At 42.9% G+C, this 72,089-nt stretch overlaps 1 protein-coding gene across 4 annotated transcripts; it reads right to left on the bottom strand.

The window, feature by feature from the left end:
- Positions 1–31,371: 31,371 nt before the first annotated feature.
- HS3ST1 (heparan sulfate-glucosamine 3-sulfotransferase 1) lies at positions 31,372–61,106 on the bottom strand. Of its 4 annotated transcripts, none has more exons than XM_036852081.1 (2): positions 60,880–61,106; positions 31,372–32,747 (listed from the first exon to the last, which is right to left on the bottom strand). In XM_036852081.1, exon 2 carries the CDS (start codon positions 32,636–32,638, stop codon positions 31,703–31,705), a length of 936 nt encoding a protein of 311 aa, XP_036707976.1. In that variant the 5' UTR covers positions 32,639–32,747; positions 60,880–61,106; the 3' UTR covers positions 31,372–31,702. The 4 variants fall into 4 exon arrangements, with proteins under 4 accessions (XP_036707976.1, XP_036707977.1, XP_036707978.1 ...); XM_036852082.1 differs by having other exon boundaries at positions 31,377–32,747; positions 60,767–60,885; XM_036852083.1 differs by lacking the exon at positions 60,880–61,106 and adding an exon at positions 60,441–60,539 and having other exon boundaries at positions 31,377–32,747.
- Positions 61,107–72,089: the final 10,983 nt, after the last annotated feature.

The following is a 72,089-nucleotide window of genomic DNA, read 5'->3' as shown; positions in this document are numbered from 1 at the left end:
CACTTTCCTTCTCTGAGCTCATTTTTTTTTCATCGGTAAATAAGAAAATTAATCTTATATTACATGGCGATTTTGAGGATTAAATAAGACGTCAGGTAGAAAGTTCACTGTACTGTGGTAGTGCCTTGTAGATTTGACTGATTTTGTCATAGGCATTGGTAAGTAGTGACATGCAGGTAAAAGCATGGGCTTGGAGCCAGTTCTGCCCAAGATCAAGACTTCAATCTGTCACTTACCAGATTTGTGATGGTGTCACATCTCTGAAACTTGTCATTTGCCCCTGGGGAACCACAGTATGGACATTTCTTGTCTCTAGAACCCTCCACTTGCCCCTCCACCCGCAGGCCCAGCTCTGGGCTAGGTCAATACTCAGGGTCCAGCATTTGGTCAGCAGGTTCTGGGCCTACTCCAACCTGCAGGTCACCAGGTATCGGAGTTGCTGTATTTTCCCTTGCGATTTAGGTCTTGTCAAATGCAGCGGCCCCTTCCCAGAGGCTGCAGTCCTGTCCTGCTCTTACCATCGGGGATACTTACTGATTGGCTACGGAGTGTCCGTCACGGGGAGCAAAAAGGTGGACAAAACATAGCGCCTGCCCTCAACAAGATCAGATTTTAGAGAAGAGAAAAAGAAAGGAAAAATACGAACCATTTATTTGGATGTTTACTGCAGGCCAGGGACACTATAGCACCTTCCTTACAGCCAGTTCTGAAACAAGACTTATTTTTATAACACAAATGTTTTCCAGCATAATTGATATATCAGGGAACAATTTGAGCATAGCACAAATTTTGTGTTTGCTTAGCAGAATTGTGTCCACAAGAAGCATTAGATAAACAAAGAAAACTGCATCCATGTGAGCAGAGACATATGAAAATAAAACAATGAACACAAAACGTACCTCAGACATCTACCAACTACCCAGTCCCTCGCGTGTGCCCTAAGCCACACTCTCCCATCCACATCCTGTGTTACGACTTTCCATCCAATTTTATGCCTCTCCTTCCTCGCTTCTCCATCACTCACAGTATACACACTTCAGGTCTTTTTCAAGGTCAAGGGCCATATTTACTGAAGTGTTTTATTTCTTATCTACTTACTATGTGTAAAGCTGTGCCACCACTTTTATTAAGTTCCTATCTGTTTTGTCTTTAAATGTATCAGTGTTGAAGTTTTTGAGTGCTGTGCCAATAACTGCATGCTTCCCTTGAGCGCTGTCATTTTTATTGCATGATTGTGCATAGTGTAATGATTTTTAGGGACTCGTGCATCACATTACAGCAAAATTGACTGTATATAATCTCATTTAATTTAGCTTCATAATAGCAGGTGGGTATTATGTCAGTATTTACTAGGTGGATATGATTTTCACCAATAACATCTGTGGGAACCAGGGCTTCGCTTAATCCAGGTTTCCTTCTACTGCTTGGTAGAGCTGAAATTAAAACCCAGGTTAGTCTGATGCCCAAGCACGGCTCTTAGCCATGGTGCTTCCAGAACTGAAGAAATCTACTTCCCTATTACTCAAGAGATTCACAGAACCAGGATCAGCTTTTCACAGAACGTTTGAAGATTTCCAACTAAAATTTTCAGAGCTTGGATGCTATCCAGGGGAAAGTAAAGTGTGACACAGTCCACTGCTTCTGTTTAAAAGTTTATCACATCTCAGAGAATGAAATCCAGGTCTTCCACCTGGAAGAATCGAGGTATTCATTAGTTCCTTTCCCCCAAGGGGTTTCACTGTGATTCAGGCATTGCCAGGTGTGTGGATACTGAAGGAAGCAGACATCTTCCCCACCTCACTCTGCTTAGGGTCCGATGGAGGGGGCGGAGGAGGAGACAAGCCCCAGGAGACAGGTATCACGGGTGCTAAGAAATGGAGCATTCTAAACTGGAGGTTGTGGTGGGTAAGGTAAAAGACTGCGGGAACCTCCTGTAAAATAGGTGTCAACATGCAGGAACCGTGAAGGGGAGGGCTGGGGATAGAACCCAGGTATACCTTTGGATTGAGCAAATGAGAGAGACGCGAAAAATAGAGGCAGGCGGTCCAGGGAAACCCTTTGGAAAAGTTTCACTAAAAAGCAGTGTTAATAGGTGGGGGCATGAGATTATGGGATCTTTTATTAAAATGAGAGGAAATGAGCCTGCGTAAATGCCAAAGCGAAGGAGCAGATTGAAACCTCTGCTGGGGGCAGGTGATGGCTGGTAGAGTCCGGCCTCCACACCCGGGAGTTCTCTTCCTATCCTGCCGCACCCTCGGGGGCCGAGGGCGGGCGGCTGTTGAGAGCATCTTCCCTCTGATCAGGCCCCTCTGCCCCATCCCCAGCAGCCAGCGTCCTTTGAAATGAAAAGGCTCGTGGGTGTGTGTCCCACGTGATTCCAGCAGTCTGGCTGCCGGAGCGGCCAGGTAGGACAGGTTCACCCAAAGCCACCGGCCTCACACTTTCCTTCTCATCTTTAATCGGCCGGATCGGCACCTGAAACAGGGAGGAGCCGTCAGCGAAGGCGACAACCACGGCGAGGGAGCCCCGCGTGCTGACCATGAGCGTGGTGTGTGGCTCTAGCTGAAGCTGGGTTCCCTCGTCTGGAACCAGTTCTCCTTCCTTCTTCCCCTATTGCCCCTGCCATCTCCTGCAATTGCGGACGTGGATGTCTGCAAACATTCGGCTGAAGTAAAAGCTGGGTTTCCACTTCAATCAGCTTGTGGCAACATCGGGCAGAGTGGGCCAGAGATCTGGAGCCAAAAATAAAAGGTTTGTATTGTGGTCGCCCTACACCTAGACGTGGCAATTTTATAGCACATAGATGATGATTTTTTTAGTTGAAGCTGAAATTCACATAAATACAGTTAACCATATTAAAGTAAATAAATCAGTTGTTTTTAGTATATTAATAATGTTGCACAACGACCATCTCTCTCTAGTTTCAAAGCTTTTCATCATCCCATAAAAACATCCTGTACCTAGCAAGTAGTCATTCCTCATTCCTCACACCCCCTGGTAAATGCGTATCCATTTTCTATCCCCATGGATTTGCCAGTTCTGGATAATTTATATAAAAGGAATCATACAGTATGTGACCTATTGTGTCTGGCTTCCTTTATTTAGCATAATGTTTTGAGGTCCACCCAAGTTGTAACATGTATCAGTACTTCTTTTCTGGCCTCATAACATTTCCTTTTATGCATATACCACATATTATTTATTCATTTATCATTGATGGATATCTGAGTTGTTTCCATTTGGGGACTATTATGAATAATGATGCTCTGAACATTCATATACAAGTTTCTATGTGAATATATGTTTTCATTCTTTTTGGGGGGTGGGTATATACCTAGTATTGGAATTGTTGGTCAGTGATTCTAGGGGCAGGACAGGAATAAAGACGCAGACGTAGAGAATGGACTTGAGGACACGGGGAGGGGGAACAGTAAGCTGGGACGCAGTGAGAGAGTGGCATGGACTTATATACGCTACCAAATGTAAAACAGATAGCTAGTGGGAAGCAGCCTCATAGCACAGGGAGATCAGCTCGGTGCTTTGTGACCACCTAGAGGGATGGGATAGGGAGGGTGGGAGGGAGATGCAAGAGGGAGGAGATATGGGGATATTTGTATATGTATAGCTGATTCACTTTGTTATACAGCAGAAGCTAACACACCATTGTAAAGTATTTATGCTCCAATGAAGATGTTAAAAAATATTTTAATATTAATTACATATTTATTTTAATGTGTATCTTATATGTTTATATATAACACAGTAAGCCCTTAATTATATATATTGTTTCTCAAGACAACTCTAAGTAAAATTAAATCAGTTTAAGGAAAATATCAAATACAAAGTAAATACAAGTTGTAGGTATATGTGGCCCAGACTGTGTAGGTGATACAGGAATTATTTGGGAAACACTTAGGCAGACAAATAGCTCAATGGAAGACATTCAGTCTCCTCATTCTTAAAATAGGACATAATAACTACCTCATGGGTTTTTATAAGGTTGAAATTAGATGACAAATGTGAAACCTCCCCAGTGTTCTCAGCTTAGGGGTACAGATGGAATCCCATCATCATTTACCTAACTTTCCAGCATAATCATATGACCTCAGTTCCCTTCAAAGTGCCCCCTATGTTGCAGTATTATTTCTGGGAATTTTTTGAACCACTGACACCCAAGATGGAGACATCGTCCAGGGCATCTCAAACCTATAAAACCCTCAAGTGCCCAGGTGGGTTGGTGCAAACTTCCGGCCCCCCGACAGGCTTCCAGAGAAGAGTTCCCTTTAGCTTCTGCTCCAGATTCTTTGACTTCTAAGTTTGGCCCATAGTCTGTGACTATGGCCATAGCTATGACTCCCCCATTGCCTATTCCTCCTCCTCAGACTTCAGCCAAAAAAGGAACAAGTCCAGTGTGAGCAAATTGATGCTTGCAGCCCAACCCACTCAGCCCCTTTTAGATAGAGCCAGGCAAACCTGAGTTCCCCATAAGAACAACTAGAGTCATACTGGCACATGGTAGGGGCTTATCAAAAGTTCTTCACTTCCCTTATTAGGGTTTGAAATCCAGGTGCCCTGACAACCCCTCCAGGGCTCTCACGCGCATGAGGCATGGTGACATCTCCCTGGCCTAATACTCATGAGTAGCACTTGGGCAGTCACAAAGTACCTTTCCATATATCTTCAAAAATTCTCATATACCTCCTGGGAGGTTTGCAGTACGAGCTTCCTCTCACAGATGAGGCAACTGAGACTGAAGAAAGGTCAAATAACTTTGCCATCACTAGAGATAGTCACTGGAAATGCCAGATATTATAAGCTGAATTGTGTCCCTCTCCCCCAAGATCCATATGATGAAGTCCTAACTCCCAGCACCTCAGAATGTGACTATGTTTGGAGATAGGGTCTTCAGAGAGGTAATTAGGTTAAAATGAGGTCAGTGGAGTGGGCACTAATCCAATAGGACTGATATCCTTATAAGAAGAGGAAATTTGGAGACAGGTATGCACACAGGGAGAATGCCATGTGAACATAAAGGCAGAGATCAGGGTGATGCTTCTATAAGTCATGGGATGCCAAAGATTGCCAGCAAACCCCAGAAGCTAGGAGTGGGGCATGGAACTGACTCTTTCTCACAGTCCTCAGAGGGAAACAACCCTGCTGATACCTTGATCTTGGACTTCTGGCCTCCTGAAAGGTGAGACGATACATCTCTATTGTTTAAGCCCTTAGTTCACAATATTTTGTTATGGAAGCCCTAGCAAACTGATACAGCAGGATTCAATCCCAATTCTATCTTTTTCTTTTTTTTTTTAATAATGATAATTAGAAAGTCAATCTTTTTTTTTAAATTAATTAATTAATTTATCTATTTATTTATTTTTGGCTGTGTTGGGTCTTCGTTTCTGTGCGAGGGCTTTCTCTAGTTGCGGCAAGCGGGGGCCACTGTTCATCGCGGTGCGCGGGCCTCTCACTATCGCGGCCTCTCTTGTTGCGGAGCACAGGCTCCAGACGCGCAGGCTCAGTAGTTGTGGCTCACGGGCCCAGTTGCTCTGCGGCATGTGGGATCTTCCCAGACCAGGGCTTGAACCCGTGTCCCCTGCATTGGCAGGCGGATTCTCAACCACTGCGCCACCAGGGAAGCCCCCAATTCTATCTTAAAGCACAGCACTCACCACCCACCTACAAGTAGGCTGAGAACAAAGAATACACATATGTGCGCGCACACACACACACACACACACACCCTTTAAACCACCAAAATATTTCAGAAACTAAAGTTCATGTACAACTTTCAAAGGACAACTACTCAGGCCAGCATGTAGCACCTGTTAAGTTTTATTTTATTCACACTTCTAAGTAGTTTGACAATATATTTTCCAGCCAGTTAGGAAAGAGATGAACTAACATGTACCAGGTACTTTGTTTATGGTTTACAGTTACTGTAGACCATTTGCATCAAAACTCCTCTGATTTAAAATGTGTATTCCAACGTTTATGATAAGTTGTGTCTAAGCAGAGACAGGAATTCCAAAAAAAATAGTACCCCAGAGTAAATAAAGGGAAAATCTTCGGTACATAAACATATCCTCAGGGGACTATACATTTCAATGCAACTTAAGGGTACATATGAGGATTGTACAAATATCATGAACATGAAAATAATTTTCCAGGAAAAAGTTTTTCCATCTAAGAACACAGGAAAATGTGCTTCATTGCTATGAAAGAATCCATCAAGAATAGTATCATTCTAAATGTAAAAGTTTAAAGGAACCAAGTTTTACCAATTCCAAGAAAATGATTCACTTTAGAAAATGTAGTTTCCTGAGATTCAAGAAGGTAAGCATTGTGTGAACTCACATTACCATGTTCTCTCCTGCGATATTACTTAAGCATAATCACCTGGAGAACAAGGCAAAAGAACTCAAGTTACAGCGGTGTAAACAGTGCTCCCAGGAAGGTCTCATGCTCCAAGGTCTCCAAGATACCAGAAAGGACATCTCCTCGAGTCCATCATGGTATTTGGAAATAAAACATAATCCCTGTAGCCATCTTTTACAAATGTCCCCTATTTGATGAGTTATCAGGAACCAAGTACAAAATAAAACAACAAAGACCCAAGAGAGTGACCTGAGGAGACACTAGGATGAAACAACACAAGACAGGAACAACTTTTTTCAGGACATAAACTTGGGTGCAAAACAGGCAATTTTATTTTTCTAGAAATCAGCTAAATCTTTATACCTTTGCACCTGGTAGCTGAAAACTCCAGCTAGGCACTTCCAGGTAAACATTGTTGTGTTAGTTTTCTGTGGCTGCTGTCAAAGTACCACAAGTTCCTTTCATTTTCTCATAGTTCTGGAGGCTAGAAGTCCAAGATCAAGGCATTGGCAGGGTTGACTCCTGGCTGTAAGGGAAGTATCTGCCACAAGCCTCCCTCTTTGGTTTGTAAATGGATGTTGTTTGGGTGTCAATTGTATCCGCCCGAAATTCATATGTTGAAGCCTTAAACCCCCAGTACTCCAGAATGTGACTGTATTTGGAGATAAAGAGGTGATTAAGTTAAAATCAGGTCCTGTGGGTGGGCCCTGATCCAATAATATGACTGAAAGAGGAGAGTAAGAGACAGGCACAAACAGGGAGACCGTGTGAAGACACAGGAAGAAGACAGCCTTTGACAAGCCAAGGAGAGAGTCCTCAGAAGAAATCCACCCTGCTGACATTTTGATCTCAGACTTCTAAAACAGAATCATGAGAAAATACACGTCTGTTTTTCAAGCCGCTCAGTCTGTGGCACTTTGTTACTGCAGCCCAAGCAGACTAATAGAGTCATCTCCTCCCTCTGTCCCTTTACATTGTCTTCCTTCCACATGTGTCTGTCTCTGTGTCAAGAATCTTTCTTTTTACTGGGATAACAGTCATATTGTATTAGCGGCCACACTGATGGTCTGATTACCTCTGTAAAGACTCTGCCTCCAAACAAGGTCACATTAAGAGGTATTGGGCATTAGGACTTTAACACGTGCCTTTTGGGGTCACACTTCAACCCGTAACAGTTATTTCAGCTTTAAACGCTGTTGAACTATGCTTTTTTCCAAACTACACAACTTGGCCAATAAACATCATAAGAGAGAGGGCTTTAGTTTCTTCATCTATGAGGAAATGAGGGGAGTGAACACGTGACACGGAGCTCTGAATTTCTATGACCCGAAGCCACCGTGACTTTCCTTGAATGCTTGCACTGTTTCTCTTCAAGACAATGAACCTGACTGATTCCAGCTAGATTTAAGGAAATGGCCTCTGGGTATCCCTTAACTTTAATTTAGAGTGATTCCAGTGTGGTAAAGGTCCCGTTCATATTAGTGCTTTGCTGAGGGCTACGTACAGTATGCTTGCTCACGAGAGGAGGACAGGAAAAGTGCCAAGAACAGTATCACAGGCGGCAGGTTTGGGCAGTGAGTCAGTGAACAGAGGCTAACGCCTCCAGGAGGGATTTGTTGTAGAGTTTGGCTGACATCCTGCCATCAGTTAGGGCAGTTACCAGTGTTAATATCTCTGCTTGGCAGGGTGTAAGTGAAGGAAACCCAGGCTTCAGAATCAGACAGCCCTTAGTCACGTTTCTGCTTTGAGATGCTTGAGCCCTGTAACTCTGTCCAAGCCAACTCCAACCAAAATGGGTTAGTGATTCCTAACCCATTAAATTAAATTAAATGAGGTATGCTCATTGACTTTCAGTAAATGTCAAAAACGTACCAAAATTCAGCAAATCAAAAGATACTGTGTCCTTTCCCTGTCGTGCAACTTACGTGAGTCTTCACTGAAGAATCAGTACAACTTTAGGACAGTTATAAAGAAAAGGAAAACACACTAGCTATACCTTCCTTGCCTCCATGTTCACTGTTCCTGTATTAAAAGTCTTCAAGGAGGAAAGATCAGTATAATAAGCCATTCAATTATGAATTCATTTTTAAAGCAGGGAAAGCTGATTAATTTGTTAATGAATGAGAGTACTCACTGGTTAATGAATTTTATAACTTGGTTAAATTCTGTACCTGTTTAATGAGGTTTTATTTTATGCATATTCACTTAGCACAGGTATTCCTTTTGTAAATGGCATTTTATGAATATTTATTTAGCAGAGTTTCACTTTTCAGCATAGCAATGTATTTAGTGCCCCTGTATGAATTTTGCCATTCTATGGAAGCAGTAAGAACAGGAGTTGTGATGCCTGCTCTGTGCTTCTACCCTCAAATTTAGGGCTCTGCTTTTCAGAACATGGTCTGTTTCGTAAAAACAGAAACAAAAACAAAACACAGTGCAAGCTGACTATTATAGGAATGAAAGAATGAACATCAGCAGCTAGGTGCAAAGGTGGGATTCTTAAGAGAGCAGACCCAATATACTGTGGGTTCAAAGATTTATATAACTCAGTTCTGCATACATTTTGATATAAATTATTGAGTAACAATGCTGCCGGGGAATTTTATTAAACACTTAACATGAATTAGCTCACGTAATCTTTACACTACCACTAATGATGGTATGATACCCCTTTTACAGATGAGATAAGTAAGTTGCAGATGAAATAAATTTCCAAAGTCACTAAAAGTGGTGAGGCTTATAGCATGACCCCATGAACTCTGAGCCAGTGGGTCAGTCATTCTTTGTACAAGAATGGGGACAGGCTTGGAGCAGAGTAGACGGATTGTGACTCAGTAGCAGGGGCCACCTGGAGGGAGAGGAAAAAACAATAATGATGAGAGTTTACATTTATTGAGGGATTATTATGTATCAGGCACTTTACATGTAATATCCTGGCTAGTCCTCAAAGTAAACCACTGAAATGGGTGTTAATATTCTCATTTTATAGAAGAGGAAACTGAGGCACAGAGAAGTTAAGTAATTTGCCTAAGTTCAAAGAGCTTACAAGTGATGGAGCCAGGATTCCAGGGTCACTTCCACTCTGCTAGACTCCCACTGGAGTCTGGGGCTGAGGCTGCAGACACGTTTCCTGTCCTGAGCAGACATAGCTCAGACACAGGGACAAGTCTTGCTCTTAAAGGATGTCCTGGGGTCCATTCAGGAGCTGGAGTGTCACAGACTCAAAGGTAGGGCTTACAGATTCTTCTCAGGAGCTGAAAATGAATATTTTATTTGCCTTTTAGTTTATTTCTCACTGGAAAACACATGTGGGAAGAATGTCTAAAATGGCATACTGTAGTATAGAATAGTATTGAAAAGCAATTAACGCAATCGTATGGTTCTTGAAAGCCACCAATTATCATAAGAGCGCAGAGCCCTTGCACCCCAGCCATAAGTCCGTCTCACTGTGATGCAGTCACCTACTGAAGGGCCAAAAATTCCCATACGCTTAGTATTATGAAGGAATCATGGCACATCACGTGCATATACCTATGCTTGTCAACATCAGAGCTTGTCATGCAGAGAGATACATTAAGAAGGAAGCTAGAGAACAAAAAATTTTTTAAGGTTTTTAGAAATCATGACATATTCAACAAAATCCCTTTTAAGAAGATAATTCAGTAAGATGCATTGTTCTTCAGAGAATAGTATAATTCTAGAACACCTGGAACACTTTCCAGGTGTTCTAGTATATTCCAAAGGAGCCCTTTAAAGACCAGATAAGCAAAGAAATGAACACATCCAAAGAAGTACTGTGTGGGACCTAAAAATTGATTTCTCAACAAAACCTATATTTGATGAAGATAATTAATAATTATTTTAATTTAAAATAAACAACCAAAGGAACAAACACCTATAACAGTCTATTAATTATATAAAACACAAGTGGAACTTCCAAGTTCTAACAGGCCATCCTAGACTTTCTTGGAAATGAAAACAGTGGAAATTCTTTATTAGAAGTTCTTGAAAACCCTGAAGAGCTTTGAACACTTAACAATATGGAAAGAGAAGAAATGGGTACCAAATTAACGAAAATATCATGCACAACACCAACAACCATTTATTTAGGTGCTTCTGCCTGTCAGCAAGGAGGCACTTCATTCATAATTTCATTTAATCCTCCCAAGAAGAAATCCCAAGAAAGGGAACGTTATTATCCTTCTCCAGTGGCAGGAAACAAACACGGAGAAGTTAAGGAAACTGTCTAAGGTAACACAGCTCGTTATCAGTACAGCCAAATTCTCACCTATGTTACTCTAAAGGTCATTCCAGCCCCCAGGATAGCACACTGCTTCTCGTTTTCGATTTTCAAAATGGCCTAAAAATTGTTTTTTGTTTTTTAACTTTTTAAGATGGATTCAAGTAAAGAATGATTAGAAATAGTTGAAAGTACAGTACTTTGTTGAAGATCAGATCATAATGAGAAAAAATTACCTCCATGACTCACTTTTTTCCCTTAGAAAAAGCAACTTCTGCCATAAGCTGAGACTGTAACTCAAGTGCTTGTATGAACTTGATTATCAAGTTCATAAGATGTTCTGGGAATGAGATAAACAAGTTGGGAAATCAAAATGAATTCTCTTGAATCCCAGGAATATAGGGGAAAATGTCAAATCTAGGCAGAGCTTCTGAGTAGGGTGTCCTGAGTATATTCATTGGCAATTTCATGAGGGGAGGAGTATTGCAAATGATAATATCGTATGCACTTGTGGGCAATAGATTCAAGAACAATCAATTTAAATAAATCAAAAAGTGGGTCCAAATAGGGGAGAACCTTATTATTTATAAATGGCTTTGTGGATCAGCTAGTGTCCTAGACTCTTAAATGTTCACTGAATCCTCCAAGTAACCCATGAGTTGGGAATGGAGATTCTCATTTTTTTTTTTTTTCATATAATTAAACAAAGCCTCAGGGCAGTCAGTGTGTCTGAGGTTTCACAGCTGGGAAATGTTAGAACTGGTTACATTCACATCTGTCTAAGTTGCCTCAGGAGAATGAGAGTGAAGAGACATCTGAACACTGCTCCATCATGAGGAATGAAAGAAAGTACCAGAGGTGTTTTCCTGAAGTGCAGAAGTCTCGGATCAGATACAAGAGATGTCTGACTTCAAGTCAGGCAAAGTAGATAAAGAAAGCAGAAATGCTTTGGTTAAATGAGGATAAAAGGGGTTCCAAAAAGGTATTCCTAGGCAAGTTAAGCTAGTCAGTAACTCAAGAGGCAGAGTAGTAAACAGGTAGTTGAGTCCAGCTGCCTGGGTTTGAGCCCCAGCCTAGGTCTGTGTACTTAGGCAAACACCTGAAACTCCCAATGGTGCATGCTTTAGTTTGGGTCCACTGAGAACCAGATGTCAAGATGGGATTGTAGGTGTAAGACATTTATTGGAGGAGTGGATTAGTATCAGCACAGGCTGCCATAACAAAATACCATAGACTGGGAGGCTTAAACAACAGAAATTTATTTTCTCACAGTTCTGGAGGCTGGGAAGTCCAAGATCAAGGTGCTGGGCAACTGGGTTTCTAGTGAGAGCTTGCTTCCTGGCTTTCAGATGGCCACCTTCTCGCTGTGTCCTCACATGGGAGAGAGAGCGAGAGAGAGAGAGATTAGGAACAGGGGAAGGGGATACAACACAGTCCATAGCATGGAGGGAGCAGAAAGTAGGCAGAGCCTTCCCCCTATGTGGATCTGATATCTGTGAAAGAAGAAAAGGGAGGAAGAAGATTTGAGTAGGAAGGATCTTTTACTGCAGCACACTTTCAAGAAAGGTTTGGCCAGGCTAATAAGTAGTATTTTTATTCTTTTTTTACTTTATTGAGTTAAAATTAACCTACAAAACTGTAAGATGTCTAAAGTATACAATGTGATGATTTGACATACATAGACATTGTGACAGCGCCCCCATTAAGTTAATTCGTACATTCATCACCTCACATATATACCTTTTTAAATTTTTTTTTTATTTTATATTGGAGTATAGTTGATTTACAATGGTGTGTTAGTTTCAGGTGTACAGCAAAGTGATTCAGTTATACCTATACATATATCTATTCTTTTTCAGATTCTTTTCCCATTTAGGTTATTAGAAAATATTGAGCAGAGTTCCCTGTGCTATATACTAGGTCCTTGTTGATTATGTATTTTATATATCGATATAATAGTGTGTATATGTTAATCCCAAACCCCTAATTTATCCCTCCCCCCTCAACCTTTCCCCTTTGGTAACCGTAAGTTTGTTTTCTAAGTCTGTGGGCCTGTTTCTGTTTTGCAAATACATTCATTTGTGTCCTTTTTTTTTAGATTCTACATATAAGTAGTATCATATGATATTTGTCTTTCTCTGTCTGACTTACTTCACTTAGTATGATAATCTCCATGACCATCCATGTTGCTGCAAATGGCATTATTTCATTCTTTTTTATTGCTGAATAGTATTCCATTATATATATGTGCCACATCTTCTTTATCCATTCATCTGTTGATGGACATTTAGGTTGCTTCCATGTCCTGGCTATTGTAAATAGTGCAGCTGTGAACATTGGGGTGCATGTATCTTTTTCAATTATGGTTTTCTCCAGATATATGCCCAGGTGTGGGATTGCTGGATCATATGGTAGCTCTAATAGGTGTTCTTGAGATAGTCACTCTCTGGAGGAGTCTTGCATCTCACCGTGCAATAGAGTGTCCTGTCATTGGGCTGGGAGTAGCCCAAGGGAAGTGTGCTTTTGGCACACATGGTAATGAAAGCAAAGGGGCAGCAGCTGGGACTATCAGCAAATTGTGCTCTTACAGAAGAAATCTTAGTGGTACATTTCCTTGGCTGCTTCTGGGCACAGATTGGAAGATACCAACAATAGTGCATAGTTCAAACAACGCTTGGCAGGGTGAAATGAGTTAATATAAAGTACATGGCTCAATGCCTAGTGCATGGTGGCCATTTAGTATTCATCAGCCCTTATTAAAATGTGCTTCTCATACACCCTGGTCTTTGGGTGACAAATGTAAAGAGTGCTAATTACATATTCATCCCAGGTTGTGTTTGTTGATCATCAACACCCACACTTAAATTAAATATATCATTGGTTTTATTGCTTTGTAAAAATCTTCCAAAGATAATCAGTGTGAATGCTGAAAATTGTTATTGCTCTGTAAAAGGAATAAAGAGCTCAATTTTCCTGACTTGAGGCTGGTGATCATAATACACGATTGCAGCTGCATTGGTTATTTATATGTTTCTAGTTCAGTGGAGGTACCTTAGAATTACAAAATCTCAGAATTAGATGGAAAATTTTAAACCATCTGGTCCAAACACCATGCTCTGCTTGGATTTCCCAAAGAAATGATCCTTCAGCCTCTCTTCACCAACAGCAATGATGAAAAACATACTCTTTGATATGGTTGGATATTCCTTTTCTGACATGCTTTTCTCCATGAGGATGATCTCTATGGACCGTATTCTTGTTTCCAGTTAGATTTAGCCAATAAATTTAGCCAACATCCAGCAGGATATTGATGGGTGAGAGGAGACCAGTCAGGCTACTTCTTTCCTTGGGTCCTGTCCTAAGGGTAATGTAGGACAAGCGAGTCCCCGATTGAAGTCACCGCTCCTCTCAAGCTAGTGGGTGCTGATAACCCTCTCATCCTGCTCTTTTATTAGCCGTGGTTATCACATTATCCTTTGTGGTTCTCCCATACCTCTGTAGTTGGCTCCATTCATAAGCCCATTTCAAATAACCCCAGTTTGGATTTTCCATCTGTTTCTCATTGGTACCCTGACTACCACAGACTGTTCCTAACTAATAGAAAGGTGTCCCTTACCAAGGTGATGGGACCCCTTGTTCCATTCCTTGGAGTCAGGCAGAATGGGTCCCATGTATCTTTCCAAATAAAAGTTCTTCAAGTCCACAAGGCAGATCTTAATAGAAACCTAAAAATCTGGACACGTTCAGTCTGAGGCTTTTGTGATAAAGATTTCGAAAGCATTTCAGGAAAAATCAAATTTGAAGCTAAGTACTTTCCTTAAATATCCTGCTGAGCTCAACAATCCTTTGTACACCTTCCATTCAAAAAATGTCTAAGACTTTTAATAGTCTGCTTATATTTCCAGTCTTCACATCTTAGGAAAACACATTCCCTTTGCTCATTCTTTTGTGATGGTAGATGCTTTCTCTGTGTTGAATACAGTATTATAGCCTTTAATTTGCCCTCAGTTGAGTATGCAAAATCTTCCCCTGAAGATAAACTCTACATCTTTAATGCTATTATATGTTTTCATTTTAAGAGACCAGTAAAAATCGGGGGTGGGGAGAAAATGGAAAAAAACAAAAAGAAAGAAAGACAGAAATCTACAACCTCACTATGCAAACCACCCAGTTAATAGTTTCCTGAATAATTTATAGTCCTCTGAATGTACAGAGGAGTATTTTTTACATATAGTAATCATATATTTATTTTTAGCCTGAATTTTCTATTTAACTTTACAAGCATTTTCCCATATTTTCATGTAGCTTTCTGAAAAGCTGCTTGAAGACAACATAATACGCCATTGCGTGTCTAGGTCACAAGTTACTTGACCATATTCCACCATTTGATAGGTAGGTTGTTCCTATTTGATTTTTTAGAAGCTTTGAGTATTATAATATTTGTTACAGTGAATATTTTTGTAAGTAAGACTTTCCGTTTTTGTTGCCCTTGTTTTTAGCTTTCTTCCTCAGGTTTCATTCTCAGGATTAACCCTAAGTACCAAAATGTTTAACCAATCATCCATCTCTCCCTGGAATGTGTAAGAATTTCTGTACAACCACATCTTGGCCAGCAAGGTGTTGCTATCAATGCAAACTCTGCTAGTGTTTCAATTCCAACATTTCTGGAATTGTTGTGGTCTCGGCTAATACTGAGTCAGTTACACAAATGATTACTGACCCAGAGGCTTGAAAAATTAATGGTTAGAGAGTGTTTTCTTCACATCAGGATTTATTCAGACCTTATGCCAGGTGGGCTGATGTTTGTAAAATGTTCAAGCAAGATCTCTCATTTTATATATTTTGTAATAAATACATTCTAGATTGATAGATAGCACATGTGTGTCTTAATAGACACAGTTGCTTTCAATATAACTTTTACAATATCTGTATTATAATATCACTTCAATGCAATCTTTGTTCATAAGTCTTTGCTTCAGGTATTGCTATTTTCTTAAAAGAGATTTATTGCAGCAGAATTAGTGAGCAGAGGACTCTACTCATTATTAAGGACCTTGATATATATTGTTCAATTGCTTTCTGGAATGTTTTCACCATTTGAACTTGAGATTGTATGAGCATGTCCTAATCTATCCATAGATCTTTATCAGTGTTAAACATTACATACATATAAATTATATATGCACATATATATTTAAATATTTAATAATTTGGTGGGTGAAATCGTCATTCACTTTTATTACAATTAATTTAAAAAATATTCCGGGAGTGTTGGAGCAATTATCTATATTTTTGTTTAGTAAGTATTTTACCTTTAGGGAGTATACATTTTTCCCTCCTGCTCCTGGAATTATAGGTGGACCTTGACAGAAAGTCTCCTTACTCTACATATACATTTCTTAAATTTGGCTACACAGCCCCTCAGTTTCTCACTTTTCAAAATGAAGAGAACAAATAGCATAGGAGCCCCAGAAGGAGAATGTCCAGCTTGCAGCTGGCTGGTGGTTATCAATGCATGTCTTGCTAATATTCTAGTTCCTCCCTCTCTGGTGCTGTTTGTGGTTTTGGCTAATGCTTGTTCACTTACACAAATGGTTACTGACCCAGAGGTTCAGGGTATCAAGTTTTGAAGTGTAGCCCATTGTGGGCTTGGGATGCCCCTGGATTCAAAAGCAGGTCCTTCTCTCAAAGTGGAGAAAGAAAATAATAAATGAAGGCAGGTAGAAGAATACCAGTATCTATGAACTATCTATTCACTATTCAGATATTCTTTCACCAAACCTTTTTTTAGCACTTCTGCTATGAGGTCGTTGCTGTGTGAGGTGCAAGGGAGACAAGGTGACACAGGAATATTGATGGACTTTGTACCTGGTCAGGGACTCGGGCCCAGAATTGACCATGACACTGAATGGTCAGGCCTGCCCCACAGACGATATTCTTAGAAAGTGCTTTGAGGATGCCATGGAGGTGCTAAGTCCTTCCACCAATGAGGACCAGGGGAAGTTAAATCCAAGAGGTGGCATATCAGCAGGGCTCTGAAAGCCATGGAGGCCATTGCTGGGTAGCAAAGGGAGGAACACGTTTTGAACAAGGCATAGAGGCATGAAAAATTGTGGCCTGTTTGGGAATCTAGGCTAGGGTGTCTGGCACTCTTGTGTCTTAAAATGTGGCCAAGTAAGTAGACAGGTAGAGAAAGAGGACAAGAAGGTAAAGTTGGACCAATCTTGCAAAAGGCTTTAAATGCCACATTTAAAAAGCAAAAAGCAAACTTACCATCCATCAATGGGCAGCCATCAAGGTTTGTGAGTGGGAAATAATTAATACCCCTCCAAAGATCACAGTCAACATAGATAACTTGAACTCCATGCAAATGCCAGCCAGCTACAGAAATGGAGCTCCCAACACCATCCACCTGCTTTCTGCATAGAGGTTACCATCCCTTTATTTACTGACTTTTATCTAAACCTCAAAAACACATTCATGTTTATTAATGACTGTCTATAGTATATCACAATTGTGACATTTGAAAACCTGAAGTCATTTGAATTATGAGATTACCAAGGAAACAACAAATTCCTCTACATTTGAAACCTTCCCAATTCTATCAGCCCCCATGGTGTTGGAACAAGAGCTTAAGGGTTTTCAAACTCCAAGTATGTTTCATAGGAAGAGGAACCAAGCATGAAGTATTTCAAACATTAGTTGTTGTTGTTTTTTTTTACACTATGAATATGTCAAGGTCTTCAACAGGAAAGGTCCATTGTCTCTAGTGTAGTGATAGTAAAATACACAATGTGATATGATTATGCATACATTAAAATGATGTATGTGCAGGACAGAGATGAGAGCAGAGCAAAAGGGAAGACAGACTCAGTGCTGTGTGATGGGGAGAGTTGGCTGTAGGGTGAGACAGTCCTGGCTCAAACCCCAGCCTCAGTGTCCTCTCCTCTAAGGAATCATTGTCAAGGTTCAAGGGGACAGAATATACCAAAGACATTAATTCTGAATCTAAGCGAGATCTCATTTACATGCAATCTAAAACCATGGTGTCATGAACCCTACTGACTTGATTACAGGGTCTCATTTCCTCTCATCAGCATCTTCCAATTCTTTATTGGATCCCCAAAAGGAGTATATCATACACTCACAATTATCAACTAGTTACCACAGCCCGGTGGGTTGTTTGTCTGGTTAAGTTTAGGTTGTATCATATAATGAGAGGTTTCTACAATAGCGACACCCCTGAATCTCAAGGGCTTGACACCCACTGTCTGTATGGCTGGGGAGGAAAGGGCTGGGATGTGAACACTGGCCTCCCCCCCATTCAGAGTCACGTTTTCACTGGATCCTAAGAAAACCTTGCTCCACCCAGAATTCCACAAAATCTCCCATGAAATCAACTCCTTCAGCTACCCTCTTCCATGTCTCCTCTCCTGCATGCAACTCTCAGAAAACAGACTTTCAAACACCACCTCCATCTCTCCAATGATAAGGTATGGTTCGCAGAACATTCTAAATCCATTTCCTCTCACTAGTCCCTTGCCAGGCTCCAACTCTAGACCAAGACAGCCTAACTGAGCCACTCACACCTCACCAGTGACTGACCAACATAACATGTGAAATGGAAAATGGATTTGCATTTCCAAACCCATGCTGAAATCCTGTCTCTAAATCCTATCAGGATGGAGGGGTGACTTTTCAAGAAATAAGATTTGTAAATAGATGCTCTCAGGACAGAGGCAGCAAAGTTGTCCTCCAGTTTCCTCCTCTAAGAGCATAACAAAATGGTTACGGCTTTTAAGTGATTATTTTTCTGGCTTCTACCCAGGACAATTTCAAAAAATTTAAGGTACTAATTTCAGCCAGAGCAGCCTGTTACTTAAAATCTTGGCACAAAGAAGAAGAAGAAGAAAAGACAGAAAAAGGAAAAAGAAAGAAAGGGAAATGAAGGAAGGAAGGGAGGGTGAGAAGACAAATCTTTCTTCTTTTTCTTACCTAGGAGAAATTATAGCATTCTAGAACTTGTCAGGAACATAAAGATCATCCAGTTCTATGACCTTTTTCAAAGAAGGAAATCTGAGGCTCAGAGAGGTGAAGATATGTATCTAAAACCACAGAACCAGTGAAAGGATGAACTGAAATTTTGTACAGCAATTTCCACAGCCCCCTGTTGCCTAGATAAACAACAGCTTAGGTAAGAGGTGATTTTCTGGCCCAAATTTGAATTGCAGAATCCAGCCACCCATTTGTATAATGGTACTTTATTTTTATGCTCAGAGAACAGTGCTTGTTTGAGCTCCTGGTCACCCGCCAGAGGAGCTGGGCTCTGAACAGGCATCACGGGGACTGCAGTGAATGGGAGTGAGGCGCCCAGCTGGGAGGAAAATCTTGGCTCTCTACTGAGGAGTGTGTAGGAATCCTGCACAAGAAACTATTGAGAAATCCCTTTAGGATGGTAAACAACATCAAGTGCAGAATTGTAGGCCAGGATGAAATACCGATGTGAGCAAATAGTCAATTAAATGCCCTACTTTGTTACTCTCTTTGTTCTTCCTTCTCTTCTTCCTCCTCCTCCGTCTCCTCCCCACCCTCCTCCTCCTCCTTCTTCTTCTTCTTTTTCTCTTTCTTTCATAAACACTGAGGTGATTTATACTTTCAGGTATCTAAACCTTAGCTCTTTAGACGTTTACTTTACATGGAATGTGTGGTGGTAGAGTGTAGAGAAACTGTGTGTGTAACTGAGGTCTTTGCCAATCCTTCACTCTTTCTTTTAGTCACTAATCAGTAAGCTTGGGCTGCTCTGAACAGATACAGTATATAGAGCATGGAACTGGGGGTCAAATAGACTCTGCCCCAGTCTAGCTGTGTGTCATTGAGGAAGTGATTGGATGTCTCTGATTCCCACTTTCCACAGCTGACCATAGGGACAAACACAGACCACAGGAAATCATGAGGGTGAAGTATGAGATGCATTCCATCCCTTCATTCTCTACCTGTCAGAGATCTTCAAAATTTGTCCCCCTTTTCTCCCTGGGGTAAATTTCTATGTGACAGATTTGAAAGATCATTTGTTCATTCATTCACTAAGTGTTGACAGTAGGGCTCAGGCACTGTTCTGGCTCTGAGGGTTCAGGAATAAATGGAAGATGCAAAGTCCCTACTCTCATGGCGCTGGGGTTCTAGAAGGGAAGGGCGGTAAACCAACACCAAAAGAAAGATTCATGATGGAAGAAACTTTACTTTTTATCTACTGTGGCATTCCCTGTCCTGTGAACAGCACCTGGCCCACTAGGTGCTCAGCTAGTATCCATGGAATAATTGAACAAATTACATTTGGCACAAGAAAACTGAAATAAGAGAGATGAGTAAAATATACATATTTAACCTACAAATAAATGTATATCATCTCCAGTAATGATCAGCTCTATGACAGACTTCTAGAGCCCTGTGGTAAGCAGAATAATGACCCCCAAAGATGTCCACACCCTAATCCTCCAGAGTCTGTGAATATGTCACCTTCCACAGCAAAGTGACTTTGTGGATGTGATTAAGTTAAAAATCTTGAGATGAGGAGATTATCCTGGGTTATCTGGGTGGACCCAATGTCATCACAAGGACCCTTGTAAGAAGGAAGCAGAGATCACCTGAATAAAAGGTGAGGTGATATGGGCCTGCTCGTCAGGGAATGAGGACAGTCTCTAGAAGCTAGAAAAGACAATTAAATGGATTTTCCCCTCAAACCTTCAGAAGGAACAGGTCCTTGACAACAGTTTGATTTTAGCTCACTGAGACTGATTTTGGACTTCTGAGTTCCAGAACTTTGAGATAATAAATACACATTGTCTTAAACCATTAATTAAGTTTACAGAAATTTGTTATAGCTTCCATAGGAAGCAAATATAAGCACCTTGATGGGTCTTCTGGCTTGACCTAAATCCACATGTAGGTGAACAACCCGTTCCTATACAAGGCAGACACTCTGATTACATATATCATCTGCTTTTGCTTGCTAAGGAACTTTTTTTTTTTTTTTTAATCATTTATTTCCAACAGTTTGGTCAGTTAAGCTCAACTCATGACGGGAAATTTTTGTCAAACAGAACTGACAGAGTCATGGGTTAATTTTCACTCCGGAGAGATCTGACTGATGATACTGAGACCCCAAGTTTGTGATGTTGAACATTTCACAGGTAGATTAGGAACAATATGATTTAGAGAGGCAGTAATGTACTTCTCAGGATGGGAAGAATTGAAAACTGTGTACAGTAGCTTAAATTATAACTGTAAATAGTTTATTTTGTCTGAAGATGAGTCGTAAGTTAGGTACATGAAAAGTGGAGGTAATTAGGTCTGCTTTACATTAAGTATGATGTTTATTTTCCATCTATAAACTGATAAATAATGCAGTAATTGGAAACTAGAATTGTCATGCAATTGTTGGTGACACGTGAAGTTAACCCTTTATGAAGGTCCTTCTGCATAAACTGCACATGAATTAAGCACATAGCTGACTTGCTTGCAATTAAGTGAAAAGTTAACATAGAACCTAAGGTTGGATTTGTGTCCTTTTCTATATGTATCTATATCTATATCTATCTATATCTGTCTATATATATATATCTATATCTCTATATATGTGGTAAGAAATATAACAAAACATAAATTTTAACCATCTTAAGTATACAGTTCAGGAGCTTTAATTAAATTCAAAATGTACATCAGCCACTACTGTCTATTTCCAAAACTTTGTCATTACCCCACCAGAAATTTTATGTTTATTAAATAACAATTCTTCATTTCCCCCTCTCTCTTCAGCCCCTGATCACCTCTAATTTACTTTCTGTCTCTATGAATTTGGCCATTCTAGTTATTTCATATAATTGGAATCATACAATATTTGTTCTTTTGTGTCTGGTTTATTTCAGTCAGCATAAAGCTTTCAAGCTTCATGCATGTTGTAGCATGCATCAGAATTCATTTGTTTCCATGGCTGAATAAATTTTCATTGTATGGAGAGACCGCATTCGTTTATCCAGTAATCTGTTTATGGACACTTGAGTTGTTTCTACCATTTGGTGACTGTGAATGAGAGTAAGACTGGATTTTAATAAATAGATGGTCATGGCTAAAATATCCCTTGAAATGTAAAACTTTTTCAAGTTTCCTTTTCAAATTTGCCATACCCCCCGGGGCGGGGCGGAGGGGGGGAATTAAGCAGGACATTGTACATTGGGAGATGGGAGAAACTGAATTTTAAAGGAATGATTTTGGTACAGATGAGAGAAATGACAGTTAATTGAAAAACAGTAATTTTATGTCCTTGGCAAATAGTTAGGAGCCTTCTCTATCAAAACAGGTAAATTTACAAACTATTTAGTGGACTATATTTTCTTTTTAAATTACCTTTAATCTTCATCTGTCATGTATAGAAGAGAAAGGAACAAAGAGGCCATTCAAACTTATCTTCTTCATTATTTGAATATTTCAGGAAAACAAATAGACTTTTATTATTCAGATAATTGTCTCAAAAGCTGTGTTTGCTTGTCAATGGCCTGGATTTATGTGAATGTTTATGTTTAGAGGCACAACAAGATCTCACTGATTTTGGATGTGTTGCCCTTGATGTTCATAATGGGCAGTGATACCCCAAGGGCTGTTCTATTCCAAAAGCCAGTTCTTTATCACAGACCCTTTGGAGGGGTCCACAAAGAGGGTATTAAAAGAACAATGAATGCATGTGTGTTGAATGCCTACTATGCACCTGGCTGCGCTCTTGGCCTTTAAGATAAATAAATAAAAGGCTGTGCTCTTGGCCTTTTACTTAAGAATTCCTTAAATAAAAGCTTATTCCTATTTAACATATGAGCAAACTGAGCCTCTAAAATAGTTCATCGAATTTGTCTAGTATTACTCACAACTAAAGTCAAGATTTAAACCCTAGTTTTCTTACTGGGAAGCAGGTAAACAGATAAACAGAGGGAAAAAAATGTAAATCACAGCTGGGGTAGAGTCTTTAATTGTGTGGAAAATGTAAATTGTTACTAAAAATAGAACTTCCAAATTAAAGAAAGTAGAAATGGAATCTGCCATGCATTCTTTTCTGAATGTTATACACAGTTTCTAATATGCAGTGTTAAATGTCTCAGCAACTTTCTTTTGTGTTTGACAGATTTTCTAAGAGGTTCTGTAGGTCTGCCTACATTAGAGGACAAAATTTTCCCTGCTGACCAGAGTCCACAATTTGTTCTAAGTATATCTTTTTCTCATATGGTTTCACTGGCCTATAATAAAAATACAGTGTAAGCAACATGGAACAAATGATTCATGCAAAATCACTTAACACCATCACATGTGATCAAAAGATTGGACTGAAAATAGGCAAATGCTTCAGGTCAAAATTGCTGAAATTACATAGTAGGCCCAAGGACTTGTAATAATGATAGCTTACATTTGTATAATGGACTCTAAGGTTCATGAAAGCTCATACCTATATTAGTCTCCCTTTTAAATATGACCAAAAATCCATTAAGTAGGTGTTCCCTTTTATTGTCAAGGAACAACCAAGCATGGCAGCCAGTCTCCAAAGAAGTCCCTCCAGTGAATTACACCTCCTATTATTCAGCTCCTTGTGTAGTCCTTTCCTACAGAATCTGGGCTGGCCCCATTGGAACAATACAATGTAGCAGTAGTTTCACTATGTAACACTTGCAACTTTCGCTTCATTCTTCTAGAACACTCACTCTCATGGGAAAGTCAGGTACCATATAAAACATTCCACCAATGACCTTAGGTCTGTCATGCTATAAGGAAGCCCAAGTTGGCCACATGGGGTGTGTGTGTGTGTGTGTGTGTGTGTGTGTGTGTGTGTGTGTGTGTGTGTGTGTGTGTGTGTGTGTGTGTGAGAGAGAGAGAGAGAGGATGCCCAGACAGCCCCCAGGCATTGTAGTCATTGCAGCTGAGGCATCAAACATGTAACTAAAGAAGCCATCTTGGACCTCCAACACAGTCCAGCCTTCAGGCAACTTCAGTCCTAGCCACCATCTGACTACAACTGGGTGAAGAACCCAAAGAAGAACTGGCCGCCCACAGAACTATGAGTGATAATAAATTGTTGCATTAGGCCACTGAGTTTTAGAGTAGTTTGCTACACAGCCACGGGTAACTGTAATACCACGTCTACCTAGCTTTTATTGTTTTTCCCATTGCACTAAAAACACTGTTAAATGAGGGCTACAACTTTAGTCAGCCACTCTCACCTAGATATCAGCTTCCTGCAAAACGCTGTGAGGCACTGGTTTCATAGGAAGCGCAGGCCTTCACCTGGGGAGCAAACTGTCTGGTGGGGAGTTAGTTAGACAGCAAACATACAGTGCGGAAGGTATTAGGAAGTAGTTCTGAGTTCTCATATAGCTTCAGCACGAACAGTGACTTGACTCCTCCAAACCTCACATCCTTCTTCCATAAAACAAGATTCGCTTAAATGACTTCTAAGATCCATTTCCGCTCTATCAATGGATAGGTATCAGCTGATGTTGACTCTCAGGTTGCTGAGTTATCAAAAAGATGTAATTTATTTTTTAATACACACACACACATTCATGTGTTGGAAAAATCTGAAACTATACAAATCAAAATGTTGACAGTGATTATTTCTGAATAATCTTACTTGCAGAATCAGGTTTTCATATAATGGACATGTATTCCTTGGGTAACAAAAAGTCACGCATTTTGTTTGTTTTCAAGAGAGAGTATAGAAAAGTGAGTATAAACTGAGAAGATGGCTAAAAAAGTAGATATAAGTCTTTGTATTAGTTTCCTATTACATAAAAAATTACTACAAACTCAGCAGCTTAAACCAACATACTTCTACTATCTCAGTTTCCATAGAACAGGAGTCCAAGCAGGCCCTCACTGGGCGACAGTCAAGGTCTCAGCCAGAAGTGTTTTCATCTGGAATTTGGAGCCCTCTTCCAAGCTCACAGCTTGTTGGAACACTTAAGTTCTTTGCAACTGTAGGACTACGGCTTTTGTTTCCTTGCTGGATGCTGGCTAAGGGACACTTTCAGTATTGCTGGGCACTGCAATCCCTTGCTAGTCCTCTCACATAGCAGGTGACTTCTTCAAAACTAGTAGGAGAATCTCTCTCCCTCCCCAGTCTGCTAAGTTGGAGTCTTTGATAACCTGATAGGTCACATCCCATTATCCTTGCTATATAATGTAACCTAATCAAGAGGGTAAACATCCCATCTTATTTACAAGTCCTGCTCACATTCAAGAGGAGAAGATTACATAGAGTGTGTACAACAGAGGCTAGAAATCTTGGGAAGACATTCTTGAATTCTGCCTACTACGTCTTTTACCTTAAGTTCCTAATCTCTATTTTGTTCTTCTTTGTGCTCTAGCTCTTTTCGTGGGCAGATATGTTGGAGAAAGGGCTCTCTTTTGCACTGAAAGGTAGGGTAGCCAGGAGTTCAAGTATGCTAGCCATGAAGACAGACAGCCCAGGGAACAGATCTGGCTCTGCTATTTACCAGCTATGTGACTTTGGGAAAATTACTTAATATCTCTGTGCTTTGGATTCCCCATCCATAGAATGAAGTTAATAGCAATACCTGTCTCAGAGGTTGACCTAAAGATAAAGTGAGATAATACACACCCAGCTTTCATTAATACTCAGTAATTATCCCATTACCCTCTATAGGGGATGACACCAGTCATAAGATCTGAATTACTTTTCAATATTAGATGAATTTTTATAGAATTATGATCTCTTATATTTATAAATTGGTCACTAACCATGCAATACTCATAGAACCTCTGTGAAGAAGGCATGATTTATCCTGTTTTGCAGAAAGTTACAAAAATTTCAGAGAAGCTAGGGAAATTGCCCAAGATCACGTAGCTATGAAAAATCTCTAAGTTCAGGACTTCAGAATCCAAGGCCAGTGTTTTATCCAGTGTGCCAACATGAAAAAGTGGAATGAGACTTGTTCTTCATGACGCCCTGTGGTAGAACTCATTTCTATTGGAGGAAGCTATGGGAATAGAGATTTAGTTACAGGAAGTGTGAATTTTAGTAGCCAATTTGGAGATGTAATGGGTTGCCTTAGAGAATACTGGATTCTCCACTAGTGCTATGTTCAGGAAGTGGTTGTATAGTACTGCATAGTGGAGAGAGCTTGGGCATTAGAATGATTCATTTAGTTAATAAATATTTGCAACTCCTATGTCAAGCATTGTTCTATTTGCTGGGGACATGATGGTAAGAAAAAAACAATGAGCTTGGATTGATTATTTCCCTAGGGTTTTCTAAGGATTAAATAAAGCAGTATATTGTGAAGTGCTAGCAGTGCCTGGCCCAGAGAAGGTGTTCCCAGGAGGTCAGATCATGAAGCTGGGATATAGTAGAGGGGATTTTCACATCAGATTGACAACTGGGCTAGAATTACAATTCAATCCACAAACAAGTACTTTCTGTCTACCATGTGCCAGGCACTGTGCTAGGTGCCAAGGTGTTGCAACCAAGAGCAGAAAACATTCATGCACAAGCTCGAAATGAAATACTTACCAAACAATAGAGATACGATATCCTGTAACATAAGATAGCGTGATGCCCTTATATTTGTGAGAACCAGAAATCTTTCATGAAGTTAAAGTTTGATGTTGATGCATGAACACTATGTTGATAGTCTGATAAGCCAAAGAAGAAACAACTATTGTACTTGGTAACAATTGTGTCTATTATTGTATTTAGCTCTTTTATGTGTCAGAGAATAAAACGGACTCATTCTTTATTGTCTGTTATTTAACTGGAAAAATTATAATAACCCTGTGGGCTGATCATATTACTCATATGAAATATAGAGAGAATAAGACATGTATGCAACTTTACTATCTTAGATTGTATGCCCTAGAAGCAAACCTGAGATGGGGATTCCTGTATTCTTGGGCAAGTCATTTACTAAGAATGGGATTACAGAAGAAATGGGTAACAAGGGACACAGGATAAAGTAGAAGAAACTAAACTAAAGTGTGGTTTCAGAAGTCTAGCCTCAGCCTGATCCCAGGAGGAGTTCTGGAGCATAAGTTGTACCATAGAGGTTGCCCTGCCCAGAGACCAGGAATCTGGGCTGCTTCCCCAAGACCCAACTCCTCATCCCACATCAATCAAGTGTTACTCACAGGCAACCCCAAGGAGAGTAGAGAAGAAGGGTGGGCATAACTTCCCAGGCACCTCCAGGGAAGGCAGCAGCTGACAACTAAGAGAAATGCTCCAGAACACAGTACAGGGTGAGCTTTTAGTAGCCAACTCTTCTGATGGTGGGGAATGGGGACACTTCCCTGGTAAATGGGTTCTGGATGGTGTACCAACAGCAAAGGCTACAGTCCCGAAGCTGGGAAATGGATGGAGAAACCAAGGCAGTGGGTGCCTGCTGACTGTTTCAAAACCAGTTTTGGTCTACTTCCTGAAATTCTAAACGCTCTTAACCACTAAGCCACATACCCACAGATTTTACAGTTTTTACTTATCTCATCAAATTCTCCCCAAAACAGAGTTAAGCCCATTTACATTGAGAAAGAAATTGAGCTTCTGAGAATTTGAACCTAAAAATTGGTAGAGGTGGGATTCACATCCAGGTCTCCTGGCTCTACCTGATTTTTCTCTCAGGTCACCTAACTGGGAAATTTGAGGAAAATGGAGTAATATTGATATCAGGGTGAACTGAAGAACCAAGGCCATTTCTTACATCAAAATACTTCAGTCAAGCATCTCAGTCAGAGACAGTCTGTAGCTTTGGTCCTCACCCCTTGCTTGCCATTTGGAGAGCTCCGTTGTGTTGCTTTGGTCTTTAGCTCAAGCTTAGACTTTCTAAATGAATATCTGCCAGTAAGGAACATGCTTTATCATGTGTCCCTTGTATCAGGTCCCAGCCACTCTTGGCTTGAAGATGATCTGATATAACTCTCTCTGCGCAGCCTGGCATTCTGGATGCCCATGATTCTTCCAGGCTCTGCCTAATAGACAGATGCTTATGCTTTATTTCTTCCTCCCCTGTCCCAAAATTGCATAGACTGAAAAGCAGCAGAGTATGGACATTAGACCCTAAATTCCATTTGTGGCAATCAGTGGCTCTGGCATCGTGGGCAAGCCCTTTAGTGTCTGAGTTTGAGTTTCCTCCTTTGTAAAATTAGTACTATGCCATTTCCTGCTTCTCAGAATTGTCACATGGATTAGAAGCAACATATTTAAAATGCCAAGCACATAGCAGGTATGCAAAAAATGGTAGTTACTTTTATATGACAGATACACCTGCACAGGAGACAGACACATGGGTGCCTTCTAAGCAAGCTTCCACCACTTGTAAAGCAGATGTCAAGGCCACAGAGTGAGTTCCCAGTGTGCTTAACTCACTCCCATGACCAGTAGACAGTCTCTTGCCTGCACCTCTCTATTTCCTTCCCCCTTCTCATCACCACTGTCTTGATTCCTCAAGCTGCCCTTGTTCAGAATGCCCTGCTCTGGTTATATCCATTGCCTCCTGTGCTCCAGCTCTATGGCAATTTCTCCAGGAAGACTGCCTGTGGAAAGAACAGGGTCCTGTGGCCCACAAGATAAGTGATCTGGTTCACAGCTTTGCCATGCGACCTTTGGGAAGATTTCCCGTCTCTTCCTACTCCTGAGTAATGGTGTAGTGAAACATGTCTCTGTCATCTCTCACTTTCTGTGTATGATCCTTAATTCCAACATTCCCCATCTCTGGGACAACCATCTCCCTATTGTGAGTAGTATTCCTCTATTTATTCTAAAACAATGAGTGCAGGTCCATTTCTTATGCCCAGTTTAGTCCTCTCTATCACGGGGCTGGTTGATTTCCCCCAGGGATGTTCTTGAATTCAATGAGAATGACTGCACTGGTCAGTCTACACACAGTTAATACTACCTGCCTTTCTAGCCTTTCCATCCTTTCCAATTGTGTTTTTTTGTTTGTTTGTTTTGTTTTTAATTTAAACACAGAACAGCCTTCCTAGCCCTTCCATATTGCTGTTTTTGTTTTTAATTTAAACACAGAACAGTTAATGACTATTCGTTCTTGCATTAACATTTTCATACTCCTGAGAGCTTAATACCATGCTAAGCACATAGTAGGGGCTCAAAAGAAAAATACAATTTTAATGAATACCTGAACTCTTGGCAGTGATCTCTGATTCCGCCTCTGTAAGTAGCAGGCACCCTGAGCAATGGCCTCTTCTGCCTCACATCTCCCCTCTGCTGAGTACAGCCTCCCAGGATAGAAAGAGCAAGACACTCTGCTCAGAGGCACATCAGCATGTTTGCTAAAATGGCAAATTTTCAGGCTGTGAGCTGATAACCAAATAGTGTTACCAGGGTTTCAGCACTGTCCAATTCCTGGAGAATGGGAGGGGGCTGTCCTGACTCAGAAGCATCAAGTGAAGTGAATATTCCAAATATAATAGCTGAGGCCCTGCTCAACTGCCCTCAGCCACTTGTCTGGGAGGCTGTCATCCAAAGGCCCCCAGGCTGACCCTGAGCCTGGACCAGTCCAGGCAGCAACCTCACTCCCTCAGCATCTCTCTGTTAATAGACTTAGTATTAGGTGTGTTTGGAGAGGGATCAGGTCCCCACCTGGCTCCTGAGTCATTGCATTTGGCTCTCCGTGCAGGTGGTCTACTGCAGGACCTCCTCTGAATTTGACAGAGCTCAGATGAGATCTAAGTGCTTGGGCTAGGTCTGGAGCGATAGGCTCATAATGCTTCTCTCTTCCAAATGGCTGGCTCGGGTTGTACCATAAATAGATGAATAGAAATAGCTACTAGGGCCTCTGACCCCTTGCCCATGGTGGACCCCATGAGTGCATTTTTAGTCAAGACCCATACCTCCAAACCAACAGTTATTGAATTTATACCTTCTGACCATTTTAAACTGGATTATCCCCTACCATCAGCTGTGTGAGCCGCAGCAGCTAGATGTATCTCCAGTGCTTAGGCCTCCCCTCCTCCATCCCCACCCACCACCTTTTACCCCAACAGTACAGGCTTTAAGCACACCATCCTTATCAGGGCACAGGCATGCACAGGTATTTTGCAAAAAGCACCCTCCTAGGAGTCAGAAAACACACATTGGAGTCTCCACTCTGTCACCCAATTCCTGGGCAAACTTGATAACTCAATTTCACCTTTGTTAGTCTCTCATTTTTTCAGTCTTGAATGAGTGTGATAAAAGTAAGATCCAATGATACACTACAGAGAGAAACACTCTGCAGATGGCAAAGTACCATGTCAACAGGAAACCTGCTATATTTCTGCCACACCCTCTGGGGAGTTGGTTGTTTAATGACAACCTTAATAAAGGAGGAGAGAAGACATTCTCTGCTGTCTGTGCAAGGCCCGGGCTGGGGCATGGGCCATGCTAAGGTCAAGCCAGGGTGCAGCTGCAAAGCATAACCAAGGTGACTCATTTCCCTGATAGCACTGCTGAGAGAACCTCAGGCTCACTCTTGCCCTTTTCCTCTGGCTCAGGCTCACCTCTTGGGATGGAAGACATTTGGCACCAGGGATGGAATATGTCAGGAAGAACTGTCTCTGAGTCTGGGTCTTTCCATTTGAATTTAGAAAAAATTGGGTAGAAAAAAAAATAAAAAACAAACCAAAAACCCTGTGCTTTGGCTCTAAGTGTACTCTGAGCTCTGGCTCATAGCCAGTGTGAACTTGGGCAAGTTCCTTATCTTCTTCAGGCCTATTTCTTCCTCTTTGAACTTGCTGTAATAATTCCTTCTTCCTGGGGTTGCTTGGGGGAAATTTCAGTGAGTTCCTATATATAATGTCTATTTCATTCATAATAAGAAAAAAAATCCGATTTATTTAATTCTGTAAAAGGCTGACTGAATGAAGAATGCATGAGAAAACTGAGGCACAGAAGGGCTTATTCTATCACTTCTAACAACCCAGTTGTTCAGGGCAGAAGTGAAACTGAAACTGGGCCTCTGGCCTCTTGAGGCAGGTGCAAGGGATTCTTTACCTTTTACCATTTGCTTTGCACTTTTCTCTTTTCAATTTCAACCCTTGGGAGTTTAAATTTCCTTTCACCTTCAGGACTCCAGAGTTGATTTTTAAACATACATACACCTATGTCTCAAAGTATATGGAGTATAATATTTACATTTCAGGAAATAGATTAATAGACTCCCAACTCAAGGAAACAGTTACCCCTTTAGTCAGCTTTTTACAAATGGGGACATGCATAGGTTTTGCAATTCCTCTTTTCTATTCTAAGTGGCTTTCCAGAGACCCACTGCCACCTGGGGCAAAGTACACAGCCCCAAGATCGTTCTGAAGGCCAATGGTTTAATTCCCTTTATTGTAGTTTCACATATTGCTGCAGTCAGAAGTAAGTGCAAGCACTCTCTGAGGCAAGCCTCTTGCTGGTTAGTAACTACTTCTCCAGCTTAATTTCTTTGTTCACTTGGAGTTTACATGGGGTTAAAATCCACATTCAGGTACTTGCTGAAGTTGGGAATGGGTGAGACTATCACCTCCAAGAATAATAGGGGATCTCAATGAAATCTCACCATGCAAGTAAAAAAATTAATCTGATGACCACAGCGAGCCATTAAAATTTTTAAAAGGTAATGAAGAAGGGAGAGAAGGGGAGAGGAGTATAATAGCTATGAAAAACTTTTTTTTTTTTAAAGTAATAAAGGAATATGTGCAGTGAGTGAACACAGACAGCTATCTTGAGTTGGGGGCAAGTTAATTACATTCAAAAAAGACAGCGTCTCCAGAATTTTTCTTTTTCTTTTTTGCAGTGAAATATTTTAGTTCCTTCATATAGAGACATATTACACATGTTAACAACCATGAAAAACAATACAAAATGCCCTCAATTTAACAAGTAGAAAAATATAACTAGTATATATGGCAATTGTGAATCTAATACTGTACAGAAGTAATTTATGGATTTTACAAATAAATTATAGCTTAAATGCCCTTTTAAAATTCTTTTTCCCCCCTAGATGTACACTAGAACTTACAATAGGAAAGGTTCCGAGCCTAGCTTATCGCAAATCAGTGCCAGTCAAATGTTCTGCCGACAAGCTCGAAGAATTTCTTATTTGGCTCGTGAAAATATTCATGCAGTTTATTGAGGAGCTTGGGGTCGACTTGGGGGTGAGCCCGGCCTTTGGACTCGTGTAAGCAGCGGTCCCGGCCGCTGTCCCGCAGGCAGTAAAAGCCCTTGGTTTTGTTAAAGTAGAAGTTCGAGGCATTGATCTGCGGCGACAGCCTCAGGAACCTCTCGACCTTTTGGATCTCGGGGAAGGGGTCCCTGATGAGGCGGTCGCCGTCCACGATGTGCATGCGGCGCAGCGAGAAGAAGCGAAGCCAGTTCTGCATGTGCACGTGGTACAGGCTGCGGTTGAGGGCCTTGTAGTCCACGTTGAGCCGGCCATCACGCACCAGGAACTCCTCGATGGACGGGTAGGGCTTGTGCTTCTGCACGTGGTTGTAGAACACTTGGGTGTAGTCGGACAGCACGCGCTCCGACGGGTCCCGCAGGATGAGCAGCAGCCGGATGGACGGGTTCATGCTGTGGACCCGCTCAGGCACTTTGGGGGACGTGAAGTACGCGGGGGTCTTTTCCACCGTGAGCTGGTGCGGAGAGGAGAAGGGCATCTGGCTGAGGTACCAGCCCAGGCCTTGGCTGTAATGCTCCTCCCAATCGAAGAAGTGCACCTCGTTCTCGGCGGCCGCCACGTCGGGATGCAAGCTGAGCATCTCCAGCAGTGCGCGTGTGCCGCCCTTGCGCACGCCGATGATGATGGTCTGCGGCAGCTGCTGGGCGGAGCCGTTGGGGGCCGCGCCTTCCCGGATCTCGCCCTGCAAGGTCGCCGCTTTCCTCACAAGCTCCGGCTGGCCCAGCTCGGCCCCGGGCACGGCGGGGCGGGAAGGCACTAGCTGGAGCTGGGCCACCAGCATCACCGCGCCCAGGAGCAGCGCGGCCATGCTGGACACCACGGTGGCTTCACTGGGCGGGGCGCCGCTGGGTCATGAAGCGCTGCCGCGAGGGATGCCTCCGGATCAGTGACACATGGGTGTCGCCGGCTTCCGATTACTAGGAAACAAAGGGGAGAAGTATTAACCCCACATAAATACTGGGCTTAATCAAGCTGACAACTCTGTCGTCTTGGGCACGACATTCACCTCCTGGGGCTTTCTCGGTTCCTTTCTCCTATGAAGCAGGGGCGGCAAACAGTTTCTGTACAGGCAAGAGAGTCAATGTTTTAGGCTTTTGGGGACATATAGTCTCTATGGCAATTCCAACTGTGCTATTTTGCTCTAAAGCACCCATAGACAATACACAGAGAAATGGGTGTGGTTGTGTTCCAATAAAACTTTATTTATGGGCACTGACATTTGAATTTCATATAATTTTCATGGGTCGTTAAATATTCTTCTTCTTTTAATTTTTTTCAAACATTTGTATTTTTACTGCTCTGTTGGCACTAAAACCAGGCCAAGCTTTGGCCTGCAGTCATAGTTTGCCAACACCTGCTCTAAAGGAAAAGGTTGGGAAGGACTTTTGGACCTCGGCAAACATCAGAGAATATCTACTAGCTGCCAGCCCCAGGCAGAAGGGCAAGTGATATGGAAGCAGGCATTGTTTCTGCTCCCCAACCCACTAGGGGCTCCTGATCTAACAGGGCAGGTGAACCTGTTTGAAAGATTGAATGATTAACTCCAATTCTTTACTTTTCCCTGCATCCAATTCTTTCTATAGCCTCATTGTAGGGGGAGTGTACTTCCCAGCAATTTGATTTTGGGGTTATTTTTATTTGCCACGAGAAGAACATGCCCTGGCCAGCCAGCTGCTGGTCCCAGGGGGAAGACGAGAGACACCTGCAGCAGAGCTGCCCGTCAGTCCCCTGTGTGCTGCCCAGCCGTCTCCCCCAGGAGTGAGAATGCATGCTTGTGGTTTTAAGCCAGTGAGTTTTGGGGTGGTTTGTATTACAGCACAAATTTTGCAAAGGTTAATTGATACAACCAGACTGCAAGCATCAGTGTGATATATGTTACGATTATAATTTAGGCAGAGTACTGTGAGGGCCTATGTTCATTCATTTTGCCTGAAATGATTAGAGATGGCTTCCTAGTAAAGCAAATGTTTGAAGTGGGCCTAGAGGGATAAACAGGCGAGGTTACTGGAAAGAGCAAAAAACCTTCATGCATGCAAGGGTTTACTATTTATAAAGAACAGGTCTTGCAGTGTGCTCAGTGGATTGTCATTCTAACACTACAGTGTAAGGTAGAAGCGCAGGACAGTTATAGAAACACAAGGACACAAAAATTTAGTGCATTTCAAAATTCACGGTCCAAATTTAAAATTCTAAATTCAGGGCTCTTCCCGTGAACTGCCTGCTTTATACCTTTTTCTCTTTAACCGAGATTTATCACATTTGGGCATTAAAGTCCCTCAGGAGCATGGGCACTGCTGGGCTAGATGGCATGGAGTTCCCAAAGACTCACGAGCCATGGTTCTTGTTTTTAGGGGGCTGATAAGCAGCAATACGTGTTCGACCCTCTCCCGGAAAGAGCAGATTGGAAACTCTCTTTTTTTTTTTAAGTTTATTTATTTATTTATTTTTGGCTGTGTTGGGTCTTTGCTGCTGAACGCAGGTTTTCTCTCTAGTTGCGGCGAGTGGGGGCTCCTCTTTGTTGTGGTGCGCGGGCTTCTCATTGCAGTGGCTTTTCTTGTTGTGGAGCATGGGTTCTAGGTGCGCGGGCTTCAGTAGTTGTGGCTCGCGGGCTCTAGAGCGCAGGCTCAGCAGTTGTGGCGCATGGGCTCATTGCTCTGCGAAATGTGGGATCTTCCCAGACCAGGGCTCGAACCCGTGTCCTCTGCATTGGCAGGTGGATTCTTAACCACTGCGCCACCAGGGAAGTCCCGGAAACTCTCTTTTAAGTAATCTCTGTCTAAACACGGTTCAGGAAGAGTTGCAGACAGGCCCAGTTTGGAGACTATGGGATTTACAGAGCCAGAAAAATGTTTTCTATCAAGAGGGCCCATCATCTTCTTTATGCCAGGTTTAAAATTCACTTTATTAGCTTAAAACTTGTCTAGAATGTGTAAATAAAGAACAACAGGCAGGACTTCCATGTTTATGATCAGATCAATTGATCTACCTCCCTCAGATATTAACTGTAATAGCCACTTTGTAAAATGTATATTAAAGATCAAGCAATTAAAAAGCTGAAACCTTTAGAAAATCACAGAACACTAGAAAAGGGACTTGCCAAATCACCTGACATACTTATTTAGGAAAAAGAAAGAGAAAAATTTAAGGAGGGATGGCCAAACAAGATGGGGCTCAAGGTTGGTCTTACTGATTGGATGAGCCCAATTTAATGGGCCATTTGCTTCAGTCAAATGAACGTTTTAGTATGTTTCAGTGAAATTCTATTTCCTTCTCAACTGCCCATATGGGTTGACCAAAGGGACCAGCTGTGCTTGCCTTTTACATGTTCAGGGTATGTGTGTGCATGTGCAAGTGTATGCTTGTGTGTGTTTATGTATGTATGTGTGTACACGCGTGTAAGTGTGTGTACACGTGTGTGCGCATGTGCAGGGGGTGGGGTGGGTGAAGTGATGGAGAGAGTAGCTTCTCCACACTAAACTGCTATACTCTCTGTGGTGGGTATTGTCGTCCCCATCATACCGCTCTGCATCCAGACTTAGGAAACAACCTGATCCTGCAACATCTAAGGGTTAGAGTCAGAGCCCGGATCTGAGATTCATATTATCTGACTATTCATGGTCTTTCCATTCTGTTATGAGGCATCTTGATTAGCACAGTGCACATCTGAGATCGTTTTCCTAAAGGGAAATTACCAGCAGACGGCAGAAGCAAGAAACTAAATATAGTTTGTCCTTTACAAAAACAAAGCAAAAAACAAAAACAAAAACCCTCCAAAACAACCAAAAATCTGGGCAGTTTGTAGTTTAAAAGCTCCTCATTTATAATGTAATAGATTCTAAAATGTATATTTACTTATTCTAAGCCATCTACATTACATTCCAAAAATACTTGAGGTATATGGAAAAAAAAATCTTAGCTAAAGTCTCATATGTACACGTGTGTGTGTGTGTGTGTGTGTGTGTATGAAACTTTAGCTAAGTTTTATGTATATATATATACACACATATATATTATATATATATACACGCATATATTTGTACATCTAAATATATATAAAATGTAGTTACACACACACAGTGGCCATTGAGAGCCAAGTTCTTCCTGTTGTAGTTTGACAATGTGAATTTCTCAGTGGTACAGAGAGAATTTTTGTGCCTTTTAGTAACATTCTCAGAAAAGGAAAGATTCCCCAAGCTCAGGTGAACCTGTAAGCCAGGACATCTGGGCCAGCTGATGTTGACAATGGAATTATGAGCATCAGAGCATCATGTCATTAAGTCCCTGCTTTTCATTTTATGGGTGAGGAGGCCCTGAGGTGACAGGCCCAAGGTCAGGTAGAAAATCAGAGCCTAGAACTTGTGGATCCTGAGTTCCAGTTCTGTACTCTCTCTGTTATTATTGCTATCTCCCTAGCATGTGGTCTTAAAATAATGGCAGTGTTTTGGGGATCCTAAAGAAGAAAGCCCCCCCAAAAAATCTACCTAGCCCTGGCTGCCAACTCCAGGATCACCTGGTACGCAGGGGATATACATACAGCATGTGGGTGAAACTCATTCACTTCTTCTACTCAGTAGAAGAGTTAAAGGAATCACACAGGCTATGGAGTCAGGAATCCTGTCTCCAGTTTTGACTTTGGTCCAAGTGCCTTAACCTCTCTTAGCCTCAGTTTCCTCATCTGTAAAGTGGTAATAATTCCACTTGCCTCAAATGGCTACTTTGGGACTGAAGTGAGATGTCCTATAGAAATGTAACGCGAAGCACATATGCACTTTTTTTTCCATTTATCAAACAAATATTTATTGAATTCATGCTACATAGCTAGCATTTTAGCTAAGCTCTGAGATGAATTCCCCACTTTCACCAATACTTTCTCCCCTCCATTATGCCAACCACGGTGCCTTCCCCATAGGAGTTATGCAGCAGATGAGTTGTGTAAATAAAAAGTGTAACACACAGTTTTACTACATTCTGAGAAAAAACTCAAATCTCCATAGGTGATCAAAAGATGCTCAGGAAAGTAACAGCAACCCCCCTCAAAGGTGATAGCAGCCACTATTTATTTATGTCTCTGACACTTAGTCATATCTTGCCCTAAGACAGATCATGTCTTATTGTTACTTTTATTATAGGTGTTAAAATGACCCACATATGCACTTGTACATTTTCCAGGAGCCCCTTTTTAAAAAGGCATCTTTCATGTAAGCCAGTATTTCCAAAATGTTATCACTCCAACACATAATCACTATATAAAATTAAGGAGATATATTTTGCTTTTTTTTTGTCTTCAAAATCCAGTGCGTATACATCTACTCTTACAGGACATCTCAAGGCCACATGTGGCTACTGGCAACTGAGGTGGACAGCAGAGAGGTATTAGAACACCGAGCAGTGTTGCAATTCTTACTCTGAAATCTCTTTAATTGTGGAAAGTGCTTTCTTAATAAGTAAGATACTCTACCCCATTCACAAATTAGGAGCTTCCCAAACAGGAAAAGGACCAGGAAGGCAAGTTTGAACTTGTAAGCAGCACAAAGATAAATCGATTATTCTCCCTCCAGAAGTAAACTAGGTACTATCAAAGGAATCTTCTGAAAGTCTGGAGCCCTGAGCTGGCATAGGCACAGACAAAGACTGTTCAACAGAACCTGGAGCCCGAACCACATTCCTCCCAAAAGCAATGATGGCAGCTGCCATCTGTGGCCCCTGCTACTAAGCGGACCCTAGGCTGGCAACTTTGCACACAGGACCCCTGTGATGCTCTAGGTGGCAACACCCAGGGTTAGTGTATAAGTAGTTACTGGGCTCCTTGGTTTGTCCTTGGTCTTGTTGAACCATCATGCCAGGTACTGATTCTTTGATGAAGAACAGGATTCCTTGGAATGGCCCAGACTTGCTAGAATGAGCATAAAATGAACCCCATCCTTCCCTTTGTAGATGGGTTAAAAGGTCCCCAAAAGAGATCCAGCCCACTCTCTGTTCACTCCCTTTTATCCGGGAGGCTGTCTGCTTCATCCTGCAGTGATAAACCAAGCTCTGAGTTTCAAGAATTCCAAAGACAAGAGTCTTTCCCATCAGCAGCCCTAGGCGTCCTTGGGCCCCACCATGAAGATGCTGACCACACACCAGGCCTTGGGAACACATGGCAGAGGACACAGGATTTTCCAGATGGAGATTCCCTTGCATTAAAAATTAAATCGAAACTCCTCTTCAGGTCAGGGAGGAACCTAGGAAGGGACCAGCTTGCCCCTCCCGCCTCACTGCCTCTTTAAGCCAAGCCCTGATTTTTCTGTTCATTTGAACACACCAAGCTCACACCAGCTCTGGGCCTTGGCATTTACTGCTCCCTCTTTCCAGGATGCTAGCCCCAGGCTTTGCGAGGCTGGCTCTCTCTTGTCATCCAGATTTTATTTCAAATGTTGGCTTTCCCGCAATGTCAGCCCACCCACTCTCCTTTTAATCGTTTTCTTTGCCATCATCTTGTCTTATATTCCTCATATACTATCCAAAATTGTTTGCTTGTTTACTGTCTGCCTCTCCACCCAACAATGTTAATTCAGAGCTTCCTTATCTGTGTCCTGCCTCTTTTTGCTGCATCCTCTGGGGCTGGCGAGATTGCTAGTACACAGTGGGTACTAGAGATGATATTTGCTGAATGAACACATCGAATGTTGTGGAAAGTCAGGCAAATGACTGAAGGCACTGAGAAAGGCTTTTAATTCAGCAGAAAGAGAAACTTAACAGTCTGTCCATTTATGAAAAAGACTGTGTCAAAAGTAGTGAGTTTTCCCTCCCTAGAGGGTCAAGCAGAAACCAGATGTTAAGAGGGGGACCCAAAATTTCTCATGGCGATTGGACAAGATCACCCGAGAGTCTAAAACATATTTTCATTACAAAAGGAGGGGAAGCAGTGAAATAACCCTTCAAAAATATTTTAATTTTCTCCTTAAGTCTTCTTGCTACATAATTCACATCATGACCTAGATTTCAAATGTAACTAATACAATATATTTGCTCTCAATCCCACCACTGGAGTATATTCGTGGATAAAATGAAATAACTAGAATATTTAACAGGAGGGAAATTCAGTGCATCGGGAACAGTGACACCTGCGGTCCCTGTGTCTGCAGGAAAAACTTCCCAGTCTCTCAACAAAAGACAGTGACCCAGCTGGCACAGGTGAGAATCTCCTCGGATAACAGGGACGATCAAAACATGGGGACCCAAGTCGTCTAAGGGATCTGACAAAAGGGTTGGAAAGAAATAGATTCCTCCCTGGGTGCCCACTGTGTTTCAGGCAGTAGGCACTCGTGTATAAATTATCTCCCCTAATACTTGTAACGATAGTAAGAGGTGGTTAGTCTCCTTTTATTTTATATATTTTTGTAAGCAATGAAAAGGCAGTGTGCAGTAGTAGAAAAGCAAAGAAGCTTTTGTAATTGGACAGACCCAGGCTAGAATTCTTATACCTAACTGACCTCAGGTAAGTTTCTCACCTCTCTGGGGCTCAACGTGCCTTTCTGCAAAATGGGCTAAAATCTACTTCATAGGGATGCCATCGTGACTCAATAAGATTACCCACGCCAAAGAGATAGTGCAGTGCCTGGCACTCAGTGGGCATTCAACGAATGTTAATAGCCTGTCTCTCTCCCCAAGGCAGACATGGAAACATGCTATTAAGGTTAAATGACCTTCTCAAGGTCACAGAACCAGGAAGTGTGATGACTAAAATTCCACAGGCCATCTGTAAAGCCCATTGTGCTGCTTTGCCTTTGAATGGAGATGCCTTCTGTGGGCGGCAAGTGCATTTCAGGCAGAGGGGAGAGCTTACTCCAAAGAATGATAACATAGCAGGAAGGATAAGAGCTCTTGTGCTGCTCTACAAGAACTGTTTCTCTCCAAGCATCCCCGAGTATTGAGTGATTTAATTTTCTGGAATGCACTGATACCTGAGCCAAGACAGTTTGGTCAGAACTGTCATTTCCATATCTAACCAAACTTCTGAGCAATTAACAGTATAGGATTTTTTGTTCATCTTTAGGAGAAAAAAATGTCTTCACTTTTACCTTTGCAATGCTAACTTAAGAGCGCATGGCAGAGCTGTCAAATTTCCATCCTTGGCAGATCATCTTGGAAACCAAGAAAGAGGAAACAGATTTAGCTCATGCCTGTCAGTCTACAGAAGGACAGTGAGATCTCAAGACTAGCATTAATATTTATTTTCTTGAAATTGCCTACACATGACACTTGTCATCCAGTGTTGACATTCACTTTTGTTTGGATTCACTTATGGTAATTGCTGTGAGGTAGGATGGGGTGGAAAGAGTCCAGGGTAGAAAAGACCCCAGGTCAGTCCACATAATGTTAATAAGTTTCTCTGGGCCACATTGGCTACCTGGGAAAAGGAGGAGTAATTGGCCCTGTTTTCCCCTTGAAAAAGATCAGGACTCTTCCAACACTCCCTCTTCCAGACTTTCTATGCTCTGTTGCTTCCATGGCATGGCTGGGAGGTTCCATATATAAAGGTTACCTGCATAATGAATGTAATTCTTCAGGATTGAAGGAAGGAGGGACTTGGGCCAACCAGGGAGGGCAGCATGGTGGGGCAAGGCTTTAGGGCCAGAAGATTTCAGTCACAGTGTTTTGCGGAGCTTCTGAGAATTCCATGATACCATGATGATAAAGGCAAACTGCCCCATAGGTAGTCTGAAGTCAACCCATACAACGTTGTTTTCCAAATTAGTGAGAGATTAGGGTTGAAGCATCTAGAAAGGAGTTGCAAGTGGGAGGTGACTAAAGCATCCCCCCAGGAGCTCTGTCTGCCCCATGACAATCACCAGGAACAGTGCTTTGCAAACTTACACGTGCACACTGACCCGCTAGAGATCTAGTTCAAAATGCAGATTCTGATCCAAGAGTTCTGGGGAGAGTCCTGGGAGTCTGTGTTTCAATAAGCTCCCAGGAGAACTGGTCTGCCCACCCATAGCTCTCGGAATGGCAAGAATTCAGTGAGCTTGGAACAACTGTGTTCATTCACATTCAGATCCTGATGCCCTTGGCCTTGGGCTGCGAAGGCTGATGTGCCTTTGGATTTTGTTTCTTATGATTGTTGGGGCAGTTTGTTTTTAAAGCCAGGTTTGGAACCACCTGCGGCAGACAAAATAGAGATCAGTCCGGTCACAGAGGTTGTGTTATCTGTGGAGGGGGGCAGAGGGGAGACGTTGGAACTCAGAGGATTTAGAGCCAAAAACCCAGGCTCAAATCTCAGCTCTATAACCTAAAATCCACAAGACAGTACTGAAATCTCAGAGCCTTAGATTGAATGCCTTGGCCCAATATATACCAATTTTGAGGATTAAATAGAACAGTCTATGTGGTGCTTATGAAGTTGCCATATTGCCTGGCCCAAGGCAAGCCCTTCAATCGTGGTAGCTATTTTTGTCCCTAAAAAAAGAAGGCTGTGTGGTATAAATGGGAATCAAGGATGATAATTAGTCAAACGCATTTGTTCATGATCCAAAGTACTGCAGTGACTCAACCAGACAGAGGCTTCCAGAAGAAAGGACAGTGACACACAGAAGCAATCCAGGCTCTCTATCTGGGGAGGGGGCACCCAGAGGGTCCTCCATGAATACCCCCTGCCTGAGTGATGGGCAGCCATATGTGTGCAGTGGGGAGGCCCCCAGGAGGGCTGAGGAGGAGGGGCTCCTTCTCCTCAACATGTTTAATCTGCGGTGCTGTGCACAGAAGGCAGCAGTGACCTAAATAAATCCTTCATTAGAAGCAGAAACACACTGGCACAGGCAGAGTTCTGTGACAGGAGGGCGGACAGGGCCTCTCTTATTACTCAGTGCGGCTGAGTGGAAAAGGGGGCCGTGCTAGCAGACAGGAGACAGGAGCTGGCCTGCCTCAGTGCACTTGGATATGCACAGCTCGATCCCTGCCCCCGGTGTGACCCAACCTCCCAACAGGTACCATCTGACTGTGGGAACCTCCCTGGCTGAGGTGGACGGCCATGATCACCCCACAGATGGCCAGCATCTATGAAATCTATACACTTCCCCAGAAATGGCAAGGAAAGACACACTGAGCATCAGAGGCCAAAGAACCCTGCGCTGTCATCTTGTCCTGTCCGTATCCCTGTTGATGGGGAAACAGGTGGCCACAGAACGGGAACTCCAAGGTCAAGTGTGTAGGGGCTGAAATGAATCAGAAAGCAAGGTCTCCTGATTCCCATGCCACCGGGGCTGAAACACATGGGAATCTGTGTTTCTTTTATGTTGGGACAGGGAACATTAGAATACTTTGCAGCTGAAAATACGTATATACAAGCCAAAGTAAATTCTTCCCCTGGGTGGGCAAAGGTAGAGGGCGGATTTGTCTCATTTCTTGAGCCAGGCTGTACAGAGTGAATTTTGTTTCCCCCCAAAATTCAGAGGTTGAAGCCCTTATCCCCAGTGTGGTGCATATTTGGAGATGGGGCCTTTGGGAGGTAATTAAATTTCGATGGAGTCCTGAGGATAAGACCCACAATGGGATGAGGGTCCTTATGAAAAGAGGAAGAGAGATTGGTACTCTGTCTGCCACTTGAGCACACTAGGAGACAGCAGACATCTGCATCCAGGAGAAAGCTCTCACCAGGAACGGAATCTGTTGGCATCTTGGTCTTGGACTGCCCAGACTGGAGAGCTGGGAAAAATACATTTTTGTTGTTGTTTAAGCCACCCGGTCTATGGCATTTTGTTACAGCTACCTGAGCAGACTCATACATAGCCCTTAGAAGAAATAGTAAAGAAAAAGAGTCTGCTTGCGACTGCTTCCACTGTGTAAGTTTTCCCAGGGGTAGCACACAGCGGTCTCCTGGACCAGGCAAGTGATATCAGCCTAGGAAGCCTCCTGGCCAGTGGGGACCATGTGTGTACGTGGTCTGTCTAAGGAGCCAGCTGCTGTCAGCTCCGGCAGATGTGGCTGGAGACAAGAGACCCGTGTGGGCTGATCTTTGGATTTTTCAAGACTGAACGATGGATATGTATGTGAAAACTCCTGATTATTACTATTTATGAATGTAATAAATGGCTATCAGTTGCCAAGACAGGTGAAGATGAAAAAAAGAAAAGATTAGAAAGCAAGTCTGCAAAGACTGATGCCTCAGGTCTCTACTTTGCCCGCAGGTGCCCCCCCAAACTTTTACAGGGCACCTATGATGTTTCTAGGATTATACTGAGTTCCTGGGGACACAGAAATAACCCAGTGACCGTCCTCAGAGCACCCTGTAAAGTAGAAGATACAGGTGGAAGGAGACCTGCTACCGTGTTCAGTGTGGGCAGGGATTAGGCACAGCTGCATCAGAGCCCAGGGGAGAGAGGCCACACAGGTAGAAGACCAGGGAGGGCCTGGTGCCGTTCTACCAAAAGGTGATCAATGGCCGGGTATAACCCGGGAGGAGGCTTGGGGTCTGCTCAGCAGGCAGTCCCCCAGGGACAATCATCCCAAATGGAGTTTGTAGCAGAATCAGGGCAGGGCAGGGCAGGTTGCGGGGACTCGACCTGTGCTGGGGTTGGCTGTGGAGGTACAGTCTATGGGGGAGGGTGACACATACGAGGCTGCAGGAGCCAGCAGGGGCCACGACTTGAGATTCAGAAACACACTGTAGGGAAAAGAGCCATGGCAATGGAACAAAGCAAAAAGTGCTGAGCTTGAATCCCAGCAATACCACTCACAGATTCCAAGATGGGGCAGGTTAATGGAAAATCTTGGAAACTACTGCTCACTTTTGGTCCAAGAGCTTGTTTTTGTCTTTGCTTTGGATATGCATGTTCTTGGTTTAATATGATCATTTAAAGGCAGACATTTAAGTGAGAGCTTAGTACTGACCTTGAAACACACCGGAGGTGCAGTGAGGACTAAGACATCCCTGCCTGCAAGTCGCTGAGAGGGAAACAGGCATGGACAGAATTAAAGCATGGTGCCATGGCTGGTTTTGATTTTACATTGTCTGTATTTTTGGTTTTTTTCCTTTTTTGAATTAAATTGCTGCTGTTCCTGTAACAGCACTGAATACAGCAATGGTGGTGCATGGATTTTTCCTCCACCCCCCCGCATACACATAGGGCTGTGATTTCTGTTCATCCCTTACTTAAAAATTTTTTAAAAACACTATTTAAGTTAAATATTCCTTTATTCTTAAGCTTCAGGTTTTACAAAATGAATTAGTGTCTCATTTGCCTCTGATTTGAGCTTGAACTTATCTATAATGAATTTACTTTAAACAGGAAACACCTACCTTATTATCTCAGTCATCTTGAAATCTTTAAATGCCATTTAATCTATTGAAAAGATCTTGCACTAGACACAAGCTTCTCTGTGATCTCTTGTTATCTCGTTATATTTTCAGTATCTTCAGATTAAATATAACACTCTACAATAATTTCAATCATCGTCAGCCTGGTCATTTATTCTTTCTGAATGTTGCTGCAGAGTGATTTATGGTTTCTTCTTTTAAAATATTTTCAATTTATTATTACTTAAATAACATATTTGAAACGATCTGGCATCTGAGGGAGACATTCAGGAATCCTAAGATGAATTACAAGAGCTCAGAGGGGGCAGGCTGGTGGTTAACAGTGTGGGTTTGAATCCCATCTCCATCCCTTACTCCCTCTGTGTGACCAAGAGCAAGTTACGTGTTCTCTGTGTGCTTCGTTTCTTTTTTTTTTTTTACCTGAAATGTAGGGATGGTTACAGTATTAATTTTGTAGGATTGTCATGAGGCTTAAAGGAGATATTTACTACATGAGTGCTAAGAAGAGGGCCTGGCATATAGAAAACCCTCACCAAATGTCATCATCAGCCCTGGCAGGACTGTTTTCCACCGTAGTGGCTGATAAAGGTCTTATTCAGGTAGTCAATATTGCTAACACCGATCATTTCAGGCAGATAAAATGCATCTCCACAAAGTCACCTTTGCTTGAAAGGACCAGTGCACAAGACTGAGCGTGGTGCTGAGCTGGCGTCAGGAGCTGGGGTCTAGTCCCAAGTTCTGTCCTGACTTCTGTGTGACCTTGGCCCAAGACAAAGAAATACTCTAAGCCTCTTTTACAAAAGGAAACAATTGGCCCACAAATGCTAAGAACATCCGCCCTCTTATACCTATCTACAATGCAAAGGCTTTAGAGAATTAAGAAACATTCTTGACTATCAAAGCAAGATACTATTATCCCCTAGGGGTAAGACAGGAATAAAGACACAGACCTACTAGAGAATGGACTTGAGGATATGGGGAGGGGGAAGGGTAAGCTGTGACAAAGTGAGAGAGTGGCATGGACATATATACACTACCAAACGTAAAATAGATAGCTAGTGGGAAGCAGCCGCATAGCACAGGGAGATCAGCTCGGTGCTTTGTGACTACCTAGAGGGGTGGGATAGGGAGGGTGGGAGGGAGGGAGACGCAAGAGGGAAGAGATATGGGAACATATGTATATGTATAACTGATTCACTTTGTTATAAAGCAGAAACTAACACACCATTGTAAAGCAATTATACTTCAATAAAGATGTTAAAAAAAAAAGATACTATTATCCAAAATTCCAAACAAAACAATTACTGTTAAAAATAAATCATAAAGTTTTGTCACTTGGCATCAGTCTAAAATTTCATGGGTTAAAGGTAGCAACATGTCTTGAATTTCTACACTGCTAAAGTCCTTTTGATATAAGGGAAAATAATACAGCTTCTAGCAGGAAAGACTGTCCCCTTGGGTAGGGTCTTCCAAACTACCTGCTGCTCTGGTTCTATTCAGATCGTATTCAGTGTTCATTTAAAAAATATTAATTGAACGTACCACCTGATTAAGAGGTGGATCAGCTAGATTACAGAACCATCTCCAAAGGATGCTTAGTCACCACCAGAACAAAACAAGATGAAGAAAAATAGCATTATATAAAAGGCTTCTCAGTGATTAGAAGATATACAATTAAACCAAGCCCTTCAGGCTGGGGTAGGGGCTGAGGGGTTGTGTGTGGTGAGATAAGCCTTCCCCACACCCAACTCCAAAGGGTCAGCTTCAGGACCTTCTAGGCTGGATAGAAGCAGTGGACTCTAGGGCTTTTGCTTGTGTAAGAGAGGGATGTAAGTTTGGGAGTGAGCAAAATTGCTTAAGACAACAGGAAAGGGCTGAGGGCTGCCACAGGGGTCCATTTTCTTGGTTCTGACCACACATAACATTCAGTCTCTCCCTAAATAAATGAAGATGCAACTTTTGAAGAATAGTTGGACGTGTAAAAACCCAATTATCAGCCTGCTCAGCGTAGCCACAATTCAGCCAAGCCCTAAATAGCCTTGTTGTGTATCAGGCACTGGGGAATTGGAGACACAGCTTGCATCCTGTTCCTTCCCTCAAATAACTCAGGTACACGCAGGGGTGTAGGGTGTACTGGGAGGCAAATGGAGGGAGAGGAGGCAAAATCTGTGATGACTGCACTAAGGTTAGGGCTGAGAGATGGCTACAGATATGCTGCTTATTAGCAGAAAGATTCATAGATAACAATAATGGGTAGACATACATCACACATCAAATTATTTTGGTCTTATTAATGTGTCAAGAGACGAGAAGAATTGTAACAGATTTACATTTAGAAATAGTTTGTTTTGTGTTTCAAAATCAAAGATGGAAAGTGGGGTGGGAATGAGTTATCATGTCCCAATGACTGTATTTCTTTCTCCAATTCTTAGTGAACAAGAAGGAAAAAGCAAAGGCATTGGAAGAGGGAGTGAACAAACAGAGGTCTTCATGTGATTTTCTACATTGCTCTTTGTTTTCTGGTGTTGATTAGATTTGACGGAACTTCAGTAGGGCTCATCCATGGGATTCCCCATTCCAGTTCCTTCTGAAAGGAATCTGCTGCATAAAATTGTGTGTGTGTGTGTGTGTGTGTGTGTGTGTGTGGGAGAGAGAGGGAGAGAGAGAGAGAGAGATAGGTCCAATGATGAACTAAGTTTTCAAGACTTCTGCAACTTTCACACCCTCTCAAGGCTATCAATGCACTAACGAAGCCAACACGTGTCTTGAGGTCCTGCCCATGTGATGCTTCCATGACAATGTTTCCAAAGTTGTCAAAGAAAAAATCTGACTGTGTCCCCCTTGATCATTGAGCCACATTGCTTTCCCACTTTGACAACTACCTTCATTCCCCCATCAGCTGGTAGGAACATGCAGGCCTGGCTTTGTACTCCAGATTAGGACCAAACTCAAACTAGCATTGGTGTCCAACATGCCAGGGAAAAGGAGGGGCTTGGCCAAAGCCCAAGGGTTCAAATTAAATGAGGTTTTGAAGATTGTGCTGAAATCTATGGTTTGGCTTTCCACAAGTCTCCTTCAAATGTTTAGAGTCATAGGGAGAAAGACATTTAGTGTGAGTCACTAAATTAGATTTCAAGAAGATTTCTTCTTACACATATTACTCTCCTTCTTCCCTCAGACACCACACCCAGGAGTCTATGTGATTGGCTCAGGACACAGACACCAGGCCTCCTGAGGGCAGGTCCCTTCCGGGCATTGCCCAGGGATACAGGAAGGAGACAGGTCCCCCCCTCAGCCTCCAGGAGACCACTGTGGAAGGGGAAAGATGGATGTGGAAATATATACTTACAGCCCAATGAGATGGAGGAGACTCTGGGGTAGACACTATTTTAGCAACTTAAAGGAGGCCAGGAAGGGGAAGTTTGTGACATGCTTCATGAAAAAATACCTAAGAAACATTCAGAGGTCTGATGAGGACAAAAGCCAAGCTCACCGCTTTTAACTGACATCCAGGGTAAAGTATATAAACAGAAAAATAGAGAAATAAATAGAACAGTGTGGGAAGATCAAAGCAAGTGAGTTGATATCTGCCGGGGTTTAAATTCTGGCTTAGTTATTTGATCACGGAAAAGCTACATGCCTCCCTGGGTCTTATTTTTTCCCATCCAAAGATAGGGTATGCTTCCTACCATGTTGAGTAGCTATAAGAATTAAATGAGATATTGCAGAAAAATACCTTAGTCCACCTGACACAGGGTTAGACCCTCAATACATAGTTCAATAAAATTAGTTCAATCAACAGTAGTATGATGAATTAGCTTGAAGAGAAAAATAAAAGGACAATAATAGCAATGAAAATTCAGATTTTTATAACTAGGCTGCTCAATAATTGTTGTAAGTAAAGAAAGGAATTGCAACATTCCAAAAATTGACAAGGAAAAGCATTCTTAGGAAAAAGTGGAAAATTTTGAGTATTGAGAGCTATGCAGAGAGAGATAGATGACAAAGAAAACAGCAGAATGAAAAGCACAGAGTGGCTCAATCTAATGTTTTTAAAGGACAACAATTATGAGCTAATTACCCTTTGCACCATCTTTGCAGAGGACCGTAAAGAACTATTTAAGTAAGAAAAGGCAGCAGGTGAAGGCAATTCTGAACACATGAGATTGTTTAAATCAGCAGGGCCCGGTGGCTTGTGTAATCAGAATCGTCACTAATGGCTCCATGCCAACCCCGAGCCCTTCTGCTGCATCTGCTGGAATTTGTGTGATGGAGGAAGCGTGGCTGGGATCAGAGCAAGGCCAAGGCCGGCTCCACTTTCAAGACTAAACAGTGTAGAGCCTTCCCTGGGACAGGGGCCTCCCAGGCTAGGGGAAGGCTTATGCACACAGGGCTGCTTGCAGTGAGAGGGCTAGGGAAAGGACAGAGCGCCGGGCGGCACTCACTTTACCCAGAGGACATTTTCTGGGGTCACTTTCATTCCTTGGTGGGTCACTAAGGACAGCTGCCTATCTGAGCTCAAAAAATCTGAACTAAAACATCAGGCTTCTCTCAAAGACTGATGTTTCTGTTTATGATAACGGTACTTTCACTTCCCAGCGGCACATTCTGTTGAGCAATCCTGCACTGAGATCGGGGAGCAGGCAGGAGCGGGTGCAGAGCTCTAAGAGCAGTGGTTTATCCTGCTCTCTGGGGGCAGCTGTTTCCTGAGGGATGCGGTGAAGCCCACAGCAATCACAGCAACGTCACGGCGCCAGAAGGAGCCAGGAGAACTGAGAATCGACCCCACATCTCAGTGCCTCCTCCCTCGGCGGCCTGTCCCACTCAGGTTGGTGGCAGGACTCTGCCCACTTGAGGCTCTCAGAGACCTAGAAAGACAGTGCAGGCCATCACGCCAGAGTGGGGAGAAAATGCACAGAACCTCAGCTGGCCCTTCAAGCTCCAGGAAGTGACACTTCGCTTCCTCTCACTTTCACTGCCCACAGCAAGTCACAAGGCCATCTGATCTTCAGATAGCAAAAATGCAACCCTACCCTGTGCATGGGAGAGAGAGAGCCGCAGAGCTGCCACATGCAACTGCCACATGCACGTTATTTATTATGGGTGGAGCTGGGGGGTGGTGGTTGGAGAGCATCCAGGACAGACCTAAGGGAAGGACAGAGCCTGGAGCTAATAAAAAAGGGGGAAGGGCTTCCCTGGTGGCACAGTGGTTAAGAATCCGCCTGCCAATGCAGGGGACACGGGTTCGAGCCCCGGTCCGAGAAGATCCCACATGCCATGGAGCAACTAAGCCCGTGCGCCACAACTACTGAGCCTGCGCTATAGAGCCCACGAGCCACAACTACTGAGCCTGCGCTCTAGAGCCCACGAGCCACAACTACTGAGCCCGTGTGCCACAACTACTAAAGCCCACGTGCCTAGAGACCATGCTCTGCAACAAGAGAAGCCACTGCAATGAGAAGCCCGCGCACTGCAACAGAGTAGCCCCCGCTCGCTGCAACTAGAGAAAGCCCGCATGCAGCAACGAAGACCCAACACAGCCAAAAATAAACAAATAAATAAATTTTTTAAAAAGGGGGGAGGCTGTCAGAGGGAACAGCATGGGCAAAGGGTGGAATATCCACATTCCTGATTTATCTGGGGAAACAATGGGCAGTCCTGTGGTCAGAACACAAGGTGTGTGTCAGATCAGAGGATGGTGAGGGACAAGGCTTGAAAGATTAGAATGTGAATGCCATGCTGCAGGACTTGAATTGCATCATTACTTGTATTATATTTTTAAAAAAACCAAAACAGCAAAAGAAAAGCTAGGTTTTGAGCACCCACTCTGGGCATTAAATGTTCCCTATGCACCACCACATTTAATCCTGACAAATCAGAATTAAAAACAGAATATATTGGGTTCTTAGATTTTTTTAGTCAACAGTTATTTCTTGGGAACAGATTAAACATTAAATAAGTGTATGAAAAAATCCATAATTAAAAATCACAGAGTATGTGCGGTTTAGAGAGACGATTACCTTGCCCAAAGGGATACTGTGATGTAGCAACATGGATGGGCCGAGATCTCATCTATGTTTAAGTGTCCTGCACTCAAACACTAATACGGTAAATCATGGGGCTCCATGGGACATTCTTCCCCAAGGGACAGGGCAGGGACCTGATTATATTTGTGTTTTGCAAAGATTGTTCGGGTCAGGCCTGGAGAAATTAACATAGAGAAATACTGCAGATGCAAATGGTTGTAAAAGTTATGGAGCTGGGGAGGGAAAGAAAAGCATAACCCGGAGAATATAGGATTTGTATTTCAGCTGAAGACAGAAATAAAAGATGTTATGAAGCAGAGCAGGATCCATTGCCAATTGCAAGATACAAACATAAATGTAATAGTTGCTCAAAGGCAAGAGGGATCAATTCAGGATGACCGTATTCGATTAATTGGCCTCTTCCACAGTTTCAAATGTCTGTGCCTTAGTTTCTCCTTCTGTAACTATGGCCTGTGGGCAAATTTTTGGCTAATGGGACCTACCGGGGGAATCTTCCGCAGGCTTTTGAGAAAGGTTTCCTTCCCCGATTAAAAGAGTTCCCCAACCTTCCTCCCTTCCTATGTTAGAGCAAAGGGATGAGCGAGGCTGCTGGGGGCACCATGGGCTTCTCACCACCTGGAAAGGGATCAGGAAGGCAATACACAGCTAGAGTCTTAGCAACGTTCTTGATCTGCTTTTCACACAAAATCAGGCTTACCAGCAAGAAGAGCTAATGATCACTACTAAGTGCTGCGTTATACACACTTCCTTGGTACCAGACTCTCAAATCAGTGTTTCACATATGTTATCAAATGTGATTCTAGCAGCAAAAAGTCCATGAAGAAGTATAATTCCATTTAACAAGGCAACCAACGCTGGGAACAGCGTTTTCCCCGATGTCAAACACCTCAGATAATACACTACCTTCTGGAGCAGGGGCAGTTCTTTTTTGTGACCTCCAAAGTGCTCTGGCCCCAAGGATGCTCCCACCTGGCTGAACAACTGAGGAGGGCAGACCTGTCCCCCAAGAAAAGGTCAGTTCCTCTGATGTGTGGTGTGGAAAGTGCTTAAAGATCAGAAGGGAGGGAACCATTTCACAGGGAGAAATAGGGGCAGGAGAGATGCCACCCTGAAACTCTCTCTAATAAGAGTCCATGTTTAATGAATGGAAATGTAAAACTAAACCCAAAATAACAGACCCACCCCTCGCAGCAAGAGGAGGACCAAGAGGGGCACAGTGGCTGTTCCCTCCACACAATGTCACTGGGTTCCCTTGGGTTCAGTTGTCATCTAGGACTTTATGCAGTTACAGAGCAGGGGGAAAGGTTCCAGTTTCTCTATTTCCATCACGTTCCACATTCTTTACAGTTTCAGCATTACAGTTTTTGCGTCCGTCCCTCAAGGTCATAGGTATTAAGCTGGGGTCCTGAGAAGCCTTGGGAGAGGGAGAGGGAGTGGTATTTACTTAAATGACTGCATCGGGACGGGATTTAACCAGGGACTTACTTTTACAAGATGTCACTGCACTTCCCTGGGCTTCAAATCCTGTCTTCTTACAATCCTTTTCTGCCCTGCTTCTCTCCCTTCTCTTCTCTTCCCTCCCTCTTCCCCAGGTTCTTCCTCCCTCCCTTTCTCTCTCTGTGCTTTGTGTCTTCCCCTAACAGTAATACCTTTTCTACATTACTGCTTCTAAGCTATTGGCCCAGAAAATGAAATAATAAGATTTGTATGGATTATATAAATTAAGACTAAAGAAACAAAGGGCAAAAGACTCAGAGAGTCTCCCAGGAATATGATGCATGAGATTCAGTCCATGGTCTCTGTGACATGACATTGAGTTTGCAGTCTCAAGGTCTACACTGCTTTCTTTTGTCGTCTTATTAATAACATTTTTAAAAAAGCTGACTACGAGCCAGGCACCATGTAAATGCTTGACACTACTTATTTGGTTTAATGTGCACTAAGCAATCCTCTGTTATAATTTTAATTATGCCCATTTTGAAGATGAGGAGACTGAGGCTTAGGAAGGGGAAGTAACACCTCCTACTGCATGGCCAAGAAGTAGCAAAGTAGATCTAACCAGATCTCTCTGGCTGATTAAGACTACATCCTCACCACCATGCCGCTTTGCCTTCTTTCTGGTCCATATTCCGTATAAACATAATGCTAGTAAGCAGCTCAGGTTAAGTGAGGAGTTAGTAATATCAGATGCAACAGAAACTGATTATTTTGGCATGAGCAGTATCTCACTATAGAAGAAAGCATTAAATTCTGCTTGGGAAAAGTCTACCGGCAGCCAAAGTCTTGTTTATTGAGTTCCCCAGCAGGTTATTACCTGAAATGGAAACACATTTTCACGGCCATCCTCAGAACAACATATTCCAGCAGTCCTGGGGAGATCTCGGACTCAATTCATAACTTGAGTTCATCTACTTGGGAGGAGCGGGTCTGAAAGGCCCTCTCACTGTTTTATGAGCTTTGGATTCATCTGATGAGGGAGAAATTGCAGGTGTGAGTTTTCAAAGCACAAAGTATTCCTTCAGTGTACTCAGTGGAACCCTTGTATGTGCCTCTAGTTCCAACTCCAGCCCTGCAGTAAATGAGCTCGGAGCAATATTGTTGAATAATGTGCTGTGTTAGCAGACTGAATGCTCCCCTGGTAGCCTCATGGGATTAAAATACCTTCTTCCCAAAGGGTATTGGGAATAATCTGGTGCATGCATGGGAGATATCCGACTAACTTATTAAATGCACTCAGAGATCTGACTTGTCCACAATTCTTCTGCTTCTTTTAGCAAACAGGTAAGCTTGCCTTGGTTTAATCTGTTGCTAAGCTCATCAGAGAAAACAGCCCTTCCTGCTCTCCTTGGATCCCTGGCTAAGTCATTTCACCTCCAAACTACTGTATTCTCCTCTCTGTAACTGCCTCCAGCTCTAGAACGTTCACCAAAGGCATCACCCAGAACTGTCACTGCAAGAATAGAGATGCTTAATAAAATATAGGACTTCCGGTTAAATTTAAATTTCAGAAAAAACAATCAATCATGTCTTAATATTGAGTATCTGGGATATACCTATACTAAAACAGTATATGCTATTTATCTGAAATTAAAATTTAACTGGGTGTCCTGTATTTTTATTTGTTAAATCAGGCAACTCTGCATAAGAAGAACATAAGTTTTCTTGAGCACTACGCTAGGCATTTGATATGGGCAATCTCTTTTAATCCTCATTAGAATGTTGAAAAATCTGAGACCCAGAAAAACTGTCTATTTCTCAGGGTGATACAATCAGTAAGGAGGGGATCAGAAATGCCAACAGACATGACTTCAAACGCGATGCTGTTTCCACCTCAAGAATAACTCCAAAATCTAATCCCAGAAGCCTGTAATTGACACCTTTTCTGTCCTTCCTATCCGGGACACTGCGAAAAATCTGGTTGAAGACGTAATTTACATCAAGTGCAAGTGAGTTTTCCAGAGACAGTGCCAGCCTGCTTTCACTCCATGCCACTTGAGTATGTATTTTTCCGAGCACAGCTAGAAGAGCATGCCTTTTCATTTCAGCTGCGTCTGCAATCACCTTTCTCCCACTGTATTTTAACTGCTGATGCAGGACTCTGATTTACTCTCCTAAACTAAAGAGTGAAGACATTTACATAAAGCAACCCTATTGCAGGGTGTACCTAATCTGCAGAATTCTAGGGGAAATTCAACAAGACACAAAACGCATCTCAGAAAGTGCTGAAATGGAAGTTCTTAACGAATCAAAGGAGACGTGAATGTTTGAAATCTAAATATATTTCTCCGCTTATAGAAAACTCAGTCCTCCAGGGGTTTAACCAGTCTCCACCTTGAGCGATGTGCTCACTGCAGGCGGAGAAGCACAGCCCTGGATCCAGGGTCTGCTGCCTTCGTTCTGAGGATCTAAGGCAAGTCGCTTCACTTCTGGACCTTGGTTTCCTTAAATACGAAATGAAGATGCTAAGAGCTCCCTGTCTCCCTTGAAGAACTGGGTACAGAAGAAAAAGGAGACAGTGGGTATTAACGTACTAGATGGAAGTAAAGAGTTATCATTTTCACTCTTTTTTTTTTCCATTTTTTTCCGTCCTTTTTAATCATTTTCATTCTTTTCATGCCAGAGTGCTTTGGAGCTGCCAGGATCTAATCAGGGAAGGGTTTGTGTTTAGCATATCAGCTCTTCACCTGGGCTGACCACACTGGGAATCCCTAAAACCGACAAATGAGATCGCACCTAGGGCTTGGGGCCATATTTTGATTATCTTGTATCATCATCGTTCTTTGGCTTTTCTCTGCAAGCCTCTCTCTTTCCCCCATGAAGCCTTTCCTAATTCCCCCAGGCAGAAATGTTGCCTCTTGTTTCTTTTCTGAGCAACTACTTGGAACCAGACACACTGTTCTGGAAGCTGGTGGGAGAAACAAGCCTGCACCTCCAGATGCCTGCTCACACAGGGTGCATATTCTGATGGGGGCGTGAGAGATAGTGAGCAAGTGAACCAATGAAGTAATGAGAGGACTCCAGATAAACATTATGGCTACAAAACCATGCTGTGGGAGAGAGTACTGCAATGAAAGAAATAAATAGGTTGATTGTAAAGGTGTTCTCAAGGTACAGGCTTACCTGATGACACAGGCAAAGGCTCAAACAGGATGCATTTCTCAGCTCATATGTGAAAAAAGAAAAAAAATGCTAATTTATCTGACTGCCATACTAAACTGTAAGTTCCTCAAGAACAAGAACTATTTTTTTAATTTTCTGCACAACTGCCCTGGCAACAACAGTCACTATTAATGGCTGGGCCGACTGGGGAGAGGGTGTACTAGAGTTTCAAAAATCTTAGAACAGATTTTTTAAATACTTTGTTTTCTTGACACAAAATGAAATTTGGTAATAACACAAAATGTCATGGCCAGGTAAAAAAAGCTTTAAAAAAATCTTTACTGATGATGGGGTCCAGGATTCAAACAGGTTGAGAAGCACAGACCTAAACTGTTCCTGACACATATCAGATGCTCCATTAAAAAGATGCTGAATGCCAGCATTCTGAATGTCAAAACTCAATACTTATGACACCCTTTCCACCCTCCTTGTTCACTTTAGCCATCTACTCTTTTGTGATCATTTATTCATGTCTTCCATGCTGGTCTACAATTTCCTTGAGGACTGTCCCTTGATTGGTTTTGTCTGTTAGTGGATTGTAGCACCTAATCCAGTGCCCGGCACCTGCTGGACACTCAAGGAATGGGCTCAATAGTTGATTTCATTAAAATTAAGATAACAGTCTGTTATTAGGGGTTTACCCACAGTAGCAACTCCCAGAATATAATCCAGGGTCCAAATTCCCACACCCCAAAATCTTTTTTTTCTGACAGTGAAACTTGACTTTGGTTATGCTGAGTCAGAGACTGAACTTGGAGATTCCTGCCCCCGCTGCCGAAGGTTTTACCCCAGCACCCTTACACTTCCTCTGATTTATTTTTATTCTTAGCACATCTGGATCTAATCTAGGATTGTCCTTACCCATCTTGCTTTTACCTGTCTCTTCCACTAGAAGACAAGCAGAAGGGCAAGGCTTTCCCTCTGTTTTATTCCCTACTGTGTCACCAGTGAGAAGAACAACTCTTGGTACATGATTGGAACTCAATAAACATATGTTAAAGGGATAAATGCAATTGGTGTAACTGCTTACAGGACAAGGAAAAGGAATACCGCAAACACAAATTCTGTAGACATGAAATTTAACTCACTGGAGCACTGTCTACACTACACTCCCAGCGTACCCTTGCCTCAATACTCCCAAGAACTGATTTTACTTAGCCTCATATTCCAACCAATTTCTTTTCTATCCCTGGAACCCAGAGGCCATAAATTGGAGGCCTGTGGGATATAGATGAGGAGACCTACCTATAGGATTGTTTTCAATTAGCAGCTGGTACTTAAAAGTCAGTAGATTCTGCATAAAATTGTGAACTTGCAGCCTATCTTGGAAAAAAAAAAATCAGATGTGGCAAGACAGGGCCTGAGGTCCCAACTTGTGTGCTGGGTCAGAGCTGCAGCCCCCCCACCCCCCTTACCCTGATTGTTCCCAGGCCTGTTTTGCTCAGGCTATTCCTTGCCTGGCTGCTGAAGGCATTTGAGTGAGCGACCCCTGCTGGAAAGTTACCAAAAAGCATGTAAGATGGAAAAAAAAAAAAAAAGAAAGAAAGAAAAGAAAAGATGCCCACTGGGATCTATTTCAGTTATGTTTACGCTATTTCTTGGAAGAATAATGTATTCATTTTTCTAGAACTCTGGTGGTATCACATAACAACTGACAAACTATGGCCCAGTAAATATTATTCTAACGGCCTGAAAAAGCTATGAGCTTAATTCCCTGTGGGTAGAGGAAGCTGAGAATGCTTCATGCCAGAGGCAGGCCTGAAGACAAACTGTGAACGGCTGAGCATCAGCTGGTTACAATTCTGGCTAAATCAAACAGAGAAAGAATTTACTTGAAGACTATGAGTTACCTCTAGGAATTAATGAGAAGCTGAAAAGCCAGGCTTGGAAATGAAAAGGAATGGAGGGAACCTGGCACCAGGGAGCGTCAGGATAATTCCATAGGAATGGCATCCCTGGGACATCCTGTGACATTGAGGCTGCTGCTGACACCATTTGATTCATGACCCACGGTCATAAATAAATGCTCAATTGTCCTTTTGTCCTTTAGTTAGTCCCTCGAGATTCCAAGTCTCAGGTGGGATCATCCAGCTGAGCCCCAGTTCAAGGCACAGAGATGTGGACACAGAGGAAGAGCCCCACCCCCCCCATGGAAAAGTCCCTCCATGAGGGGAGGGTGGTACCCCCTGAATAAGAAGGGTGTTTGGTTGCTGGGAAGCTTCCAAAATGCGGAAGTCCACTATGGATTAGGAGGAGATTTTAAGTGATGATGGGAGAGAGAGGGCAACACAGGCAGTACAGCGGAATGGAATGAGAACAGACAGACCTGAACTCCAATCTGGAATCCTTTGTACCCTCAGAAAATTAATTAACTTCTCTAATCAGCAGATTCCAAATCTTTAAAACAGAAATGATGCCATCTGCCTGTGTACAGCACGGGGTTGCTGTGAAGATTCAGTTCAATCGTTCATTCACTCACTTCGAAAATACTTATCGAGCATGTATTAGCCACTTAGCTAGGTCCTGGGGACAAATTTTGAACACCAAAATGCAATAGAGAGACACTTTATGCTGATGACAGAGGTAGACAAGGGAAACCCAGGTCATCTCCTGAAACTGATCATGTATCACTTTTCCCCAACTGATACACTCATCTGCAAGTTCCTCCTTTTTTGGTTAATCAATATCAGGGCCCTTCCTGAAACATATATTTCCTGAAGACATACGAAATGCATTAAGCTAAAAAAAAAAAAAAAAAAAAAAAAAAGCTCAAAAATTTAACTCTGGTTCTACAAACAAGAAACTAATTGTTCTCAAAAGCCAGGAGCCCTGATGCTGGTGAATTTCAGGTGGCTTAATCACAAGGAGATAGTGGTCCATTATATGAAATCCTCTCCCTCATTTAATGTTTAGCATATGTAATTCACACAGACATTCACAAACTATAATTAAATTTAGCATTAAAATAGACCAAATGAAATTGGCAGGAAAAGCAAATTAAGTAACCTTGTGCATTTTTCACCAGTGTCTGAGAACTGCCCAAATCCTCTTCACATACATTTCTCTCTTTCTCATAATCTTTCAGTCTCTATTTTGCAGAGGAAAAATCTGAGGCTCAGAGAGTAAAAAATAATTTGCTTAGGGTCCTGGGGCAAGAAGCTGGCTCCAAATTCAGCTAGCACTCTTGCCATTCCCCACTGGAAAACGTTGGCCTTGCTAAGAAGCACTGGGTCATTAGTGAGGTTGAAGGAAGATACTTACATCAAAGTGATGGGTCAAAACCCAGATCTTTTCCAACACCAGCTGGAAAGTTACTGCATTTCCCACAGAGCAGCTAGAAGGTTGCTACTCTCCAAAGTTGCTACAGGCCTTTACTCCTCCAAGACTGTCTCTCACACAAGGACCCTGGCTTAGAAGCGTGCCCTGGAACCTGGATTCTCAGCTGTGACCCTGAAAACAGGCTCAGTTCCATCAGGACATCATTACCTTTTACTGTCCCTCTCTCCAAACTGGCCTCAATAGAGAGAACATGACTCTGTACTCCCTGTGGGCATGGGCCACCCTGGGTAGATGCCCTGTTCTGGGAAAGGCACTGTTTACCCATCAAAAGCAATTTTACATCAGCCAGTCCACATCCCTAGCCCCTTTCTATTCGCCATCAAATTTTAGTTCAAGATAAGAAAAGCTTCCACTTTGTGTTTCCCTTCAAGGAGCACTCCAGACTTTTCCAGTAAGAGGATTTCTTCTTTTCACAACAAAAGTGCATCCCCAATTATACTGTGGAGTCCAAGGGTTCCTGAACATCTGCAAAGTGGAGGACTTGAAATTTCACACAAAGCACACCACAACACAGCTAAGAACCATGGACTTTTCCTGATGCCCTTTGCAAGTTCAAGGTAGCACTTTCTCACCAGTTTCCCGAGCAAAGAATTTCCCATCTTAAAGCTACGGTGCCCTGAACAGCCCGCAGATTCAGCCTGGATCTCTAGCCCGGAAACACCGCTCAAGATGCCTCCGTAAGGGATCCTCACTGGATGTTACCTCCGTAATTAACTGCTTCGACTTAAGAGTGCTTAGTCACGAAGTTGCTGATCCCAGTCAAACTCGGCTGAAAGAGTTAGAAAGGACCCGCTGAAGCCCTGAAAAGCTCCTTGAGAAGCTGATCTTTCTCTGCCTAGCGCTGGAGAAACCTTATGTAACACAATGGTCCATTTCAATGTTACTTCTACAATCCTATGGGAGGGGAAAAAAAAAAATCTAAGCACTGGAAACACAAAGAGTAACGTGGGGATTTGTAGCAGAAGCGTCCATCTCCTGGAATTTCACTGGGTCACGCTTATTCGAATCGCACCCAATCGTTACTGAGAAAGCGGAAGGCAACAATAATTCCGAACGCCAAAGAATGGGCTTCAGAAATGCAGGGAGGCAGAAGTTGGGTTATCTCCCCCTCCTTTTTCTTTTAACATGAAATTCCTGAAATTAACACTTGAGTGGAACTTGGTAATTACATTTCAACAAAATAAGGTAAGATTTTGCAGCAAGGCGAGAACGCCCGTGTAGGACCCAAAGGATCCTGCATGTAAAAGGGCTGTGGCCACTAAAGTCGGTCAAGCACCTGCGCCCGGGCCCTAAGGAACTCTCCGGGGATCGGCTCTCGCAGCGAGCGGCGGGCGGAGCAGCCGAGCCGGTGGTGCCGGGGCTTCGAGAGCTCAGGCTGCAGAAGGAGGAGTGGGGCGCACTCCATCCTCATCCCTTGGCTGCTCCGCGCGGCTGCTCCCTGCTAGCAGGGGACCGCTTCGGGGAGCGCAGCGAGAAGACAGTAGATTTGGAGTCGCCTCCCCAGAATGCCCCCAAAAGCATCTCTGTACAAGTAGTGGGTAAAAATAGCCGGCGGACAACGCTGGGGGGAGGAGCGAGACTCGCGCAAGACAAGGAACGGATACAACTGGTCCTGCAAAGTGGAGGGCGGAGGAAGAGGGATGCAATCCCCTCCCGAGAGAGGGGCCTGGGAGTGCGAGGAAGCGTGGACTCCCGCCCGGCGGAGGGAATGAGATGGAAGACTCACAGAGCCGGCAAACGTCCGCGGAGCAGAGCACACCTCACACCCCGCGCGCTGCATCCCAGCTCTTGCCCCCGCTCGCTTCTCCATCCCTTTTTTTTTTTTTTTTTGCCGGCTCAGGAAGCGGCCCTCCGGCTCCCGGCACAGAAGGGGGAGCAGCGCGCGGTCGGCCGCCTGGCTCGGAGGGCGCACCTGGAGACACCAGGCTCCGCGAGTGTGCCCCTGGTTCTGAGCCGGATTCTACGCGTTCCCACCGCGGGTTGGCGCCCCTCCTCCCCTCACCTTCATCTGCCGTCACCACCCAAGGTGCTCGAAATAGAAACAGATGCAGGAAAAAAAAAAAAAAAAAAAAGAGTAGAAAGTAACACGAAAAATCAGAACCGTGCATAATCGGCATTAGGGGAAAAGGGCACGTAAATGTCTTGTCGCCTCGACCCCTCTGCTCCCGGGCATCCCCGCCCCTCGCGAAACGCCCCATCTCCGCTCCGCTCCAAAAGCACACCAGACCAAGGTTTCCCCACCCTGGACGCTCCCTCAACAGACTGACTTTTTGCTGACTGTATCCGCGCCCCAAGTTCTCAGCCAGAGTGGTACCCGGGCTCCGCTGCGATTTGCGCTCCTGCTACCCCTCACGGTCGGTCCTAGAGAGAAGCCTCGGGCAGGAGCAAACCTCCTGACTCTGCTAGGGAGTAAGGGGGAAAAAAGAATCCAATCCACCAAATCAGAAACCCAGATACCTGCCTGTAAAAACCAGTCCCTGAAGACTTGCACAGCTGAGGGACCAAGTCAGGAGGTTAGGAGGATGGGAAAACCTCTGGCCTCTCCTTCCTTTTCCCCCCAATGAACACTCCACTTGCTCCAGCCTCAACTCACCTTGGGCTCTGCTCTTGCCCTAAGTCCGGGCTGCCAGGTCAGGGCACCACGACGGCCCCTGCTCTCGCCACTCCCCAGACTGACGGCCCTCGCCTCGCGCGCTCCTCACTCACCTGAGCCGCGCCACCTTCCAGCCGGTCTGGCGCCCGAAGTCGACTCTCGGGCTTGGCCATGGGCAGCGCCGTGGAGCACCGGCGGCCGGCGGAGCGAGCCTCGGGACGACCTGGGCAGGCGGGTGAGGCACGGGCGCAGGCACCCACTGAGACCCGGCAGTGGCGGAGGTTCGTGGCTGCCCGCGAGCCGGGGACTTTGCAGGCGCGAGGCTAGGCTATCAGACCCGAGGAGGGGAGGAGCAGGAGGAGGAGCCGGAGAGGGAGGAGGGGACGGAGGAGGCCGGCCCGTGCTGAGGGAGAGCGCGTCGGGCAGAGGAGGATCGCGAGCGCCCACTGCTGCCTGGCCCGCTCGGGTGCTGCTCCGAGTCGGGTCCGCTCGGTGACCGGCTAGCTACTTAGCGCTCGGGGCGGCGGGGCTGGGCTGAGGACTCCCGCCGATAGGTGTTGAAAGAGTCAGTCCCGCCCACCTGACACGGCAGTTCCTCGGGTTTTAGTCCCGGGAGGCTGGGGGAGTGGGGATGGGGGCTTGGGGAGGGGACCAGCGCTACCGGGAGGGTGGGGCCTGTTGTGGGTTGGGTGACTCTGCCGTCGCTGCAGACCTGGCAAGTCCTGTCTACTCCGTCACTCTTGCTAGGGAAAGGTAGGTCCGAACCCCGAGCCCGCATCTTCCTCCACTTTCCAGCCTTGCAAGGTCCCCGGCACCTGCGCTCCTCCCACGTGCGTCAGCACCGCCGGTTTCCTTCCCGGCAGGTGCCCACTTTAGGCGTCGGCGCTCCCTGCTCCGCCCAGGAAGCAGTGGGAGCCATCATCACACACCGCAGCCCAAGCGGGACGCCAGTGGCGGGGCACCCCGGGCCGGGATCAGCGCGAGGAGCCGGCTCCCGAGCGCTCCGTGTCGCCATTGAACACGCCCTCCAGCTTCGGTTTCGCGTCCGCGAGCGGGTGCCGGTTCACCCGGGGAGCGCAGAGCGTTTAGCTCTGCCTTTGCTAGTGCACCAGGATTGCAAATGTCAGCTCTGAAATTAAGCAGGTCTCCCTGCCCCCTACCCCGCGTTCCTGTAGCTGGGAAGTTTTGTGTGAGAACTAGACCGGCCTTCAGTTCAATTTCAGATTTCAGATTTCCAGGGGCCTGGAGTTGGAATCTCCTTGGGGAAGCTGGGCTTCCTGCCTAGCCGAGCCAAAGCAAGTCGCCCTCAAAGGCAGATCGGCAAACACGTAAAAAGAAAAAAAAAGAAAAAAGCAAAGAAAGAAAAATGCCAGATGAGCGTCAAAGTAATTTATTTTAGATGAAATTTCAGCAGCTCTTCCATATCTTAAATATTGGAAGATAAATACTTGGAAGAATTCGAATTTGTCCTTTAAGTTTAAAAAAATCTTTCATTAACTTTGCTTAGATTAAAAATACTCTCCCATCTAAGTAATGAATGCTGTAGGAAATTGACCCCTTTCTCACGTACTGTTACCCAGTGCCCTTTTACAATAGAAAACAAGATAACGACCAACATTATCTGGCTGTCTAATAAAGCTCGTAGCATCTGGGAGGCCAAGGCCAAGTCTTATTTTGGAAAATAAGCTTTTAGGGGTTTTAATGACCCTGGTTACTTCTTTGAGCCAGACTAATTTTGACATGCCTATTTTAGGTTGAAAAAAAAGAGAAAAAAGAAAAAGAAAAAAATATATATATATATATTTATGTTTTAAAAAGTCACTTTAATCAGACTTATGGTTAGGGGCTGGGATTGGAGGAAGGTGGTCAAAAAGTACACACTTCCAGTTATAAGATAAATAAGTACCAGAGGTATAATGTACAACGTGATGACTATAGTTAACACTGCTGTATGGCATATAGGAAAGTTGCGAATAGAGTAAATCCTAAGAGTTCTCATCACAAAGTGAATTTGTTCTTTCATTCATTTCTTCTTTCCTTACTTTTTATCGTGTGTATATGAGAAAATGGATGTTAGCTGAACCTATTGTCGTAATCATTTCACAATATATGTAAATCAAACCATCAGGCTGTATGCCTTAAACTTACACAGTGATGTATGTCAAACTTATACAATGATGTATGTCAATTATTTCTCAGTAAAACTGGAAAAAGCGAAGTCAGTTTAAAGCCCCACTTTGAAAAGCCATAACATTCAAATTTACATTAGCTTTAAAAGAGGTGCTTTTTTCCCCCTATTCTATGAAGCTGTGTAAAATCACGTATGAGGCTGTGCGGGTCAAACGGTAGTTTAAGATATACCCTTGCCAGTTACTGGTGTCCTTAAGCTCCTACCAGAGGCTAAGCCCAGCACAGATCATGAGTTCTTCAAAATAGGGAGCGGCTTTGATGTTCTAAGTTGGCATGATTACTTTTCCTTAAGAGTTCAAAGTGCTTTTGTGCCCATAGTCTGAATTTCACAACTCGTTTGTAAGATGCGAAGGGAGGCTGGCAGTGATTCCATTTGCACCCTGGGAGCCAAAGTCGGGTTAACTGATCTGCTTAGTTCCCCACTACAAGTCCAAAAAGGGAACTAGAACCTCAGGCCCCAGCCTTGAGTCTCTGTTACAAGCTTCACTTGCACCAAGTGACTCAAGGCAGATCTGGCAACTGGCAAGAATTTGAGGACTGGAATTTTAGCTTCTTTCATTTTTTGATTTTAGCCAACATTTCACTGATCGATGGTCAGTATTCTTGTGCTTAGATAACTAAGAAAGAGTTAACTGGTTATTTTGTTATTTAGCATTTTTGTCTTTGCCAAAACGTTTGTCATTTCTCCTGAACAGCCAGCCTTCCCTGACCTCTTCTGGGCCTGAGTTAGGTTTCCTATCCAGGTGTTTATGTATCACCAGAACTCAGCTCTGCTATAACAACACAAACACTGTACTGAAAATATCTGCTTAGAGATCTGTCTTCCCCACTAGATTAGAAGTGCTTTGAACATGGGGAGTGCGATTTAGTTATCTCTGCCAGAGCCTTGCATGGTGTCTGAAACATAGTATACTCTCAAAAAAGATTGTAAACTGAACTTCCCTGAAGGAGTCAGGGGTTAGGTCAGACGTGGTTCCGTTTTTCCATTTCAAAGCTATCAGTGTAAGAATGGATGGTCATAAGAGACACTGTAACAGTCAACTAGAAAAGAGGGTGTCACTCTCAGATGGGTGGCCTAAGACCTTCTTACTAAGTGTCATCAACTAGAAAATGAGAGGGTGTTAGTAGGTGATCTCTCAGCTGCTCATATTCTAAGATACCAAAGTCTTTATAGAGCACCCAGTAGGTATGTGTTTACTACTATGCCAGGTACTCAGGAAGAGATGGAAAAGTAAGACATCACCAGTGCCCTAAGGGAGCAGAAAATCTTATCTCAAGGAGAAACAAGACTGACACAACCCATTTTTACCGGGACTCACTGGCATCAGTTAAGTTTCAGACTGTGTCCTGCAGAAGATAAAGGCTGCAGGAAAGAAATGGAAGCGGAAGTAACTGGCCTGTGTGTTGGATCAAGAATCAGGAATGCCCCCAGCTGAGACTCATCCAAGGCTTTTGTGCCAGGTCCTGTACAAAGTGAATGATATGAATGAACCTCACCACTTGTTCTTTCATCGACCTTCTTAGAAACCATGATGTCCACATTTTACAAAAAAAAAAAAAAGGCACAAAAGTTTCAAGTCATGACATGAGTGAGTGGGAGTAATGAGGGCACCAGAGGAGGAAGTGATTTATTAAAGGCAGCTACCCTTCCAGTAAAACAGACTGCTAGCTCATGCTCTCTGCACTTGAATAGTTTGCTTATGTTTGTTTTTGGTATTTTTGGTTGTTTACTTTCCCCCAAATATGTAATGGAAGAGAGAGGTCAGGAGAAGGGGACTTGGAGAGAGAGAGAAAGAGAGAGCTTGCTTCCTCGGAACACCTCCAGGACCCACGGTCACTCTACCTGCCTGGGCTCAACCTGATTTTATCTGTAAGCCTACCCTGCACAGCCTCAGCCTTTCCTCCCTTAATGGCCATTTGAATCTTTCATGTTAATAGCATGAATATTAAGGAGTCCAGTGGGATCCTTTATAAACAGAGGAAATTGGGATCAGGTTAAAAATCCAATTTTAATAAACTTTTCAAGTCTTGATTTAGATGGGGCTCTAATGGCTCTCAGTGCTGAATCACCTTAAAAGTCAATGTATTTTTTTTAACATCTTTATTGGCGTATAATTGCTTTACAATGGTGTGTTCGTTTCTGCTTTATAACAAAGTGAATCAGTTATACATATACGTATGTTCCCACATCTCTTCCCTCTTGCATTTCCCTCCCTCCCACCCTCCCTATCCCACCCCTCTAGGTGGTCACAAAGCACCGAGCTAATCTCCCTGTGCTATGCGGTTGCTTCCCGTCAATGTATTTTTTAAAAGGTCCTTGCTGTATAGAAAGTTTGATGGATATTGTTTAATTGTAGATTGTGCGTTCCTGTCTTCATAGGGTAGATCACACGTAAAACTGATAAGAGCAGATATGAAATGCCACCATCCACAGAGCTGGTTGGGTAGAGGAGAGGGAGTTGGGTTTGAAAGATAATTTTCACTCATTTGACAAAAACAAAGAGAGTATGATTACACTGTGCGGAAATGGTATCCTCAAATAACTCCTCTAATTTGATTGTGCTGAGGTCTAGAATTGTTTCTATTTCTTTTGACTTGCTAATTAGCTGGAGCAGACGGCTTGTGAGAGAGAAAATGAGGGTCATATCCAGAAAACATGTAGGATTGTGGTTCCTTCCAACCAGCACACCCTTCACATGCCTCCCCAACAGCCCGTCCAATTCCCAACTTTATCTATAAGTCCTTGAAAACGTTTCACGCCTCTGTGATTAATAGATTATTGGATGTTTTTCTGAAAACAGAACTTTCATCCCCTTCCCGATACCAGATGTATTCTTGGCACATGTGGTTATAGGGTTTAGTTCTAACTTTTGCCTTTATAGGACCTATCCTTCACCAAAATGAATTAATTAATTAAAAATTAAAATTATATTGCATGACTACATTGGTGTAAAGAAGAGTATATTATTCTTATTTATTTAAATATTTTCTGAGATATAAAGCTTGTGATTTCTTCTGATTTTAAAAGAAATTAAAACTTTTTTGAGAAGCACTGAAAGTACCTTGGCCTCTCATGACTTCTAATGGAGAGCTTGGCCCTGTGTAGATGGTGATGTTTGAAAGGGATGAATGCTTAATTGATTCTGGTGAAGAGTGTATGATAAACCCAATTTCATACTCATACCTTACGGTCCATTTATTGTGTTGGGTAAACAACTCTAGGCAACATAACTGCTTTTATTTCTGATCCTGTGTCAAACTTTGCCCCAAATTACACACATCAGTGCTGCAAAAATTGCAATATTGCAGGTCCAAAGTGGTTCCCTTGTTCAAATTATTAGACCCTGCTGAGTGCTGGAAAGCCTTCAGGGCAATGGGAAATTGTGGCACTCTCTTTGATTTCAGGTTTGCTGGGACCAAAGCTGACTGACGCTTTGATGAGCAGATCTTGCTGATTCTCTCTTTTAGGTCTTATTCAAGGATCCTGGGAGGTTCAAACTCTCCAGGAAAAAAAAAAAAAAAAAAAAATAGACCTTTTCCTCTCTCTTCAGCCCTGTCAGTTCAGTGGAAACATTTACTGGGTAAATCCTATATAGCAGCCCTGTGGTAGGTACCTGGGCTGAGATTTATGGAGAAGAATAAAATGTAATCCCTTCCCCGAAGGGGCTCACAGATGAGCAGAACAGAAAAATTACAATTCAGTCTGACGATTCTCATGTGCTCCTGTTCTCTGTATACTAGGAAGGTCAAAGGAACATTTGGGCTGTGATTCTCACACCCGTACATCCTACCCTGAACTCTCAGCTTCAAGCAGCACATGCTACTTCTAGCAGCTCTCTCCTCTCGGAGTCCCCACTGAAGTCCTCCAGAATGTGGCCTATTGTCCGTGAAAACCGGCAGGGCTGCCTTCTCACTTCTAAGCCTTGTTTTGATTCTATATTTAAAATAGAGCCAGAGCTATGAGAAGAGTCTTGAAAGATGCTCAAGTTCTCTTTCTGACTTTTGCTATACTTTTCTTATAAAGAGTTTGCAATGACACTCAGAAGAGCTAGCTATATTTATATATTTTTTCTCCTTTATGGTAGCAATATGTATTTGAAAGAACACTTTGAAGCTCAGACAACTTAGCTCTAAATGAAAAAAAAGCATTTTATATTTAAAATGATCAAGCTGACATCTCAATATATTAGTAACAATATTTATTATAAAATGTAAAAATGACTAACCTGCAAGTATGATACCTCAGTTCCTTTTTGTAACTGTCCTGTGACCATGAGAGACCTCAGCAGGGAAACAAAGTCTGACCTCTGGTACACAGAAGATGTCAAAACAAGTGGATCAGAGAAGAATTAAGACAGAGCCCTGATCAAACCATGCTTGAATTCCATGTTAAAAAAAATGGTTAACTTGTACAAAGTTAGGAAAATATATTAGACAACATGGGAAATAAGGAGGAGGTATGTAGAGGTAAATAAAAGTCATGGCATTTATTGATATGCGTTATGCTAGGAGATTCGAATACATTCTCCTTTTATCCCCATGTGCAAAATGGGGAAGAGAAGACATAGAGACATAGGGACATAGAGAAGTTAAGTACGTTCTTAAAGGGCATACAACTAGCAATGCTGGATTTAGGACCAGGTGAACATCAAGTCTTTCTATGTTTTTTTCCGGTCTCATGATGTAATTCTCTCTTTCCTCTCTTCCCTGCACTTTAAAAAAGTAGAAAGAAGAGTCCAGTGGATTTTATGTCCTGTCTCCAAATGAAGAAGAAGAGATCTGGGGTTCTCTTCATGCCTAGAAAATGTACTTACATTCTAGGAATTATCCACAAGGTATTTAAATCCAATATTCATGCTGTAATTGCATTCAGTAAACTCACTCTAGGCTTAAAAGCTCAGTTCTCGGTGTAATTGTTTCTCTCACCCCACATACAATCAGCCCTTTAATATAGTAGCTGTTATGGAGATGTATTTCCTGCAAACTTTATCTCACATTGGGACCCTTGATTTCATGTGGTGCTTCAGATCTCAGCTCTGGTGTCTTATGGTCATTAGTTCATTTATTCCAGCATCAGGTAGTTTTCTAGCTCTTACTCTCTGCCAGGCACAGGGGTGGGCCCTGGAGATACAGGGTGAAGTGGAGACAGCACCTGCTGTCGTCTTAGAGCTGAAAATCAGGAAGGTGTCAGTACGTCCCTTGGAGGATTGAATGCGCTTGCCAGCTCTTGCTCTTTATTTGGAGTCAGCCTGCCTTTCTGAATTTATTTCTTCCTGGAAGCTGTTCTGGTTGGTCGGGACACTCTGCCTGTCTAGGGGAATGGATGGGCTGATTTGTGAGCAGATTGCAAAGAAGAATAGCTTCAGATGCTCCATCAGCTCTGCCCTTCCTCCTCACGGGAGCAGGATGACTGCAGGAAACATCCAACCTGCTCGACCCCTCTGCTGCTTCTCTGGGGTCCTCCCCTGTGGGAGAGAGGTCTGTTCTGGCCTGGGGCCGTCTCTTCCTCCCTACATAAGTGTACCCAGTTCTGGGGTTCAGCTAGCAGCCCTTTTGACTCTCATGCTGTACATTCTCCAGCGTAACTTCCCTCAGTAGTGAAGGACTTATTTAGCTTTCATCTGTCTTTATTGCACAGGCACAGAATAGGGGTGCCACTTATGGAGGTAAATTTAAAACCTCCCAACTGATTAACCCTCTTTCTTTCCTGGTCCTAATTCACTTATCCCTTGCCCACAATTAGCACTCATTATGTACTGCCCTGTTCTCTAATTGTTACCATGGCCAAGGTCATTTCCTGGGGTTATTGTAAGTCTATTGGGCTCATAGTCTATGCCTTTTAGACCCTACTCATACTTAGAAAGAGAACATGAAGTGAACTCCTCCAAAGTAAACATTCAGGAGATATCGCAAACCCCAGGAGGGCAGGTTCCAGAACCAGATTGCTGGGGTTCAGATCCCAGCTCTGCAGAATGAGCTCTGTGACTTCACCCAAGTTATTTAGCCTCAGTTTCTTCTTCTTTAAAATGGTAAAAATAGAAATGGCCCCCTTCTCTTCTTCTTACATGTAAAGCATATAGTACACGCTGAATGCAAGCACATTATTATAAAAGGGAATTAAATCAGATGGTCCCGTCTTTCTTAAAAAAAGTACAACAAAACCCATCTACTTTCTTAAGCACCCTAAATGGCCTCTGGATTACAGACCCTTTAAGGGAACAGTTCTTCTTGTGAACTGACAACCTCTGCCCCAGAGGTCATTGCTGCTCGAAAATCATAGCAGTGAAGGGAAGGAGAGTTCTCAAAGAGCAAAAGCTTGGGAGTCAGACAAAGCTAAGTATGATTCTCTGCCTTTCAAATCTATTCACATTTTCGCCCTGAACCTCATTTTTTCTTCTATAAGATAAACACAATGGTACTTAAAAGACAATATTTTGAGATTTAGGTAAGATGACGCAGCTGACAGCCACTGACAGTGCATGGCACATATATTTTGGTTTTACTGAATACAAGGAATATTCCTTCTGTCACTGATTTCAAGTAGTGCCATTAACCAGAGCTGATGTTGCTTCCTGAGTGGACTTGTATTCACTTGAAAGGCAAGTGACACGGAAGGGGTGGAACATAGCAAGAGGAAAAGACCCCAACCCCAGGGGAAATCAAACTGGGCCATTATCTTCTAAATAAGCGAGAATGGGAGGTGTTTCTTTTGCAGAGCACATCATTCTAAGTTTGCTAGCTGTACTCCACTCACAGGTGTGGCATGTTGAAGCATAAAGGAAACTCTCTTTCATCATCCACCCTTGATATATGCAGAATAATGGCCTCCTAAGGTGTCCACATCCTAACACCCAGAACCAGTGAATATTTGATCTTATGTTATGAGTTGAGTTGTGTACCTCGACTCTCAAATCCATATGTTGATGTCCTAACTCCCAGGACTTTAGAAGGTGACTATTTTTGGAGACCAGGTCTTTACAGAGGGAATTAAGAGAAAATGAGGTCATTAGAGTGAACCCTAATCTGACTAGTATATTTATATGAAGAGGAGACTAGGCCACAGAAATGCACAGAGGGACAATCATACAAGGTCACAGGGAGAAGGTGGTCATCTACAAGCCAAGGAGAGAGACCCTTAGAAGAAACCAACTCTTCCAACACCTTGATCTTGGACTTCTACCTTCCAGAACTGCGAGGAAATAAGTTTCTGTTGTTTAAGCCATCCAGTGGGTGGTGCTGAGTTAACGGCAGCCCTAAAAAATGAACACAGTCCCATAAACACTTTGTTGTTGGTTTGCAAGAGAATAGAGAATTCCTGGTCATTACTACAAATAAGGACATTGACTTTGTGAAGTCACATTTATACCACAGTGCCCTGTTTCTGTTCTTTTTGCATATACACTATCTTTTAAAAAAAAATTTATTGGAGTATAGTTGCTTTACAATGTTGCATTAGTTTCTATTGTGCAGCAAAGTGAATTAGCTATACATATACATATATCCCCTCTTGTTTGGATTTCCTTCCCATTTAGGTCATCACAGAGCACTGAGTAGAGTTCCCTGAGCTATACAGTAGGTTCTCATTAGTTATCTACTTTATACATAGTATCAATAGTGTATATATGTCAATCCCAATCTCCCAATTCATCCCACCCACCCCCTTCCCCCCTTGGTATCCATACATTTGTTCTCTACGTCTGTGTCTCTATTTCTGCTTTGTAAATCAGATCGTATACACCATTTTTTTTTCAGATTCCACATATATGCATTAATATACAATATTTATTTTTCTCTTTCTGACTTACTTCATTCCAATGAAAATTCTTAGTGTATTTTTAAAAGACATTTTAAAACAATTATACTCACCACATGTACTTCAAATAATGATAACATTGAACTGATGGCAGTTGGGTGTATTAGTTATATATTGCTGTGTAACAAATTAACCCTAATGTTAGTGCCTTAACACAACACACATTTTTCTATTGGTTTCTGTGGGTCAGGATGGCTAAGCTGGGTCCTCTGGCTCAGAGTAGGTCAGGTTCTAATCAAGGTGTCTGTCTGGGCTGCAGTCACGCCTAGGCTCAGAGTTGGAGGATCTGCTTCTAAGCTCACTCACTTGGCTGTTGGCAGGATTTAGTTCCCCACAGGTCATTGAACTGAGGACCTGGTTCCTCGCTGGCCATTCTGAGGTTTCCCTCAGTTCCCTGCCATATGGCCTCCCCACAGGGCAGTGGGCTTCATCTGAGATAGCAAAATGCACACCCCAGATGGAAGGCAGAATCTTTTTATAACCTAACCTCAGAGGTGACATCCTGTCACATTTGTCACATGCAGTTTGTTATAAATAAGTAGCTAGGTCTAGCCTATACTGTAGGGGATGAGGTTACTGGAAAGTATGAAGTCCAGGAGGCAGGGATCATGACAAGTTTCAAAACTGACTGCAGCAACAAGCAAGTCCGTCAACAAGCAGGCAGCGACATCAGCCTCATGACGCTGCTTGGCTGACCACAATGGCAAGATGCCATCAACTGTGGGATAATCCCAATTTCACAAATATTAAAATGTAAAAAAAAAACCTTAAAGTCCGTGAAATACAGTATGTTATTTCTTAAAATCTTTGAAACGGCACCCTTAAGTGATGTATTATAACATTTTTTTCCTGTAATTTTTCACATTACCTTTGTAATTACATGTTATAATAAGAATAAAGAAAACCAAAACCATTGAATCAAATTTTGAGGTACTTAATTAGTAAATCATTCAGTCAGTCAAGAGATGGATACTACTGTGTCCTATGCATGTGAACTAATCCTCAAAATGTTTGATGTACTCAGAGAAAAAGATCATTTTAACTTGACCATCAAGGGCCCTGCTTGACCATCAAGGGTCCTGCTTCCAAATGACTGGTCAGAGAATGGAAAGCCTCACAAAGAGGTGGGATCTGGGCCACATCCAGGAATCATGGGCTTGGTTTCTATAGAAGAGTTTCAAATGGCAAAATTCTCTACTGAATTTACTGAACACATCAGAGGAGAAAGAAGCATTTACAGGGCCCAAGTGATACATGAATAAGGACTACATGCTACTTTTAAATTTCCACATCTCAGTATTAAGGGTTCAGCTAAATTTT

The sequence above is a fragment of the Balaenoptera musculus genome, chromosome 5 (genome assembly GCF_009873245.2).
Source record: "Balaenoptera musculus isolate JJ_BM4_2016_0621 chromosome 5, mBalMus1.pri.v3, whole genome shotgun sequence".
NCBI classification, from domain to species: domain Eukaryota; kingdom Metazoa; phylum Chordata; class Mammalia; order Artiodactyla; family Balaenopteridae; genus Balaenoptera; species Balaenoptera musculus.
The sequence above is the reverse complement of the archived record's forward strand: the minus strand, read 5'-3'. Positions and strand labels throughout refer to the sequence as shown.

Bases quoted from the DNA above. Each gene is read 5' to 3' on its own strand.
- HS3ST1 (XM_036852081.1), bottom strand. From the start codon at position 32,638: ATGGCCGCGCTGCTCCTGGGCGCGGTGATGCTGGTGGCCCAGCTCCAG.